The sequence below is a fragment of the Musca vetustissima genome, unplaced genomic scaffold (assembly GCF_032173495.1).
Source record: "Musca vetustissima isolate MV318-11 ecotype Yass unplaced genomic scaffold, APGP_CSIRO_Mvet_v1 utg27337, whole genome shotgun sequence".
NCBI lineage: Eukaryota > Metazoa > Arthropoda > Insecta > Diptera > Muscidae > Musca > Musca vetustissima.
In genome coordinates, this window is record NW_026880262.1 from 86559 (window position 1) to 153893 (window position 67335).

The 67335-nt window shown below is 34.4% G+C and overlaps 1 protein-coding gene across 1 annotated transcript; it reads right to left on the minus strand.

The window, feature by feature from the left end:
• Positions 1 to 12290: 12290 nt before the first annotated feature.
• On the minus strand, positions 12291 to 44940 carry LOC133325750 (uncharacterized). The gene is made up of 7 exons (XM_061534474.1): positions 44819 to 44940; positions 23565 to 23612; positions 17341 to 17617; positions 17145 to 17172; positions 16433 to 16517; positions 12594 to 12818; positions 12291 to 12518 (listed from the first exon to the last, which is right to left on the minus strand). Exons 1-7 carry the CDS (start codon positions 44901 to 44903, stop codon positions 12316 to 12318), a joined length of 951 nt encoding a protein of 316 aa, XP_061390458.1. The 5' UTR covers positions 44904 to 44940; the 3' UTR covers positions 12291 to 12315.
• Between the last annotated feature and the right edge of the window lie 22395 nt (positions 44941 to 67335).

Below are 67335 nucleotides of genomic sequence, written 5' to 3' on the forward strand. Positions count from 1 at the left end.
TGTGTGAATATCAATCCTAGATACGAATATTCCAAATGATTCGTTTCCCTTGAAATGTTCTGCATATTGATTTCCATATTCCACATTATGCAGAATTCCTCAAGTTTATCTATTGTGTATATGTTGCAATTTGTTGTACAATTGTTTCCCAATCTCACAAAATAAATTTCTACACTTTGTTCTTTTCCAATAAAATATTTTCTCTTTAGATGGCAATTTTGTTTTCCTATTACTAACTCTTCCTCGAACACTCACCATTACTGAATGCCATCGCCGTCGTAGGGTTGGCTGGCGTCTTCTCTCCTCCATCTACTGCGCTCACTTATTTCATTCGCACATTCATTCGTTTGCTTGTTATAGACATCTTTGTGGTTTAATAATTGGTTTCTCTGGCATACCCAGCGAGACGTTGTTGTCATTGTTGTTTAAACAGTAATGATCTTCGTGCGCTATCTTTGATGATTTATTTCTGTTCGAGTTCATTATACACACATGCTCGCATTCTCCGTTAACACTTTTACTTTACTTCGAACAGAAAAGAATGTCTAACAAGCTTCAGAGTTGGAGGAAACAGTTTGATAGAACTAGAACAGGAGCATTATTATGATTTGAAAACTATTTTGAAAGCGGAATCACGAAGTTCAATTACGCGTTTATTGGGCTGGCGAATGTTTGTCATTAATAGACGTAAATATTGTTATCGTTGTGTGATTTATTAAAGAACCGATTGGTTCTCGGGTTACGGAAATGAACGTGATGTTTTTTATGGTTTATCTATTGCTTCTCTTATTTATTCGTCTACATCTTCTTGGTGAGAGATTCACACTAGACACATACCATAGACTTTAAAAGAAGACAGCATCATGGCTTCATCATTGATTTTAATGGGCTCGACATTACCCACTGAACAGATTTGATCCCGTTCCGCACAATAATGTGAACTGATTTCGATATTCGATCTTTTGCACGAAATAATAAAAGAAATTCTTTCTTTACATTTGATATGTAAAACTTGATTTGAATATTTTGCATATCGATAGTTCTTCTTAACGGTTTATTGTTTTACGATATCATTCATAACAATGAAGGCCATTCTAATCTGGTTGTAAAACTAGCGAGAAAGTATGTTAGGCTTATAATTTGTTGTAGTATTTTTTCATGAGTTAACATGAACAAAATAATTTTCATTAACAGTATTTCTCTAGTAGTATTTAGGCTTGACTTTGTGAAATTACCACAATTGGGGAAGAAGGAGTTTTTTTGTTTAGTGAGTGAAAAAATATTCCAAACACAAAACTAAGAAAACTGATGAGGATTTGTGGCGAAATCCGAAACTATAGTCTACTCTGCCTCTCCCCCAAGTAATCATCAATGTGATCATAGCCCACATAAAAAATAGTTTTGAAATTTTAAAACAACAAATACAAGGATCAAAAATTTTCTATATAATCTTGACTCTCCCAACATTACTTCATAATATCAGAAATATATCTCACCTAATATTGTTTTCAAATTTTAGTATGTTTGTACAAAATTTACTTTTGCCCATTTAGCGTCAATGTAATCATATATATTCCTTTAACTGGCTTGTTTTAAAAGCGTGCCAATTCTTATGAGAGAGAGTTACAACGTTATATGAGAGTTACAACGAAACTTGACCACCGAAAAATACGTTGGAAATTCTCAATATATCTAACAGTGGGGCTACCTTTATATGGGCCTATAATAAAACGGATTTGACAGTCAATGATAATAGAAAATACCAAATTACGGTTGAAAAACGTGCCCAAATTTCTCAAAATATTAATAATTTTTAGTGCGGATATGAGAAAAAAAAAAAAAAATATCGAATTAAAGCCAATTTGATTGAAAAATGTGTCAAAATCCCTATATTATCAATTTTAGTACGGAAATGTGCTATATAATGAGAACCCCAGCCAGTTCGGTTATAAAATGTGTCTAAAATCCGCAAAATACCGAATATTGGGGGTACCATTATATGGGGGCTACCCTGAAACTTGATCAATATTAATATTTGGTACGGATATGTGTTATACCATGAGAACCCAAAATGCCGAATTGCAGTCAATTCGGTTAGAAAACTTGTCAAAACATACTTTTCTGGTCAAACATACTTTGCGGGGTCTACGGTGAATATTTCGAGGTGTTGCAAACGAAATATTATGGTGCATGGTATCAAAAATCGCCAAAATACCGAATAATGGGGGTATCTAGTTTTAGGGGACTACCCTAAATTGGTCTAATATTGATAATTTATGTAGGAAGATTTGAGACCGTCTAACCCCTAGTCGATGCGGAAGTATTAGAAACATTTGTCGCAAGATAAATAATCCATCAAACTGTTTTTTGTTTACACTCCGATTCCAACCAAAAGCTGTAAAATAGACTAGATGGTGCAATTTGATGTTCGGGGTTCCAGATATACGGTATAACGCTAATTTTGTGGCATTTGGCAATTCTGGCTCCGTGGCACATTTTTATAAAAATCTTCTCTCAAGATTCTGCAAGAAAATGTATTTCTGGAATATCGCATTTTAATGACGGATTTAATAACTTGTAAAAATTAACCTGACTGTTAAGAAGAAGTTTGCCATCCATTACCACTTTCCACTTTCTATAATTTCCCTTTTTTTAGTTATCAAAATAAAACAATTTCATTGGCATTTACTATAAATCAATGACAAACTAAACTATAACATTTATTTAAAAAATATTCTCTAAAAAATCAATTACAAATTTTCTAATACATTTTTACTTAAAATTAACTACTTAACTTACTATACGGTAGTACATTACATACAATACAAATACATATACATGAGACATTTTCCGTATTGTGTTAAATATTTGTTGTTGTTGTTCTTATTCTTCTTCATTTCAATTAAATTTATTTCGCTTTAGATTATAGATTTTTTTTACTTTTATTTATTTCGAATTTCATCGTTTTGAAAATAACAGACAATGCACCGATGAATAAATGATTAAATGAGCAAACAGAAATAAATAAAAACAAAATAAAAAAATCAATATTTCATTTCAGTATTTTTGTTTTTTTGTATTCATATTTCGTTTTTGCCTAGTTTTTTGTTTTTGTGTTGCTACTAGATTTTCCTTTTTCTCTTTTGTTGGGGAGGTTCTTGTTTGTACGATTGGCAAATGAAACCACTATGATTTTCACTAAATGAAACACAAAAATAATTGCATTTTGTTGTAATTTTTTCTATTGGCATTGCATTTGGAAATTAATTTTTCTCAATTGGATACAATGTAAGAGTAACCGGGTATTTGTAATAATATAACGCGAACGAGATTTGAATTTATTTGAGCAATATATATTTTTGTTTTTCAAATTTATGTTATACGTATTTGTTTTAATTGTATACCATTTCCCATGATCATATCCCTTTTGTGATTTTAAACAACATAATGTACTCCCAGAGAGTATAAGAACAACCACTGCTCTTCCGATATAAGTTCATGGTGGTGTATGTGTAATGAATGCCAATATTACTTATACGCCTCTTGGTAGTTCTAAATATGTCGTGGGTCCTTTCTTATTACAGTGGTATCGGAATAACTTCAATTGAATTCCGTATTAAGTGTAAAAAACAAAACATTAGGAGAACTTTGGTTTTCATCATCTCGGGTGTTCTTCCTGTTCATATTGATCAGAAAAAAATGTTACAACTTTTTTGAAGTTAGTTTACTAGACATTGTATCCTCTGAGGTTTCGATGTCTGGTATATACGATAATACCAGGCAATTGGTATAATTGTCTGCAGTGCATCCATTTCTAATAATTCCAAATGAATGCCAATGTTCGTTTTACGCATATTGCAAAAGTTTCAATAATTTTGTCCTACAGTGTAGTTTTAATCTGCCGGCCGGTTTTGTTGTTCTGTGTGTGTTTCTTATGTTTAAGTTCTGTTTTTATTTTCTCTATTTCTCTTTAAGCGTATACATTGTTTTGGTTTTTTGTTTTTGTTTTTATAATTTTTTTGGGGGATTTTCTCTGAGCTAAGGTGGTTAAGTTTTGGGTACGTGTGTGACTGTTAATGCTTTTGAATTTGTGTGGTTTGATGTGTGTGTGCGTGTGGATTTTGGACACTCACACACACACACATATATACAAACGACATTTGTAACAATTATGACATCAATGACACGCAAAATTCCATAGACAATGACGACAAATATGTATTAGAAGTTTGATGGCGCCGACAGTTATCGACTTGTCTCTCTTTAATTGATAACGACAACGACTTCTTGAACGAACGGCGGCGGTAACAATAACTATGCTAACACAATTACATCGAATTAAGAGTATTTTGAAATTCTCCTATTTTGAGTGTTTCTCTTTTTTATTTGTTTTATTGGTCTTTTGTGCTCTCTTGAAAAGTGGCTCCATTTCACGGTTGCTTTTATTGCAAACCACTTTGTGGCATCAGTTTTCCACTACCATACAAACTAATTCTTTTCATATTTTCCGCAAGACCTTTAAAGGCGGCGGCATCGTTTTTAAGTCTTATTCAACATAATTTTGCATAATGATGTTAGTGATCGTCTTGTTGTTGTTGTTCTCTTTGCATATATTTTGAAGCGAAAACATGTGGAGACCTATGTGAATGCATTTGTGGTGAACTTTTGACCCATATTATTTTTTTATGTTTTTTTATTTTTTTGGTTTTCTTTAAATATTTTGTTTTTTATGTCTATTTGTTGTTGCCTAATTTCTAAATGAATTACAAATTACGAATACATCTATCTACGTTCTGTTATTATTTTTATTTGGGTTTCTTGATTTTGCTTTGGGTTTATCAGTTTCCTTTTTTCCCATAAATACATACATTTTCTTTTAAGGTGTTTTGGGATCGTCTTAAAATTATTCACATTTTGTTTTAATTTTTGTGTTTTTTTTTTCTTCTTAATACGCAAACATTTTGTTTCTATGCGAATTCTTAACGAAATAAGGACAGAATGAAAGTGCTAACTCGAACATGAGTGGGTTTATGTAAACAACAGGACATTCTATGTGAATTCGGTAATGATTTTTATGTAGCTGGTTGTAAATTGACACAATAAATTTCAAATTAGAGTATAGACTTTGGTCTTAGTCGAACAAACCAATTTTGAATCGAACTCTCAAATTCGAATCATTTAGAAAGGATAGCTTCGAAGATTTGCATAATCTATTTTTACTTCGTATTTGACTCCATAATTTATTGTTATATACAGTTTTACTAAGGAAAACTGAATATTTGTCATTAGAAATTGTTTTATTGTTTTCAAGGTATTCTCCAGGATAATTTATATGCTCTTAAATGCTCTTAAACCAGTTGTTGAATCACTTTTTCCAGTTCAATTTTTGTGAACGCCTCAACATCATATATTTGGAAGATATTTTAGGCAATAGTAATAGTAAATTTACTATTAATATTTTTACGTTGCTCAAGCGCTTGATGGTTTCATGGCGCCAGGTATAACGTAAAATATATGTTGTGGCCTTCGATAAAACAAATTGAAGCCCAAACTATTTCCAATCTATGCTGATGTTTGATCACATTAACATAAAATTGCCAAATTTTCTTATCACAGTATTGTTACGATTTGCCAAGGTTCCGAAAATTCGACAGAAAGGGCAGACTACAATTTGTATATCTGTCGGAAACATGTGGCCCCCACCGTCGGAAAATTCAACCTCCATGAAGAAACATCCGAAAACGACTGACAGCTTATCCATCTGCTTGACGGAAGCACTCCTTGTCCCGATAATAGTATAGAATAACGATGGCAAAGAATTGTCCACTCCCTATAAACTGCAGCAAAAGCATCACTTGGGTACTAAAGACCACCATCAACAAACCCGTGGTACGATCACCAATTGTCGTTATGCTACTGAGGTGAAAAACGCAGCGTATAGACCAACCCTGCAAATAGTAGAAACACACAATGCGGGAGAAAAAGAGAGAGGATAAACGTATTTTCAAAAGAAAGAACAAGGAAATGTGAGCGCGACCAAATCGAGATGTACTGGAGTCAGAACGAAGTTCCGGAAATTTAAAAGTAAAACACCAAACCGAAGGCTTTGGTGCAGTCACATCCTCCTGTAGAGATGAAGAGGGAAACCTGGTGACATACAGAAAACGGCATATGTTACTCGTCTACGCCATAACATTGACATAATGGGTCGAACATTGCGAGCGGTAACATCCACCATATACCAAATTGAGAACGATTCTGCCAGAGTGGGTCTGGCAGTAAATGGCGAGAAGACCAAGCTGATGTTATCAACGCGCAAGACGTCCAATAGACTCGGATCAGCTGTGGAACTTGAGAACTACAACTTTAAGGTAGTCACGTAGTCGGCTTATGGAACAAATGTTCTGTCTCGAACCAGCTAAGTAAGTAAGCATGTACAGAGATTCAGATCGAAGTCGGTAAAGTTCTGAAAATTTGTGTTCTAAAACCAGCTAATTTAAACAGATTTTTATTTATGGGTGATATAGGATAATTTTTTTAATCAAAGTTTTGGTTATTCTTGTGGGAAATTTGAAATGGCACTGTGGAAAATACACGACCTTTTTTCTAAATCGAAGCGAAATATTCAATTTTAATAGCCCCAAAAACAAAAAAGGGGAACATTTGGATAACATCGGCATAGATAATAGGTTGAATTTACGAGGTTTATATTCCGATATTAAAACAAAATAAACTAAGAATAGTCCTCCGAATGTCAACATCGTGTCCTGTGTTCTGAAAATTAAATCAAATGAATGACATCTAAATGTGCAATGTTGTATACAACATTCCGATTTCAATGTCAATATTTTTTTGTGTTAGGATGTGCTAACTTTTTTTTTAATATTCTTCTCGGGGTGTTTTATTTTAGGGTTGCCTTTTTTTATCGAAAGAAGAAAACTAATTAATTTTCATTCAGTGAACACATTTAATAAAGGCAGGCTGTTTATTGGTAATTGTTTTTGTTTTTTCTCTCTTTTTGTTTGTTTGGTTTTTTTTTCGATATCGTTTATTAGAGTTTGTTTTGCTTTTAAATGTTCGGTTTATCTTAATTAGGTAGGCGTGGTTTATAATTGATAATTGTTAACAATTGTTTATTCGATTGGCCAGAATGTTGTTAATGTTGTTGTTCTTGTTGTTATGGCCAACATATCAAATCGTACAAATAATGATTGCATTTTACGGTTGACACGTTCCGATTTCTTTTGGTCCCTACGCCTTTTTTGTAATAATTTCATGTGAAGCGATCTCTGAATTCGCTTGTTTTTGTAGCCACATTTATATGTGTATTTAGTTTTAATTTTTTTTTTGTTAGGATTTTGGGGTTTTGATGACACAAATTAATTTTTCCGTAGGAATTAAAAAGGAAAATGATTTTTTTATTTTACTTTTGGAAAAAACCATTGATTTTGTTGGTTTTAGTGGTTAATAGAAAACACTGATTGTCGGAGTAATTGTTTGCGTATTAGTTTTGTGTGATTAGGTTTTGTTATAATATTTTCTTTTTGTTTATAATTATTCAATTCTTTTTAGTGGGTGTTGGTTGGTAATTTCGTTTTAATTAATTGTTTTGTTCTTGTGAAAACATATAAAATATTCATTAAGTCTATTTGGCTAAAGTTTGAATTATTTTTTCTTAAGTTTTATTTTAATATTTCACAATCCTTCAATTTTCATTGTTTTATTTTTGTTTTATTTGTATTGATTTATTTCTTTTTTTGTTTTATTCAGAACTATTTATCATTTATTATTACCCTCTGTGTTTATATTATTTTGTTGTTGTTTTTTATGTGAAGTACGATTTCCGGTAAAGCCCAACATTTAATGCTTTCTAAACAGACATTTATAAATTTCTATAATTTCATTTTTTTGTTTGTTTTTTTTTTCTTCATTTTTTTTTAATATTTAACGTCCTGGCGACAATTGCTTAAGTCTTTTTTTAGTCTACAGAAAAATGTACATTTACACTCATGTTTTTTGTTTTGTTTTCTTTTCTGTTTGTTTTTTCCTTGTACACTTAATAGATTCTAAAATAATTTTATATATAAATAAATATATATGTTTGTATGTGTATATTATCTTTATTTTGTTTTTTTTTATTTCTTAATTATTTCCGAAGCTGTTCTATATTTGATTTCTTCTAGCTGGTTTGCTTTTCAAAAATGTGTATTTTATTTATTTTGTTTTACTTTTCTTTACAGTTTTTATTGGCTGCAATTGTAATTGCAATGTGGACAGTGGTAAGTTGACATTTTATTTTTTTGTCCAAGAAATTTTAAAGGTCTCATACATTTTAAGCCATATTACATAGGAGCAAAATGAAGTATTGGTCGTAGAACTCGATGAACACCTGCTTTTTTTAATTTACAATTGAGTACATTTGTCTCATTTTGAATGAAGTGCATTTCTTTGTAAGAAACGCTGACATTTTACTTTTTTCACAATTTAAGAATAAAAGTAGAATTCCCCATGGCGTAACTTCTCTCCATTCAAAATTAAATTTTTACTGATGCGTGTTTTACTTTTTTTTTTAATTTTATAATGCAGACGTTTATATATGAAAGAAGGAAGTCACATGCCTCTTCAGTCCATTGCCAAGTGGCAGAGAGGATCGAGAGCTTAAAGCTCTGTAGAGTCAAATTTGGAACCTCAGTTCAACTATGTCTTCATATGGGAGGCTCGAGTTTATTCCCTTCCCTTGTTTTCTTCTTCTCCTTGTATCATTCAATTTGAAGTTGTTTTGAATTTTTTAGGGCTCATAACCTCGAAGTAATAAATAATCCACATTTAACGAAAAGTAAACAATATAAATAACAATTCTTTATTTTCACACTTCCCGCTTCATATTTTTGTTTTGTTTTTCTTTTTTTTCATTTTCAAAGCATTAGTTTTGAGATTTGTGTTATTTCCTCATTTTTCGGTTTTATTATAAACTTAATACTACTTCTAACAACTGTGTGTTGAGTTATTATATGAACATTGCCAGCATGTCCTCGTTTTTTGTTAATTATTTTAAATTTCTTTTTAATATACTGCATTTTCTCTTTGTGTGTGTGTGTTTGTTTGTTGTTAATTAAATTGTGAATATTTGTTTATATAAAAAACTTTTGAATAGAAAAATATTGGAAATTTATCAAAAAAGGTAATGTGAACAACAATTTCAAATTGCATTTGCTCTATTGTGTTGCTGTTGTTCTTGTTGTTCCGGAGTAAAAATTCTTACAAAAAATGTACAAAATTGCATTGGAATAGATTCTAATGTCCTTGCACTGAGGGTTTTGTGGCGGGAGAAATTGTTTTCTTTTAATTTTTTACAATTTGGCAGACGTCTATTCATTAATGGATTTTCTTTTTTTTCTGTGTTTCAAAAAAATGGAAGGGCGGGAAACATTTGTTTTGTTTGTCTTATTATTAATTGCAAAAAATTGTAACTTCTATTTTGTTGTTATTCCACATTCATTTTAAATGTTTGTTTTTTTTTTTTAATTTTAGTTTATGTTTATTGTGTGTGTTTTTTAAATAGCCTACTCATCTAAATTTTCATTCAAAAATAACTTTATTTGTTTTGTTTTTGTTTTATTTTCGGTTTTGTTTTGTCTTATGTAATATAACACTTCGTTCTAAAAAACATCGACCTTGTTTTTAGTTTTCTAAAATATTTATTTTTCTTCTTGTTGTTCTCTATATATGTTGAAGGGGGTGTTATTTAAGGAGGAGAGGGTGGTTCACGTATGTTTCAAAACTATTTTCTTTGATGGTGAATGGGGATTTTAGGGCGATTAAGTAATGCAAAGATTTGATAGATCAAATAATTACACGATGCTACGAATTCTAGACGAATTCCTTTTTTGAAATCGTTGTGGGGTTATTTCGAGACTCGCGGAAGTAATATGCGCTGCAGTTGTTTTAGATTTAGGGCATGTAGGGCAGATTTGGGTAGTCTGGTGCAAGGTGGTGACTTAGGGTGTCACATTTTTAAATCATTCAACTATTTGAAAACAGATGAAGTAAAGGATAATCTGGACATCTTGAACTCATATAACTCTCAAATATAATTCACCATGGAATTTGAAAACAACAATCAATTGTCATACCTGGTTTTACTTATTATAAGAATAGGACCCCATCACAAACTTGGCAAATCAACTTTACTTCTAAGCGCCCGAGAAGAGATATTATTAACACAGCAACCAAGTTCATACAGAGGGTTTTAGACAAAAGCCATGCAGACGTTCACAACAAAAACATTAATATAATTAAGAATATTCTGATGATTTTCCTGACAAAATCACCGACAAACTAGCTATACGTGCATGAAAAGAAGGGATGAAGAAGACAAGCGAAATCAGAGAGAAAATATACAAAACCATGACATATACACGGGGATTTTCAGAGCATTCACGACAACATAGCATAGCATTTGAAATAAAGGACACTCTGAATAATCTTTTCAGTAAATTAAAAAGCAAAATTAAGGACGAGCAGAAATCCAACGTAGTGTACCGTCTTAAATGTAATGGAGACAAGTCTAACATATGCCAAAAGATATGAGTTGACACTACTAAGTTGAAGACAAGAGTATCCGTCCATAAATCTGATCAACAACTCTCAACAAGCCCGGAGAACCCATAGTAACAGGACGTATCCTAGATTTCAATGACATTAAAATCTTAACTCAGGACCTAGACTTGTTGCCAGAAATTAGGTTCTCTAGTTATGTTTATTGTCATATCCACCTTTATCTGAGATCCAGTAAAGTGTTTAGAAATTGCTGCCTACATTTTGCAAAAGTATTTTTTAAGTATCTGGTGGTTCCAATGTCTCCACACCATCCTACCAATATACTAGTTGATATATACAATGTCGACATATGATACCTTAAGAAATTTCATTATAAAATTCATTGTCTGGGGTATATTTGGTCAGCAGTACAAGTGATTAAGTCAATAGTATCGACATTTTCCACAGGGAATTTTGTAGATTTATGCTTGAACCAATTAAAATTCAATGAATTGTGTCCATTTTTTAAATTAAATTACGCTATTTGTGATTAGATTGAAGAGTCTACATCAAAGTCGTTGTTAAAATATTTTTTATAAGAGACATTTACCACGATTAAGGAATCATTTTGCGGAATGGTGTAGTAATTGTTGAAATATGTATGCACATTTGACTATAGCATACACATAGACCCCCAAGTTTGTAATATGTACACATGTTGAAATATGTACTTCAATTTTCGCCCACACTCTAGAAAACTAAAAAAAAGGTTTAAAAGTAATACCCTTTTCTTTACTACAACACGTTTGTCTGTAGCATCGTGTCGTTGTCATTCAAACACCATTATTTAATCGCCCCGAATGAAGGATATCGTATCCTTTTTCATTTTGGGTGTGGTAGCTGGCTGTTAGAACAACAATTGCTCTACAGTCTACAGTTAATCAACCATTTAATCGTTCAGCTGATGTCTGATCAGAGCTCAGCCCTTGACCATTTCCTTTTAAAAGGATTGAACGATTGATGAGACTACTATGATGTTATTGGTAATGTTAGGGTGTATGTGTGTGTTTGGATTTATTGATTTTTAAATAAATTCTAGTAAATCAAATACCCGTATATAATTTTCATTAGTTTTTTGTTGTTGTTCGTAGTTTTTGTAATAATTTTTGGATTTGAGGTGTTGGCTCAGTATTTTCTCTATGGTTTCATTTTTAACATTTCGTTTTTTTTTTGGTTTGTCGACATACAGACACACATATTCATTTGGCCAGATAAAGGATTCTAGGTGAACATTGGGTTTGAATGAATTTGGTTTCCGATACAATACAAAGTCTTCGGTGTTGTATATCTATGCGGATTTAAAATGACACTCAAAACACACATACATATGAACGGTTTATGTGAACTGCTTCTATAACTATTGTCTCAATTTCTTTGTTATTTAATTTATTATTTTTTTCCATTTCGTTTTCTTTTAAATATTTTCTGTTTTGTTATATGTTACGTTTATCCGTTTTTTTATGTTAAAAAGAGGGTTTCCTCAAAAGGCGCGCTGTTCGAGGCGTTTTCGTGCTTTATTCTTCTTCTTGTTTTTTTTTGTGGAACAACGCCTCTGTTTAGGGTGGGGTTTGTTAAATTTCGGTTTCCTCTGCTAAAAATACTTAAAACCACGTCATACGTATTCGAGGGGTTTTATTTTGTTGTTGTTCTTTGTGTTTTACTCTATTATGGGGAAGTAATGGTGGTGGTGGGGGTCCTTGAGCTTTGTGTGGCTTCTTAAAATATAAAATCGCCACAATCCATGGCGTAGTCGAAATCTTCCCCTCCCAAATCTTCCACTGTCGAGGAATGAAAATCGAAACCTCCAATGTCGGTGTGATAGACGGCGCCACTGCAAGAGGTATCGATCAAATTGGTGCAGTGTGTTGTTGGCAGTGCATGCAAAGTGAATGTATCCTCGCACTGAGACCATGTTAGGCCTAAAAAACGAAATCGAAAAATGCGGAATCAATTGTTTTGGGAAACAAATTCGATAATTCGTTATCCATTCTCACCTCCACTCCACACGCCATTGGGCAGAGTCGCCCATCCCCAACCATGGCCCCAGGGCAGTGCGCAAGCTAGAGCAGCTTTTGAATCGGGGTTTTTACTTAAAATGGCCACAGCCGCATCACTTTTCACCAAAGGATTCTGATTGTAGAATGCCCGTTGCGTTGCCAAAGAGCGTGATTTGCTGTTCGATAATGCTTTGCGTTGTTTGACTTCACTTGAAGTGGCAGCTGGAAATAAAAATGGGAATTTTTGTGAATTAATTTGAAGGGGACAGGTCTATTCTGTTATAGTAGATGTTTTATATAATTGTAAGCCTATATTAATAACTTTCAAATGATGTTCAACTTGATTACAGGTACTTAATTTAACTGTTGCGATATATAATTTTGTAATGGATATTTATTTATAAGAGAGTACGAATTTCGCTTCAATTGTGCATCGTTGTATATGTGGTATATTGTGCATTGTTGAACTGTATGTGCAGCATAAATATTTTGACAATTTCAATTTTTCTTTTTGTTGACACCTTGTTTGTTTGACTGCATTGATTAACGGTAACATGTTTATGTCCAATTCAATGGTCAACAACAAATAATCGAAATATCTCTTCTAATTCTTTATGCATTCTCTTTCTGCGGATCGAAAGTCAAATTTACATCATTATTGAGTGTGGCATAAGTAAATTGATAAATCTTAAAAATAATCATTGCACAAGCTTCTCTTGGTGAAAGTCAATTTATTTTGTAGTTTTAGATTTCGGATAACCTTTCTCCCATAAACAATATTGGGAAAGTGTTATAAATATAGCACAAGAATTTAATTTATAGCGCCAAATGGTTTATTATCAAATAATTAAATTTAGGAACACTAATAGTGTACACAATTTGGCAAGGGCTGGTGGAAGGAAACAACAATGGAGATAAGATGATTCTACGAAAATTGAGATGAGTTGAATTTGAATTTAGCAAAATCAATTAGTAAACGGACAATCCGTCGACGCTTGAAAGAAAGCAATTTTAAAACTTACATAAGCAGAGTTATCCCATATATTTCACAACAAAAAAATCAAAGCGTTTGTCCTTTGCAAGGGAGTTACCAGTTACAATCCAGTTAAGTTCTGGACAAATGTTTTTTTGGACAGATAAGAGCACTTTCGACTACAAATCTTCCAACTTCACAACATGAATGGAAAACAAAGGCTTCAGAGCGCCAAAAATGACTCATTCAGGGGGGGTGGGGTGTGTTGCTCGTAATGGCTTGGGTAAATTTTTACCAATTGTCGGAAACATAAACCACCATTAATATTTATCGATTTTGAAGGATCACGCATTGCCTTCTGGACAGAAATGAATAGGGCGTCACTTTATTTTACAGCAAGACAATGATCACTGTCATCGGAGTAAACTGATTAAGAAATATTTTAATGAATGGATCTCAATGTGCTGAGTTGGCCACACCAAAGTCCTGATGTAACGAATGCATGGGCTTATATAAGAAGAAAGAGAAATGTTTCACTAATACTCGAGACGAGATTATTTCAGAAATTGCCGCTCAATGGATACCATACCATTGAAATAGTTTTATGTAAAAAGAATAGTACTTTAAATGACTTACTTTTTGGTTATATTCCCTAAATATGTATTTTATCTCAACTTTACTAAAAAACAACAAGTCTCATAGAGAATACAAGAGAATACATCATAAAGAATACAACCTAAAATAAAAAATTAAATAAAAATTTATTTTCATGACAATATAATTATGCCAATGACTGTACGTATATCAGACCTGAGAATTTAAATATATAGCCAGCTTTTGTAGTGATATAAATATTAAAAAAAGTTTATTTCGGATCAAATCTGATGCTCCTTTTAAAATAATGCCTTAATCCATATCGTTCTGAAATGTTATTTTTATAGTTCATATTAAGTCCAGTACGCTTTTAACGAACACCGGTTATAACGACCTTTCTTTATAGGGAACACATTTCCTGGTCCCGAAGTTTTAGGACGGATTATTCATACAAATATTTACTCTTATATCGAACTTTTTTAAACGAACTATTTTTTTTTTTCAGTTTTCATTCCATTCTCGATTTGAATTTTTTAAGATTTTCAATGGGCTGGTAAATCAATACCAATGCTTGTTAAGGTTTGTAACTTTGCACATATATAATTGAAGATTTAAAAAAGAAGAAAAATAATTTACAAAAAATTTTTGTTATTGTTTTGTTGTTGTTTTTTGTAATTAAAGAAAAGTCCTTATTTTTGATGGCGGGCATGATAACTCCTCACTGGAACATCGGAATCCGAAAATTCCAACGGTGTTAGAAAGAGTACATGTCTGGCTCTCGTATGAACTAGGATTATTGACTTCGTTGTAAAATTAACAAAATGGTGGACCTTTGAAAAAAATATTTTTGGAAAATCGCCGATTTTTGACCAAAAACCAAATTAAAAAATAAGGAAGATCTTCACCGATTGGCTTTATCCTAGTTCATACGAGAGCTATACACTCCCAGAGAAACGATGCAAAATTTGGAACCGATTGGATTATTAGTTTTTTTATCGTGCCCGCCATTCGCAAAAAAATGTTTAGAGAAAAACGCGTTTAAAGTTTGAGAAACCCTTTAACACTTGATGCTGACACACTAAATCGGATATATTCAACATATGAATTTTCACTTGAAATTTTGTAGAGACATTCTTTAATCAGTGTAGATTCGAATTATATCAACAAAAATGTTGACCCCGAGAATGGGGGGTCCCCTTAATTTGGTTATAACCAACAGTTAATTTATATCGTAACGTTGGCAACCTTTACAAAAAATTTCATTTCATCAATGACAGCCTTACCTAAAATTAAACTAGCTCGTTCGACGTTTTTCACCACAAAAGTAGAACACATTTATTTATATGAATGTTATCGAAATACGTCGAACGTACAACATTTCAAGTTGAACAATTTCAACTTTGACAGAACGTATTTTTAATTTTTTTCTTTTGTTGAAAACCAAAACAAAACATTCTGGAAATATGAAATTTTGAATGGAAACTAAAAATATTTGGATTAATATAATAAATTTTCAATTTTGTTTTGCGGATTGTATTATTTGCTTGAAGATATGGATTCGACGTATTTAGGTAATACGGCCGTACACAACATTTTGCCATACTGGCAAAAACTACCAATTTCGGAACTGAATAAATTTGTTTTGGTAATTCTAGGTTTGCCTTATCTTGGATATAACACAATTCTTCTATAATTAGTTTGATATAAACGTACTTTACTGTATTTTTATACTTGAAATTCTCCTTTTTCTGTGTCGCAAAAAATCATACAGTACTGTATTTATCTCACAGGTTAATAGTTATTATTTTCAATTTTAATAATTCCTTCCTAAAAAAATCTATTTCCATTGCATCATTCAATTTGAAGCCACTGTGGCAAAAACATTTATTAAGAGCTCAAGAATTCTGCGAACAATTAAATCCCAACAATGGCTGAATGACTCAAGTACTCAATCGAATAGATACTCGATCTGCGGAGGAAACGACGCGCTACATATTTAGCATTTCAAATGAATCGATTTCTAATTAAATCGTAACCCAAGTCCTGCAGCGGATGTGTTGTTTCATGACAGTATTTGTACTAGAGTAAGTATGTGTGTGTGGCTGAGTGTAGAAGTGTTAATATATATAGTGGTGCACAACAATACCAATGCAACCGTTTGAAAATCTTAATATAGAGACGATGACAACAACAATAGCAACACTATCTCAGAGACAATTGAAAGTGTTACAACACAAGGATAAAGAAGGAATAAAAGATTTACACTTACGTCGTATGCGTACCAGTGGTCTGCGTAAGACATTCATTAAATGGGGTTTATCGACGACCAATTCGATCTGGGGAGGAGGTGGCAACTGTGGATGAGATTTGAAAGCAGATTAAAGCAAATACACAGACAAAATACACACATAAACATGCTGACAAACACACATACATACAAATAATGATAAACTTAAAGGAAAGACACACATACATTTAAACTAATACATGTTAATAATAAAGGATGAATGGTGGCTGGGGTGTGATGTGGTGTGTGTACGAATGGATGGATGGGTAGCCGGACGAGTGGTAATGACGGGAAACAACAGCAACCGACAACAGGCAACTAACGTAATTAGATTGTTTTCTCATTTTATGGAACTTTATTGTGTTTTTATTCATTCTTTAAGCTTTGTTTTTGTTGTGCCAGTAGTCTATGCTGCTGCTGATGAATCTGCCTTCAATTTTGTTTTTATCGTCCTTCTTCATTCATCCATATCATGAATGGATTGTGTTGGTATTTGTAATAATGATGACTATGACCATAAAAAATGTGTAGAGGAAGGATGAACGAACATGGCTGGCTGGATGACTGGTGGGTTAGTCGGGCGTAGGCGTCATCCTCTACGGACGGCACTCTCGCAGATAACCATCCCCATCCTCCAGCAAATAGCCCATGTTGTAATGTTGATTATAGTTTGGTGGCCAACATTAATACTCACTGTTTTTGTAATGGCATCGATCCATTCACTGGCGAAACGGAAGCGCAGAGCATCGTATAGATGTAGAGAAAAAAATAAATGAAAAACAAAGAAATGTTAACAGTTGAACATCGAACAATAGTTGTCCGCATTGCAAATGATTGAAAGGCTACATGGCTGGTGGATGGATAGATTGATGGACATGTTTTTGTTTTACCTAACTTCCTGTTCGGATTTGGCCAACATCCAATAGACCTTGGATCGTTTTCTTCTTGAACCCAAGGCTATCAGCTGTGAAACGCTACAACCTTCGGGTAGTGGTGGCCTCCTTGGTATCTGGCCAGTCCAATGTGCTATGGCCAACATTTCGGGTGCTTCTTTGACAAGAATTTTTCCGGCCGGTGATGAACGTCCCGGTTCTGTAAACCAAGCCATGGTCGAGTCATCGTACAGAACAACCCACTCTTCCGCCCAGCGATTCCAAAGAAGTTGTTCTGTAAATAAATTAAAAATTCAATAATTTGTTTAATAATAATTTTCAGTAGAAAAAAGACAAATTGTAGGTCATCAATTTACGTTCATTTCAATCGCCGTATATTCAATTCAATAAAAAAATAAATAAATCTAATCTCAGTTTTTAATGGATTTTGTGGCCAAACTATATCGGTGAATAAATAATTTAAGTTGAACGCAACAGTTGAAGGGGGCGAATATCCAAATAAAATTGAATTAAAATTCGTGCACCCAGTTGCGATAAATTAAAAAAAAAATAAACTGAGTTTTTTACAAATGGATTTTCAATTATCGCCAGCATACAGGTTGATGGAAATGACATTTTATATTTTATTTAAGTATAAAATAGAATATTATCAAAATGATAGATGATGAAATATTGCATCATATTATTAGCCCTATTCTATGAACTTTCATTTAGGATGCTAGATACCAATTTGAAGTTATATTTATTGTTGTATTTGTTTACAAGGAGTCAAACTATTTTTGGCTACATCTTTTTACAATCTTAGCAACATTTCTCAGCAGAAATGCTCACCGAAAGCTTCCACATTGTCCATGTGGACAAATTGTCAATAGTATTCGATTTTTTGTAGCCGAATTGTATCTTGTCTAACTAAATCGTGGCTTATCACTTGGGGTTAATTATAAAACCAACTTATGTTTTCCAATATCTATTTCAGTCAATTGTTCGCTGAATCATTCACATCACTCTCATTTTGGCCAGAAAATCAATTCGTAGGAAATTTTCTCCAACAAAATATTTTCGAAAGAACCTTTTTTCGCAGTGACTTTCAAATGTCATTTGTATTTTGGTTCACATTACGACGCCGATGGGTATATTCGATTCCAGCAACTGATGTTGTTGATGGCGTATCAAGTTTTTTTTTTGCTGTTGTTTGTTTCATAAATTCAATAGAAATTACCATTATTTATTAACGGTCACATTTTGATGATGACAACGAAAACAAAAACATAATGATTTGTGAAATAAAACACAAACACCAACAAAAAGCAAACATAACCAAACAAAATATTGCCACCCAAATAGTGTCGATTGTTTCAATTGGCATAACAGCTCCGGGAGCATGGGCCGATAAATTTTTGGTTGTTGGTTTTGTTATTTGTGAGGTGCACCATCTGTTTTAACACTAAGCCTGAAACGGAAACAGCCTCCCAATGGTCTGGCATTTTGTAGTCAGGCAAAGCGTGTTGTTCGGCACACATTGAGGCGCATGCATGTCATGTCACATCATAGTCATCCTCTGATTGTCCTTCTCGTCGTCGTAGTCGCCATCGTCATCATCATCGTCATGACCATTATGCCGATCATTTGTATTGGGACTATTGTATATTTTATAATGCCCGACCATAAACAAACAATTCCAACATGAAAGTTTTTCCATTTAAGCGAACGATGTTGGTTGGAACAGTAATGGCACCAGCCTCCATCATACTTCAAACGCAAAATTCATACATACACATCGAATATGTGTATGTATTTACATAAATATGCGTGTATGTGTACCAGAGAATATTTTTATGGTTTTGATAACAGGAATGTTCGGATATTGAAGAAAGTTTCCTCATTTTGCGTAAATCAAACTGGCATACACACATCTCGATTGTCATTTGTGCTTTGCTGTTGTTTTTTTATTTTCGCATGAAATTTTAATGTGACAACTGTAAAATTCCGCAGCATCATTTGTCTGTGGATTGTGGACTTGCTGCTGCTACTGCTACCGCGGTTACTGTTCATAATTTGGGCTTCATGTTCGTCATTATCATTGTTATCTTTATTCCCATCGCTCCTGGCCGTATCTTCTCTCCCTGTTAGGAGAGTACCCGTCAGAAATATATCCTTCGAAACATTTGATTTTAATGAAGCTACAAACAGACATACATTTACATACACTAGCTAGATACAGATACAGCCAAACGGTTCAAAGAATGAATAAAAATCCAGTGTCTCCTGGGTGGAAACTGTCAAACACTTTAGTGTCACTAAACGTGGATTATTCCATGCTGTCAAATGCCGAAATGTGCGTATGAAGTTGGCAGTGTGTGTGTGTGAGCGTATATAACACCCATATTGGGATTGGCACACTTCCTCTTATCCCTCTATTTATGGGGATTTTCCGAGAGATTTTTAACGACTTTTTCTTGAAAACGATGGAAATAAATAGGGACTAATGTGCCATGGGGGAGATTTTGACAAACAAATAGGAATGTTTGCAAAAGTGGTCATTACCATTTTCATTTTTTTTTTGCGAAATCTTATGAATTTGAATGTCTATTCTGTCAAAAATGCATTAGCCCGGTCAATAATGCCAAGTTTTCCAATAAAAGAAATTGTAAAATTAATTATGTAATCAAATAATAACAATCAGATTTAATCCAGGATACGTTAATCTGCATAATACTGCGCGGATATAACGTACCACACAAATCTACGTATGAAAGAAGAGCTAATCAGCCTAGAGAACAATAACTCCAAATTTAGTACACATTTGTACAACAGTAATCTTCTTTCCAAATGTCAGTGTTTGAACTCTATCGGTTCACCAAAATCCATATTGTACCTAATTTAGTAGCATTTAGTACCCATAAGTACGAGCTCCATCCGTGCCTCCAAATAAAATTTGTACCAAAGTACCATATAGTAATTTTCGTATACATGAGAACACCCCTTCACCAGATCTATCGATTCATGTTAGCTCTATCCATTCACATGCTACGAAACTGTACCCAATTTAGTACTTTGCGGATGCTTATAGTTCGAATGACCAAAAAACCCCTCTACACTCACCCTTATTTCAAATTTAAGACTCTAGCTCTACCGGTTCGCCAAAAACAAATGGTACCACATTCAGTTCTAGTACGAATTTCCAAAAACCAAGCCTTATCTGACACCTTTGGACCAAGAGTAACTCTCTAGCTTCAGACGTCCTGGCGCTGATGAATCGTTAAGTCAGTCAATCACTTTACTCATTTATTAGTATAGATATACTTAATATTCTGAATATCATCTGATTATCGTACACAAATATGAACACACAAATAGTCGTGAATCCAACATTGAGCAAATTGGGTCTAATGTCTTGGTTGAGATATGTTGGTCAATAAATGTTTTAGTTTATTACAACTCATAAATAATCACTGTTTTTAGTTTTGTGAACATATAGTTGAATGACATGGAAATGTGAATTCTTTTGATCGAAGATCGGAAAAATATGTGAAACTTAAACGTCGATTATTCCGGCATCTATCTGTATCCTCCAATTATAGTAATGCCTAGTCATTTGATTGTGTGTGCTTTAGCTTTGGTTGCATCCTTCTTTTCTTTAATGCTCTATAAACGATTTCATCGTATCTCTCTCTCTCTCTTCGACCAAATTGAAGGATTTCTTTATTTTTGTTTTCTCACAAATTTTCACTAAAAATTTTCGAAACTTTGCTGTGTCATTCAAGTGTGAATTGCACTTGTGCTGATTTGGCACATTATAACAACAATGTCATTGTGTTGCTCAGAGTCGTTCTCACTCCTTATGGAGAACGACTTTCGTTTTTTGCCTACTCACTCCTTCCTACACACACACAAACACACATGCCATTATCATCTCGTTTGTTGCTAGAGGATCCAATCCAAACTAGCTATGGAAGCAACAGCATCCTATGTTAATGGGTGTGTGTGTGTATGTTAGTATGTATGTGCGTATATTATTTTGGCTATGACTTTTTTGTAGTTCATAATGTTGTTTGTGGATCTACTTGTGCGAATATTTGTGTGTACAGTTGCAGTTGCGACAATGATGATGAGGATGAGACAACCAGTAATGGAATTCAATATACATACGTATGTGTGTGTGTGTGTTCTTAGTTATTAGCTTATCTCTTTGATAGTTCAATGCTAGTTTAAAAGTGTTGCCACATTGTTTAATGTAGAAGCTAATAGGCTTAAATTTGTGTCATATTCTAAAATTATATTTGCAACAATTAGACTTCCCTATTTGATACTGCACCTCAATGCATTTGAGTGAACACTGCAACCGGATTTTAAATTACGTAAACAGTTTCAATATTTGTTTTTGAATTGGATAATTGCATATGTATAATAGAGCAATTGATGTTTCATTTATAAAATGGGATGTAAATAGATTCATGTTTTGGAATAGAACACAATTTCAATATTTATACCCTACACAACTATGTTGTCAGGGTGTTATGGCTTTGTGCAGCCCCAAGAGTTTGCAACGCCGCGAAATATTGGTCCTAGACCCACCTTTAAGTATACCGATCATATCTCGACTAGCTGTGTCGATCTAGACATGTGTGTCCGTCCGTCTGTCCATTATAATTTGTAAATACGATACAGGCCACAGTTATGGACCAATCTTCACGAAATTTTGCATGTAGGATGGGTTCTAGCCCATGAAGAAGCCTATTGTTTTTGGGAAAGATCGGTTAATATTTAGAAAATGAAATGGAGAAAATACTAATTTTTTGTCGGTTTTTCTGGTCGCTCCAGAGGCCGCAAAATTGGCCCGAACATCGTGAAATTTTGCATGGAGAAGGGGATCGATCCAAAAAATAAGCATGCCTGTTTTGATAAAGATCGGTCAATATTTAGCGGGTCAAATGGACCCTGGCTTTTGTGTGAAAAATGACAAAATTTTTATTCTATAGCGTATAGATTTACCCCTGAAGGACATAGGCCCGAGAAGTTGATATTATATCCAAGAGGAGTGGTTAACCTTTAAATTAAGACCAATTATATTGTTGTATGTGCTCGGATGTGGGAGTTACACCTACATATTTACAGGTATCTCCGTATTCGTATATTATTTAGTAACCCATTGTCACTCTGGAGAGCGGAACTATAGCGCTGATCGCTTTGAAATATTCCATGAGGTTCCAGTTATGGTCAAGGATAACGCATATAATTTTCGGTGATGATCAGATAATAATTTTGGAATGAAGTAGACCGAAAACTTAATTTTTTGTTTTATTTCACAAATGAATGCCGAACATCACAACACAACCCACGGCGAAGGGAATCTGGACAATAGCTGTACTGAATACTCATAATATTCGAAAATATGTGAGTGTGAGGAAAAGGTGCTGTTTACCTCTAATCGGGCAAGAGGGTGCAAATATCTCGAAATATTGCCCATGCTCGGAAAAAACATCCGCAGAAAATTTGAGTTCCGTGGTATTTGTGTAGGGTATCGTATGGTCGGCCCCGCCCGACTATACTGCTCCGCTCACTGGTTTTAAGTTATATCCGCCTTACTTGTCAAACGAATTTGGGGTTGTTATGGTTATATAAACTCCTCGTTTGCACTTTGACATGGATTCTAAATAACATTTGAGCCCGATATCAATTGACTGAAATATATATTGAGAAATAATATATATCTCAGCCCGATTTGAATGCTGCATATCCACGTCCATTCAATCTGGCAACAATTATTCTTCAACAATTCGTTGGCCATGAGTAATGTCGATTTTGTTGTTGTCGTCTCGTTGGTGTTATATGATGTCGGTCGCCGTTAGAATTGCAAGTGTCATTTTATGTGTCATTCTCCTTGTGGCTGTCGTTGTTGTTGTTGGAATCTGTTACCACCATTGCCATCCTATGGCGGCACAACATTCTAAAAGCTGTACCCTCTAGTGGGTCACACTGAACGCGACTGTAGCATATTCGTTTGTGTGTGTGTGTGTCTCTAAGAGAGATGATTTACTTTTATTGTTATTAACTTTTTTACTTAAGTTTACTACTTTGGCTTTTAATACAATTTATGCTATGGCTTTGAAGGCCACTGGCACACATCTACATACATACATGGGCGAGTGGTACATTTTACTACTGTTGTTTGGGGGAGAGAGAGTGAATGAGAGCGAGAGAGTCTCTGAATGAATACTTACTTTTATAACGTAACAAATATCCTCCTTTGATTTGTTTACCAACATTACCTGCAAAAGAAGAAACAGAAGAAGAAGAAGAAAGAGAGAAATAATAAACTGGTATTAATACTTTGAGAGGATTATCTTTTGGAGACTATGTGTGTAGATATATGGGTGTATGTTAATGCCTGCCGATAATGTCATATAAAGAAACACCAACAAAAGCTGCGTACTAAACGCCAAGATAATCGTTTAATAGTCGGATGAGGGGATGATGGCGACATAACGGTTATGATATAAACAAACATCGAACAAATGACTGAAGCCATTCCATCATCGCATTGTTTGTGGATAAAACTGAATTATCCTGAGCACTTTTTTCTTATTTATTGCCAAGGTAGCTGTGGTTGCCATTAGAACTGTTCATCCATTATATTTTGTGAACATAACATAGCGTTAGAGTGGACTACGTGTCTGTGTGTGTGTGTGTTTTATTATGGCCTTTGAAAATCGAAAGTGAAAGAAATCCGAACTAGGCGCATAAAAATATAATGAAATGAAATAACAATTAATCGGTTTCTGTTTTGGTTTCACGTTTAGACGGGTTCTTTACATTTAGATGTGAGAGGAAGACACAACAGTTATAATTTTTATCAGCTAAAATCAACAACAGAAATTATATTATACCTGATAAATGTACGATGAGAAAAATCTTCCAATAACTACCGAAAATTTTACATGTAGTTCAAAAACAAACTGGCTTCGGTATGAGCGTTCAATGTTGCGAAACCGCTGTATAAACTTTACTTAAAGAAAGAAATGCTAACAAGAAATTCGATGCCAATCGGATTCTGTTCACTATATAGTTGAAGCAATAGGCTAGATACCCAGCCGATGAGGAATTGTATTTTAAATTTTAGGGCCTTTCTATGCCGTTTAAAGCTAAAGTTTTTAAATAACTTTATTCAACCCAAATTCTATGGAAAATAATTATAATATTGAATATATTTGCATAATACTCATCAACTAAATCGGGAGTTAAATATTAAAGATTTGTCCTGTGGTCAATTTGGTATTATTCATAAAATACATGGGAATGGTGTATTAAAATGAACTTTTTTATATTCCCCACAATTTAATTTGTATGTATATTAGGATGTAATTGCTTTAGTTTAGCAGAATTGCTAACTAAGCAGAAGAGCAACAAACCGTAACGCCCTAAAAAAACGGAAACATATTTTCAGATCATACAATTCATATGCGGGCATTGAGCATTTTGTTCCAATTTAGTTTTCTCAGTGGACCGAAGAGGTTGTTGTTGTTGTTGTTGAACCGACCTTCCCACCCCCGTTCTTGCCCCATAAAAGAGATTGCCTGAGCATTTCGTTAAGTTTTTTTTCGTCTTCTTCCTTAGATTTTGTGTTATGTTTTTCAAGGAGCCAACAACGAAAGAAATGAAAAACAAAAAACAGAAAGAATATCATCAGAAATTTAAATTTGAAATTCAATCGAGTGAATAATCGCCCGTTCTTTCGTTCGTTCGTTCCTTCATTTTGTCTCAAAATGGCGGATTTTGAAATGCTGGCGAAAGAAAGTAAATTCCATACGATGTCAGCAGCAATCGTTTTACCGGAACGGCCAAGATAAAATGGGTGTGGCGGGCGTGTAATTATTCGTCTAGTGAATCATCATCATCAGCTGCTGCTGCTGCTAGTGTTTTGTCAAGTAATCTGAACTGATATTATTGTTTGTAAGCGGGTGTGTGAGTTTGTATGTGTAATCAAGCCAAGACAATGATTTCGACTTGATTGGTGGCATTACTACTGTTTGCATGGCTGCCTGTTTAGATTTAGTTGAAGCCACCGATGCTGATGATGTTGTTATTCCCCTTATCCTTGGAATTTAGCAGCGACATCAGCTTGAGTGCAGCAGAAGCATCAGTGCTTTCCTCCTTTTTGCCATTCTTAGTTTTGATTCTTTGCTACACTTGAAGGTTCTTTGCTAAGTCGCCAACAATATGCAGTAGATTCTTTTTTGTTGATTGGTTGCTTGGCTGGTTTGGCGCTACTCTCTTGATAGAAGGACAACGACATTGATGACAAGAATGGGGATAACGATAATGGTGATACTATGATAGTAACTATTCAAAAATTCTTCAATCTTTGTCATTTGAATCCAATTTCGCCACCACCGACATGACAAACGCCAACCAATTTTGTTATTGTGAGAACGTCTCTTCCATATTCTCTTTGCTTTCCTTTTTGTAGTTGGTGTACGAAGAAACGATAAAAAACGACTGACAAGAACAAGAAAAAGGTGAACAAAAGAAAATGCATTCTCAAGAATAAATCAATCATATCGAACGAAATATGAGTAGTCATAGAATGTATATAAGTGTGTATGTATGCATGAATGTCTATCAGATTATTTTCATTTCCCTGGATTTACTGTATTTATACATACGGATTCGGTCGATATTGTCCATGGACATGGAGCAGGTCGCGGGGGAGGTGGTAAATAAATATGATGGCTATTGTTTAATTCATACGAATCATAATCTTCAGATATTATGTATTGAATTTCGTATTCTAGTTAACTTTTTGTGAATAAGAAGATGGGTATTCAAATTTCATTGATTTAACTATTTCCACGTCGGTAGATAGGTCAAGCGTTTGTTTTATTTATGTAAACATCTTCCCATTATTAATCAGAATGTTTTCAGAGAAATTTTGGGCCTGTGTTTACCTTAATTAAATTAAATTTTATTCTATTTTATGAAAACGTTTTTGTTGGTTTTCGTTGGCCATCCCGTCCCAGTCTTGTATTATATATACAATTTCCATGGGATAGAACCTTTATGGGACACAGCATTTAAAAATGTATGTAAATATATTTAACAACAATTTTAAAGTTATCGACATATTCCATCTCTCAGAGGTGTTTAAAGCTATGTCTACTTTCGGTATTCCTGCAAGCTGATGGTATCAACGCGCAAGACGTCCAGTAGACTCGGACGAACTGTGGAACTTGAAAACTACAGCTTTGAGAAAGTGAACGGTTTTATATACCTCGGTACCGCCATAAACAAAAACTATAACATTAGCTTTGAAATCCTATCTATCCTACTATGGGCTGAGTAAGCAATTCAAAAAAAGGCTACCTCTTGCTAAACCAAACCTACTATCTACAAGGCGCTGATACTACTCGTGCTGATGTATGGATCTGAAGCATGCGTACTTGCGCAAGCAAATGAGAGAGATCTTGGAGTGTTTGAGAGAAAAATTATCCGAAAGAATGAATCATGAGTTTTACCATATATTCTCGGATATCGACATAGTCAGACGACTACGGCGGATAGGTCATGTTGTGAGAATGATGGTTCACGTAGAAGAGGAAGGCCTCGAATTCGATGGAAAGATCAAGTGGAAGATATCATTTCGAAACATGGTCCTTCAAAATGGAAGAGCTGATCAAAAGTCCTAATATTGTTATATTAGTCTAAATATTTGTGATTGTCTGACTGAAATATTGACTAAAATGTGATTTTTTGGACTTGTAATTATTTTTAATTATTTCCAACATTTTCACGTGAAAATATATAGTCTCACAAATAGAAGGAGTACCAGAAGCCTAGCAACAAAAGACTTAATTTTGAACAAATTCAACGGTGAAACGACCTCGGCTGAGTTACTATTTCTTGGGTGGAACAACGTTGAAGAAAGGGAGAAGAATAACCCTTTTCAACACCATATACAAAATTCTTGTAACCGTAATACAGAAACGACTTAAAGGTATGCCCTCAAAATTAGAAGACCTGAAGAGACTGGCTCAAAATCTTGGACTTGAGCTTAATATTAAGAAATCTAAGACCATGAAACTAACAACAGCTTCGGGGGAGACCGATGACGAGTTTACGGATACTGACCTTGGGAATATCAAAGCATATCATTCCACTAAATTATTTGGAATGACCGTACATTGAATGACTTACATAACAACTAAAATATATACATACGTGTTTGAAATTGTCAAGGAAGAAATCGACGGAAAACAGTTGATACATATCTCTAAAAGAAGTAATTGTTACTTCTAACCTCTCAAACTAATCACATTTAAATACATGATATGTATCTGCTAAATTGCAAGCAAATAGTTCATTCCAAGTATTTTTTTTTATTATGTACTCTGCTTCATGCATTTATTGGACATTTTAATAGGAAACAATTTTGATTTTATTACGAACTGCCGTGAATAGGTAAACAAATGAAAGAAAATCTACTGCAGCCCACTTCTTTTTCAAATAAAAACACCATCATCATCATCGTGCCCATTGTCGTGCAGATAATGATAATCATGATTCAATATTCTTGGAAATGTTCATAAATTTGTTATGAACACAAATTCCCTCAAGAAGAGAAGAAGAAGAGGCATAAGACCGAGACAGAAACAGGTTTTGATTATTCTTCACAAGAGAATGTTTTTTCCATTCATTCAAAAATTTATCCTTCCTCCATATATGGCAACGTAGAAAGCATCCATTGTGCATAGTTTTTTTGCTGATGTTGCCGCTGACGCGTCTGACATTCCTATCCTGTCCTGTAGCTGCCTTATCCCACATTTGTGCATCGCTTGTGCTGTTGTCTGTTCTTCGTCATGCTGCTGCTCTTGTTGTTGTTGCTGCTGTTTTTATTTTGCATTATCTTAAAAAGCAATTGTGGCAAATGGTATTACCTTGAATAAGTTTATTGTTCAATGAATACCATTTGTTGTAGTTGTTATTGTTGGCCGTAAAATGTAGATGTTGTCCTTGTTGCTGCAATTTACTTCAGATTGTGGATGAGTCCTGCTACAGTGTCAGTCGGAATAACTGCAAAGATGGCTAGGAATAATAACATGAAGAATTTCATGCAAAATGTAGGAAAAGGGCCTTTTTTCGATTAATTTTCCGAACATCTAAATATGAATAAATGTGTGTTATAGTGTTTGGGGTTAGTATGGGATGCAATTCGTATGTTGTTTTTATTAGAGTTGGACAATCTAGTTCACTTAGCGGATTGATCTTTCTCGTTCCTTTTTTAAAAAGGAACTAGTTCCTTAATGTAGTTCCTTTGCTCCATATAGTTCCGACTCCTACATAGTTCCTTTGAATCTCTATCTTTCATCGTTCGTTTTGTTTTTTTCATTTTTTCCATATAGTTCCTTACCTCAATGCAGTTCCTTTGCCCTTTATAGTTCTTTTGCTGCATATAGTTTCGACTCCTACATAGTTCTTTTGAATTTTTCCCCTTCATCGTTCTTTTTTTTTCGTTTTTTTCCATATATAGTTCCTTTGATCCATATAGTTCCCTTGATCCATAAGTTCCTTTGCTCCATATAGTTCCTTTGCTCCAAATAATTACTTTGCTCCATATAGTTCCTTTAGTTCCTTTGCTCTTTATAGTTCCTTTGCTCCATATAGTTCCGACTTCTACATAGTTCCTTTGAATCTCTCTCTTTCATCGTTCTTTTTGTTTTTTTTTTTCGATCACATAGTTCCGTGTTGATTTGTTAATAAATGCAAAAATTGAAAAAAAAAAATGAAATGAAGCTAAAGAATTCAACTGTAGTACGATAAGCACAAAATATGTTTTTATAAATAAATAAAAATATTGAAAACAAAAAAATAAATAAAATTTAACTATCTACACAATTTGAAATACGAACGAATGAAGAATATGCGAATAAAGGAACGAGATCAGAAAAAACGAACGAGAAAAAACTTCATTGTTAAAAATAGCTTCTGAAGTGTGAATATCAATGAATAGTAGATTTTACAAAAACAACAAACTGGGATTACACTTGACTATTTTACAATAACAAAAAAATCGGATTTTAGAATTTTTAAATTTTTGTTCCTGACCAAAAAGTTAATTTTTAGACTTTTCGATTTTTTTCTTTTGACTATAATTTGACTTTTCGATCCTTTGACTAAAAATGAATTTTTTATATGAATTGTTGTTAACAGATAAAATAAAGTTATGGAATGTGTAATTTTTGGACAATTTGGGTTTTCTGATAATGAACTAAGTATTTGTAAAGAAAATCGAAAGTCGATTGTGTAAAGTTGACTTTGCGATTTCCTAAATGATCAAAAGTAGATTTCGACTTTTTCACTTTTCAAGACTAAAAATCGATTAGTCGATTTGCTCACGCCTAGCTGTGGATTGAATTCCGACAATAGTCGTCCGTACCTTTTTCAAAAAAAAAAAAAAAAAAAAAACAAAAAATAAATAAGTAATAATAATAACAAACTGGCATTACGTGTTCCTTATCAACGCGGTAGTTCAAGGTATAATAAACAGGTTACAACATTATAATCCTTTGTAGACCCTTTACGGCTTTGGAATATATATTTTTATATCCTGTATGAAATTCGTCTTGAAGTCATACTTCATCATTCACCTATTTAATTTTTTTTATAAAAACCCCAATTTCTTTCTTAAATAACCGCTTCTATTCCAACACAGACTGTATTATTTGCAAAATTGCATATATGTACGCAACTGTGAACAGACATTGTCATATACTTCAACTCCTGTTGCCTTATTGTCGCGTCCTGTTACTACTGCCAGTACTCCAGTGCCCCCACTGCCACCGCCACCTTTCACTTCGCACACATTTTACACAATGACAGAGCTTACCTCCGGATCCATCGTTCTTAACTTAAATAAAATGCTTTGTTAGTTTTTATGCAATGCAAAATTGTGAATGTGACATTATCTTATGGCAAATATTTTACATACATGTGTATGTATGTGTGTACAGTATACAAATGTATATGTAAGTGGGTCTGTGCCATTTCACAAAAGGAAACGGAAATATGTTTATACACAGCCGTCATGTGTAAATGTGATGCTTTGTATGTGTGAGTGTGTGTAAACGTAGGCAAATATTTTATGAGCGGCTCAACGTTACTGTTGCTGCTGCTTCATCGGCTCCTGTACACGTGCGGTGACAAGACACATGGCTGTGTGGGTGTATAATTTGTATCTTCTTACGACTGAACAAGAGACAAAGAACCACGGGTAACTTCTGTTTTAGATGTTGCAACCGCTACATAAGTTCATCAAAAATATGTACGTATGTATGTGTGCATATGGGTCTGTACAGCTCAGAAATTATTGGACAAACAATAATTTGTTGACACGTCTTGTGTTGTGTGTGACTGCTGTCATGTGTCCTTTCTTCTTTCTAACTGCGGCAATTTGTTGTGTGGTTTTACAACAACTGTTCTGTGGTGACAGCCAGAAGATGTCGCATTTCGGTTGGTCGTGTAACCGACTTTGTGTCTTGGCTGGAATTTCGGTTTCACATCCCTTCATTGGAAATGTAAACTACCGCTACTGATGCTGCCGCTGCTGCTGCTGATTTTTACAAAGTTTTACATTTCCTCAGGAAATGTTCGTTTACTTCTTGAAGAGGATTTCATTTTGGTGTATTTGAAAAAGTTTTGCAGCATCTAAAGGTAGCGGTTATGCAAATGTTCCGCGAACATTTCCGTTTCTCATTAGTTTCAGTTCACTTTAACAAAGTTGAGAGCATTTCATGTTATTCTCGAGGTATTTCCTTTAATTCTATCTCTAGTTGTTATATACAATGTTTTAATACAAACATATATTGGTAATTCGATTTCAGGATTTTTTGTCAACTAGGACATTTGTACGATAAATTATTATACGGGAAATAAACTCACCTCGCCTTATGGGTATCGAATATTTTAATGAACAAGTGTTGATAATACATCAAATTTGTTAAGTAAAAAAGCGACATTCAATGTAGATGGTTTTCGGCCAAAAACATTTTAAATCCCCAATTTAATTCTAATGGATCTAAATTTAAATTGAACGAATTGACAGTCATGTTACCACAGAGTTGTAAGTTTGTCACTCCAGTAGGTGATCGAATTGCTATATTCCGTATAAAGCGAAGTTCTTCTACTCAGTCTCATTTGCGCCCATGATCTGACCAAAGACAAAGATGAACAGACCAAATACATATTTGACCGCTGCCCTGGCCATGACATTACAATTCTGCTGGGAGATTTTAATGCAAAAATCGGAAGGTAGTTAGCAGCACCAAAGTCAAACACGACGATAAACACAAGGCCACCTGACCTTGTCCGGATCAAACAACTAGAAATCAAATTCATAATGTTGTGATAGACGGAAGGCATTTATCCAGTGCTTTAGAGGTTCGATCGATCCGAGGAGGGAATATTTGTAGCAACACTTGGGTTCCAAAGACCACAATCAAGAGTAAAACACTGCCAACGAGTGAAACACTAAACCGAAGGCTTTGGTGCAGGCACACCCTCCTGTAGTGATGAAGATGGAAACCTGGTGATAAATGCAGATATCATGTCGAGGATCTGGAAGGAGCATTTTGCAAAGTTTTTGGTATGAAATAATGGCGAAGTGAAGAAGATACCCCGGAATCAATGAGGGATGACGGTATATAGTGTATGCCACCTAGCCAAGATGTGGTCGGAATAGCAATCAACGACGATATGTGTCAATTATAGAGTAATAAGCCTCCTTCCCATCGCATATAAAGTGCTATCCAGACAATGACATTATTATTAGTGCTTTCCAGTCAAAGACACACTCTGCGTCAAATACTGGACTATTCGTCGACTATAAAGCCACATTATACAGCCCTATCCGTTCAGAGGTCAAGTCATGTCTGCGTTCGGCATTCTGCAAAAATAATATGGTTATGCAGGATAACTTTGAGTGGCACAAGATCAGCAGTCAAAGTCAAAGAAAGGACCTATCGGGGCCTTTAAATACCGAACGATGTAGCGCCATAAATAAATCTAATGACATCAGTTTTTTAATTCGGAGAAGGATAGTGTTGGCCAACAGATGTTAATATGATCTAAGTAGAAAGAAAGCAACATCTCGCCGGACCTAACACACACTCTACAAGACGCTGATACTACCACTGCTGGTGTATGGATCTGAAGCAAGGGTATGCGCAAGCAGATGAGTTAGCTCTTAGAATGTTTGAGAGAAAAATTATCCGAAAAATGTAAGGGCCGATCTGCGTCGATGGTGAATATCGGCTTCGAATGAATCACGAGTTTTACCACGAGTCAGTAGTATCGAGCAGCAGCGACTATGGTGACTGGTGGTTGTTAATCGAATGGATGAGTCTACTGATGGTTTACGCAGAAGGGGAGGCCACGATTTCGATGGAAAGATCAAGTGAAGATGACATAGCAAAGCATAGTCTTGCAAATTGGCTTATGGAACAAATGTTCTGCCTCGAGCTAGATAAGTAAGTAAGGAAGTTTGTCCGTCTGTCTGGTTCACAATTCGGTCTCTGTTGTACTATTTTTATCAAACTTTTATTAGGCCCGAAAAGAGGAAATTTGTACAACCATCCGTTACAGAGGGTCGTCATAATATATTTTATATACTGTGAAATAAGTTCCTTATTTGTTCCCAAAATTTTACAATATAATAATATGAAATGTATGTCCCTTTCGTTTTGTATTGCCCTCAGAAAGGATTAAACATTTCTTGAAGATTTATCATAAAACATGTTTTGGAAATGTAACTGGACCCTTTGCTTATAGTTTTTCAACATTACCTTCAATACGCTTCAAATATACCAACAACTAATGTTAATTACCAGAAGTAAAGGAACATTTGATAAACGCATTTTCCTCCCAGCTCCTCATTTTCATAGTTCATTATGATCTGACTGACGGACATGTCTTTATATCATGAAGATTAATGTTTGTTAAGCACCCGAGAAAGGTTGTCAGCTTTTGTTTTGTTTGGCACAACAAAAATGACGCTTTGTTTGAAAATGGAAAACAAAAAAGGGGAAAAAAAACTAGGAATCAGAAAACATTTTGTCGGCCTTTTGTCCATTTAAAATAATTACAGTTGAAATTATCCACCACAGTGTAGAAGGACAAATTTAGTCGTAATTTAGAGAGCGTTACAAGGAAACGGAAACATAACCTTGGCGTTTAAACGCTATCATTAGAACAGTCATTAAAGTGGGAATCCATCCACGATGCACCACTCACTTATCGAGATGAACAAATCACACACTCACACACCCCAGTACACCCACAGACATGCACAGCCACACAAAAGAATTCAACGCAGACTTGACCTTTGATCAATATGCGCTGGGCTAGGACATCATCGTTAATGGGCGGTGGTCCATAACAGCTACAACGAAGTAGGTCCTTCATACATTGTCAAATGGATAACAAAGTGTTTTACAAGAGAAACACTCAAAACATTTCCACACTCTCACGAGTGCTCATACTCGAGCTGGTGATTCCGATGTTGGTGGTGCTGCTGCTTCTGCTGCTGCCACTGCTGTTTCTATTGCTGGTGTTTTCATGAAGGGCAACAAGGAATTGTTACATTCATGCATCAAGTGCATCCTTTTTGTTGTTTTGCCGTGGTATGTATGTAGGTGCTTAGTTGAATGGGTGGGTGGGTGTGTGTGTATGTGTGTGGTTTCTATTAAAGCTTGTGAAAAAGGATGATTCTTGCCTATGTTTTTTTCTCTTTGTTAGATTATATTCATCTCAGTGTGTATGTGTGTGTGTTTGCCTGCGAATATTCACAATCTATGACTTAGTAGTGTTACTGCGCCCACGTTTTAGTTTTATTCATGTCCACATACCGATGCATTCCAACACTCGCATCGCTGTGTGTGTTTGTGTGCATGTGTACGTGCGTGTGTTTACATCCCTTTTTGTTTCTGCTGTTCAACAACTGTGAGCACGTAACGGGCCACACCCGTTGTGAAAACAACAATAATCATACAAGTTGTACAACTGATGAGAACGATGACGTTGACGGTAACGGTGACAACAACGTCATCGTCAACAACGGCAACGTTGAATAGAAAACATCATGAGGATACACAACACCCACAATGGTGTTTGTATTTTGTGTGCAGTTGTTGTTGTTCGTCGGATATGAATGATGCATAAAAAATTGCCTATATTTAAATGTCCGTTTAATAGGGCGGAACAGCTTTTTATTGTACATGATTTTCGGTATTCAAATGAAACCACTAAATCTGAAGTGAAATTTGAATGTTACTTTGATATTTATAATAACCCATAATCTATCTTTTGTCTAAATATGTATTTTTGGTACGCTTTGGCGTGTAATGTTTGGACCATATCGGACTCTCAATATTTACATAACCACCACATAAATGTCCCGACCAATGTTCGATATTTGAATGTGTATAAGAACTTAACGGCGTTTATACTTGTTCGGTACAAACATCGAAAACGCACCCAACCAATTAATCAACATTACGCTCCATCTTTATACTTTATCGATGATTCGAAAGAATGTTCCAAAATGGAAGGAATATGATCGAATATCGATCGTTTGTGTTAAAAGTAAGAAAAAATGGTGTTCATAATTTCATGGGAAATTTACACCAACATTATAATGCATTGTAAATTCCTTAAAATCCGTCTAAGCCTAGTGTATACTGATAATACCTATTCTATACCATGATAATCCATTTAGTATCACATTATTCGTCGATTTTACATTTGATTTGTGTCGAAGTATGTCCCTTAAAATAATGATTCAGATTTCGATGTAGGTCCCATGCAATTTCATCAGATTTCACATTTAAGTTGTTCGATATCCAGTCCACTCGAGATTTGTAAGTCGACTTACAAAATCTGCAATTTACTATTTCTTTCCAAATAATCCCACCGAATTGGGTAATTGTTTCAAGTGAGTAACCGAATTTTTAATCTCTATATTTACTATGTAACTCAGAATAACTACTATCCAATGCTGCCTGCAACTAAGAACTACATACCAAAAACAAACAACATACATATGTAACAAGAAAAACAACAACAAGAACAGTGTGTAGTAAAACAAAAACGACGACGACAACAGAGGGGAAGTGCACAACAATTTGTATGTGGCATGCTGCAGACAGATTAAAAATGTCGCTGGCTGTCGTTGTATGGTTTTTTTTTACTATTAAGAGACTTTTCTGAAGGACATTTTAACTTTCGACACACACATACACATACATACGCCATTCATACATCCATTCAGCAACCAAACGGCACACTCACACACACACTCCCACTGCTACAAACTAGCACTTGTTTATAACTGAATATGCATTTGGGGAAACGTACTCGCATTAGTTTGGCAAACAACATCATCAGAGGCATTAAAAACAACAACAACAAGCCTTGAGCTATGATGTTGTTGATAATGACAACGATGATGATGTTGGCGATGTTTAGACACAAAGATACATGCACACATACTTAAATGTATGTATATGTATATAGGTAAATTTATATCAATTCAATAGAATGTACCCACACACATACATTCGCATGTATATATTCACATATATATAGGATTCATACTCTACAGGAGAAGACAAAAAAAGACTGAAATTCTCTGTGACTATTTTATCTGAATTTCACAATAATTTGAAGGGTATCAAAGACACACAGGACAAGGTCGTCGTATTGTGGAAAATAATTGAATTCGAATTTTAGAAGCTATGGAAGATATCAGTTGTTGTGACTTACAATATAAATAGAGAACCATTAAAATCGAAAAATATGTGGTTTTTATTAATCTGTATACTCAAATCAATTTTGAAATAATTCTATTTTACTATTTTCAATATCACGAAATATACAAGAATAAGCCATATATGAAGTGTTATATGTAGTATAATTTAGTTAAAATATATACGAACATTTCGACGAATATCACCGCGTTGAGTTCTTCCAATTAATTTCCTGAAATTTTTGTAAAAGACATTTTAATTGGCAAATTCTAAGTTATTTCCTCCTATCATTTTAGGGACATTTATCAGGAATAATTTACGTTTCCTTTTGGAAAAATACTAGAATTCATAAATTGTGTTTCGAAGTGATGTATAATTCCAATGAATTTCACTTAGAGGTACTTTGGATTGAATTGTAATCTCACAATGACATATACGATATCCACATATTTCGCATTCAATTGAGCTGAAATAAGTACAAAAACATCCACATACATCGAAGAATAAACTGTTGTGAGAATATTTCTATATAATACAGTGTTTATGTTTATAGTTTTTGTTTTTATACCCTACACAACTATGTTGTCAGGGTATTATAGCTTTGTGCAGCCCCAAAAGTTTTTTTTTTTATCAAATGTAATGAAAGTAAAATTGTTGAGAATTTAGAAAAATAACGGTTAGGTTAGGTATCTAGCAGCTAGCAACATTAATATCGAAGTATTTCGTTGAGAGTAGGCAAAGAATCATATAGAACCACAAAAAGTTAGATTTTCATGGAAGTTGTGTAGGGTATCGTATGGTCGGCCCCGTCCGACTATACTGCTCCGCTCACTGGTTTTTTTTTTTGTTTTTTTGATCAAATGTAATGAAAGTAAAATTGTTGAGAATTTAGAAAAATAACGGTTAGGTTATCATTTATCTAGCAGCTAGCAACATTAATATCGAAGTATTTCGTTGAGAGTAGGCAAAGAATCACTTTCTGAGTGTACAGGTCGCATTTATGATCCGAATTGGATGAAATTTGGCACAGTTCATTTATTTGAACCATATTGAAATAAGGAAAAATCGGTTCAGATTTAGATATAGCTCCCATATATATATTTTCGTCCGATTTAATGTAAATGGTGCACCACAGTATCTATATATCTTTCGATTTGCACGAAATTTGGCATAGCGCACTGAATTGAGTCTAGAACAGGCATGGTCCGTGTGACGAATTTTTAGGTTTTCGACTGTCAAAAAGTTGTAAACATCGAAAACGTCATATACCTGTATAAAATGTAATAAATGTAGTAAACGTCATTTATTTCAATATTATTACCATATATAGTTATTTTCAAGAATATATATTATTTTTACGTACATCTGACTATTCCTTACTAGAGCTGATAAAAAATTCTAAACTTTTTTGAGAAGAAAATTTTGACATTTTATATGAATTTGAGTCAAGCATGCGTAATTTTCGAATTGATTAATGTCATTTATGTCACTGTTTCTGACGGACCATCTCTGGTCTAGAACGATGTGTGCTTTGTTTCGTAGAAATCGGTTCAGACTTCGATATAGCTCACATATACATCTTCGACCAATTTAATGTAAATGTTGTTCCAAAGTCCCTACATATCTTTCGATTTGCGCGAAACACCGAATAGCGTGTATCGAGTTTGCTATAAATGGATTTATACAAAGTTATCCAATCTAAACTCTAAATCTGCCCGAATGAAATGAAATAAGTTGCAGAAAGGCATGTATATATATTGGTGTTAGTCGGTTCACTTATAGATAAATAATAACATAACATATTCCCTCGAAGGAACTCTGACATTAAGTTGTTAGGAAACATATGTAGAATATACCCAAAGTGGTGAAGGTTATCATATAGTCGGCCCAGTCCGACTTGAATACTTTTCTTACTGGTTTTTAAGAGTATGTGCTACACATTGTGAAGTTTAAATACAGCTAATTTGATTGAAGGTGAGACAATACCTTCCAATTTCATCTTGAGCATACTATGTTAGTAAAAGTCAATTTTTTTTAATGTTAAATTTTTAACGACTAATGCCTTCATGCCTACAAAGCCTACAAATTGAGGATTACGTCCTTATGTAATTTTTTTTTTCGGATCTGGAAGAATATTTCAAATACATTTTGTACTAAAATTGGTTGAAAGTATGCCAAATTGCTAAAGGTAAAAGTACTAGAAATATTCGTATTCTGCAAGCTATCAAATGTGAAAAAGTGAATGCATTGGATTTGTTTCTTAGAAATAGATTAATTAAGTTTAATTGAATTATTTTTACTTCTAAGCTTTTTGGTTAAATACATAATTCTTAATAAAATACCAAAAAAAAATAATTTCATTCATTCAAAAAATTCAAAAAAAAAAAAAAAAAATTCATTTCATTTAGAAGTGAGATTGTGTCAATTGCATATGAGAGCAAACATCCTCAGAATACGTAAAACAATGCTAATTAATAATGTATTGAAATTCCAAATTAATGTATGACATTCAAATGATCATTTTAGAATCTCGCGACCTTCCGAACGAGTTGATTAGGAAGCTATACTTTCGTTTTTTGTAGTAGGGGCAGCATACATATGTGATGTTACTACTAAAATCTAAATGCCCGAAATGATAAATAGAACCTTTGTTGATTTTCCAAACATATTTTTCCTTTTACTCACTATGCAGTATCATTGACATACAAGCACGATTTCCATTTGTTTTGTTCCAATAAAAAGAAAAGCTTTTTATTTGATCTATTCATACGTACATTCAGATCATATACAGATTTGCATATTTTTTCCGTCTACAGGTTTCGTGAAAGGATTAACATCAGCTGAATCCATTGCTGAGTTCTCTAATCGCTGAATTGTAACCACTTGCTGCTGCTGCTTGTACAATCTCGCATAGCATAGGTTTTGGTCGGTCGGTCGGTTGGTTGGTTGGTTAGCTTGATTTGATAGATACAACAAAGCCATACAGAAATGTTCATTTAAAAATTTTAATCCTATTTTGACCCAGATTTTCAGTTCACAAATCCCTAAATGTCTAAGTGAAGGGGTTAAATGCTAAGCGCCACACAGTGCCACACCATGTTGCAAATTAGTTTAGTTGTGGGTTTAAGGTCATACAAGGTTCTTCTACTGGTTGGAGAATGTATGTGTGAACGTTTGTATTGTGACTATGGTCTGATATGTCTGTCTACTCGCCAATGTATTTATGTAGCTCGTATATGTGTCTGTTGATATGAATACGTTTTTCTGGATTCAAAGTGGGTGTTTCTTAAAATTTGTATATAATTTTCTTTTTAAATATAACAATTGTCTTTGGTTGTAAAGGAATTATATTTGTAAGGTCTATACAAAAATAATTATATTTTTAAATTTGTATTTAAAAGTGATTCATAGAATATTCTTTGGAATGTGTTGATTTTAGCCGGCCTATATTTCTATCTTAACACGAATTTCTAAATTATATGTGAACAAATTTGTTCGTCAGAAGAAATGTCAATAACTGTTTTGCAATCAAGGGATATGCGAAGTTAAGTATGATTTATTTCCCAAAATATCAATTCAAAATTTACTGTAAGGCATTTTTCTATACGTCTATTGCTATTCTAAGAATGTTATATATGAATCAGATTGAGACAATTTTTCGAAATTCAAATTCTAAATTGTCTTTATTTTCTGAAATGCATATTTGTATTGTATACGAATTCGAATTGTCTTTATTGATTACCAACAAAACATGGAATGAAATATATCTTTGTTCTTGTATTATGCATTGGAAAATTACAAATCTTGTGCGGCTTTATATTTTTGTTAAACAATTCAGAATTTTGATTCGTTAAACCGGAGTGAATCCATGACTTTTGAATATGAATTCATTTCAGTATGTGGATGTTCATACATACATATGTATGTTCATGAACATATGAATTCTAACCCACATTCATACCCACTTACAGGTATTTGTGCTTGTGTATGAAGTCATTACACATGTAGTGTACGACCACATACCCAAATATATGGTAGCAATGTTGGAAGAATGCTGAACGACTGGCGAGTGCATGCCACAGTGATGCAGGGTGCAAGTTTGTAATTCACTTTCACTTGCACTTCGTTCTCAGCGAAACCTTTCAACTCAATCCAACAAATCAAGCGAACGACACACTAGAAGAACAAACAACTGAAAATTGTAGTATTTAACAGAGTTGCCAGATTTTTTGTTTAAAAAAATTGCTCCAAACATGTATTATGTTTGAACTTGTTATTCCGAGGGGACAGATTTATGATTAGTTATCAAATTGTATGTGTAAACATAGGGCTGCAAATACTCTGAGCTAAACTTCTTTAGTAACCGTCTATGTATCAATGTATAAAATACGCAAACAATATCATATAAGGTCCACATTCCTTATATGCCAGTTGACAAAACCTCCTCCAATTGGTCGGATTAGACCTAATCGGTAACAATAGTATAAGCACGTCTAAACCCAAAACACGTATACACATACACAAGCACACCCCCATATCAGAAATATTGTTATATGTGTAAAAAACGTGTTCATGAAAATGTCGACGAACACAACTACAGACAACAACAAAAACACCTGCAAAACAACAACAATCAAAGTGAATGTGTTTGCCGTTAGTGATGATGGATTCAGTTTTATTTGAATTTAGCATTTTGTTGTTGTTGTTGTAGTTTTTAGGGGGGTTTTGTTTTAGTTTTCTGACATTGCTCTGGTTAGTTGTTGGTGTTGATGCCTGATTGTTGACACACACAAACACCCACATGCAGAGGCATAAACACTCAGATATGCACATACACAAAATAATGAAATCAACAACAGCAACAACAAGCACTACAAAAACCTCATCATCACAAAGGACAGGATGTCTCATGAGCACCTTTAATAGCCCACAAATACTCTTAAATATAATTTTGCATATCACTTGCGAGTTTGTGTAGAACATACACACGCACACATAAGCAAACACTCACACACCGCACCTACATTATCACCAAATGTATCTGCAGACGTTGGATTATAAACAAGATGATAATGGATCACAAACTTTGGAAATGTTTGAAACACTCTCTGATATATTTATTTAGTATAATTTAAAACGCTACACACTTAAGATTAGGATGATTTTCTTCAAATACAGGACTACGACATGAGCGCTTAATATCAAAATTAAGATTCATCTTTGTTGATTTAATCAAATGATATTTAATATAAAATCGATCGATTTCAAATTTTACCAACCAGTAAAACATCAAACAGAAAGCTTCAATGCTGCAGGCACATCCTCCTGTAGAGATGGTGACAGATACAGATAGCGTTTGAGGATCTATAAGGAGCATATTGCAAAGTTTCTGGTATCAAATAGTAACGGTGAAAAAGATATCCAGAACAAATTCATTTCTTATTGGTTCTGGGGTATAGATGAAGTCAGAATAGCAATTGATCGGGTGAAGAAGAATAAAGCAACAGGTACCGATGGATTACCGGACGAACTATTCAATACCGGTGGTCAGTCACTGATCAGGAGCATGCACCAACTGATTAGTACAACTGGGCAGCATCCTATGCCACGTGCAAAAGAGGAAGACAAGAGGAATTAGTCTCCTTCCCATCGCATATAAAGTGCTATCCAGCGTACTGTGTGAACGATTGAAGCCAATGGCCACTATTATTGGATCTTATCAATGCGGCTTCAGCCCTGGCTAATCTACACCAAATCCTGGAAAAGACACTAAAAATACATCGACACATTCCACCTATTCGTCGACTATAAAACCGCATTCGACAGCGCAATCCGCGTTCGGCATTCCTGCAAAATTAATACGACTATGCAGTATAATTTAAATGGCACAAGGTCAGCAGTTAAAGTCGGAAAGGAGGAGCGCTTCAATGCCGTCAGTTTGTGGTGTGACCTTTTTAACATCCTGTCATACGAGATGCAAATTTGAACGGAAATGACACTCTGTACACCAAAGAGCATATCGACGCCTCTGAACTATAGTATGCTAAGTCGACTTAGCATGTTTTAAAGTTCTTTACGTTTTTAGATACTACGGTCCTTAATTTAAATTCTCTGAAATTTTGGTAATCATCGGCCAATCCAAACCAAAGTTATAAGCAAAAATGTGCTTAGCATGGCACGTAAGATTAAAGAAAGTTCCATACTTTGAAAGCTTCTACTGAAAAACTCACTTTTCAGATTTAGCATACTATTCTTCGGAGGCGTCGATATGTTACTAGCAATACTCAGCAATTCAAAAACAAGGTCGCCTCTCGCCAGTCCAAACCCACCCACCCACAAGACGCTGATACTACCCGTGCTGGTGTATGGATCTGAATCATGGGTACTTGCGCAAGCAGATGAGACAGCTCTTAGAGCGTTTGAGAGCAAAATTCTCCGAAAGATCTATGGACCGATCTGCGTCGACGGTGAATATAGCTGTCGAATGGAACATGAGTTGTACCATATATTATCGGACATCGATACAGCCAACGGTATCAATCTGCAGCGACTACGATGCGACTATGTTAGGTCATGTTGTGAGAATGATGAGTATGTCCCAACTCATAGGACATATAAAAGTGAGCCAACTGATGGTTCACGCAGAAGGGGAAGACAACATTTCGGAACAAGGTCTTTCAAATTGGAAGAGAAGTTTTTAAGCTCGTTTTATGGAACAAATGTTCTGTCACAAGCCAGCTAAGTTGTGTTTAGCTCATAAATAGGGTCTGCTATAGTTTAAGGTCTAGTAGCCAGAGCTTTACTTTTATACACTAACTATTTACCCCTGAAGGACATAGACCCGAGAAATTGATAATATATTCAAGCGGAGTGCTTGACGTTTAATATTAGTTATATTTGTTGACCTCTAGTCGTTCAAGAGGGTTCAAATGTTGCGAAATATTGCCCAAGCTCGGAATGTAGTACCACAGAAACTTAGATTTTCGTGGAGGTTGTGTAGGGTCGGCCCCGTCCGAATATACTCCTCCGCTCACTGGTTTATGTATAAAAAGAAATCAAAAAGTATGGTATGTAGAGAGAGTAGAAAAACAGACAACAAATATCGATCTTGTAATATTTCCTGATGTTCGAATTATAATTGTATGAGCAGAAAAAAAAAACAAAGAAAAAATAACTAATACATTTACAGCTTTGCTCAACCAAGTATTTTAAATAGGACTGTATAATGTCAGAAGATAGTACTTATCGGTTCACTCCTTCTAGTCAAGGGTCAATATTTCGAAAATTGTATATCTCACATGCATAGATGACTGGTATAATATGTTAATTTATGGCTAATAAACAGAGACATGAATTGAAGTTACTGGTTTTTATTTCAGTTTCTTTTTTCCCACATAATAGTTTTCAAATAATTTCATCGTGGAAAGATACAGCCTTTTTATTTGCTTAACTATTATAATGTTGATGCGTTTTTTTTTTTCTACTTGGGGTATCAATGTGTGTGTGTTTGAATATAACCTACTATGAAATAAATAAATAAGCTCTCCTAAACACGGACTCGGTGGAAAAAAATGAAAACAATTTGTAAACATCCATAAACTTGAAAATAACAAAAACTATTAACTGAAAGCCTCACACATACATACACACACATACGTCATTTAATGAAGAGGCTCGTATGAAAGAAAGTGGGAAGGTGGATTTCAGATAATTTAGGTTGTTTAACTTGGTGAGACAGAAAACGTTATTGAAACCTTATTCCTGGGAAAATACTGCTCCAAAAAATGTATTAAGTCTTACGAATGATATTTAAAATCTATTCAAAGAGAAATTTGTGAAAAATTGCTTCAAGATTCGATGTATTGTTTGACTGAAATTTAAAATAAAATAATCCTACAAATTTCGGTAGCACTGGACGCACTGTAGCGAATGAGTGATGGTGTTGTAATAAACAAATCAATCACACGTCACCTAGTCCTTTAATGAATGCTTTCCTATAATTAACAAAAATGATTTATTAATAACCAAATTATCATACACACGTATTATTTTGCATCCACAAGTCTTATGTTTCATTTTTCACAGCGAGGTAAATAAAAATGTGCTAGATGTTTGTGTAGAGCATGCCTAATTTTCATTGAGAAAAAAATATACCCAAGCCCACCATTAAAACATTTCCAGCTCTTTGCCATGCCAATGAAAGAGTTTTTTCCCACACTGTATTTTGTTTTTCTTTTTCCTAAAAGTTCGCTGTCAGTCAGTCAGTCAGTCAGTTTGTTTGGCAACATTAACATTATCATGCCTGTCCCTACAACACAGAGACACAGAGATTACATGTAGCAACGACGAGCAAGTTGAGGTGTTGTATCTAATGTTTAATTTTCATAGAGGGGTTCCAAGTCCTTTGAGTTGATTTTGGGAGGTGGGGGGTGTAGTTTGGGCCTATTTTTTATGCGGTTGTTTTTTGCTTCTACTGTGGCTAGCAGTGGCATAGACGCTACGTTGTTTTACGTTTATGTTAATGGGTGGTAAATTGACTTGCCCATTCAGTTTGCTTTTCAGGTTTTCTCTTTTATTGGTAAGCGTGTTTGTTTGTCTTTTCAATGGTGATGCTGGTTGTTGTTGGTATGTTTCTGTTCTATTTTATTCATTTTTTCTTCTTCATCATATTCTGTACTTACCCGTTGGCTGCTGCTGCGGATGTTGTTGCTGTAGTTGTGAATTTATAGAATTTCGGGGCTTGACTTTGGAGCACATGGAGAACATAATGGCTTCTGGCTGGCTGGCTGACTGTTTGGCTGATGCTGTTTCTGCTGTTGTATTTCACTTAAGGGGTTCCGACTTTTGTTTGTTTGTTCGATTTTTTCTCTGTTCACTTTGTGTTATTGTTGTTGTGTCTTTATTTGTTTGGATTTCTATATTTTCTTTTCTTGGTATAAAATTGATGAGGTTTTTCTTCTTTTTTTTTTGTTTAAATTATTTTCAATGTGTTATTTTTCTTCTTGCTTCTTATCCTTAATCTTCTTCCAAGGAGCAAATATTTTTCTCTGTAAATGTTTGTGGGTGAGTGAGGGAGTGTGAGTGTGTGTGTGTTTATTGAAGAAGAATACCAAACAAATAAACAAGAAATAAAGAGTTAGTCTGTGGCAAACAAGTGATGTCACCATTTTGAAATATATACCACAACGTTGACGACGATGGACACGAGACCGAGGACGGCGACGTTGAAAGTATTCTCTTAAAACCACAAAATATCTGAAAGCACTTGACGAAAAACATGTTGTGTCTGTTTTGTATTGAAATCTCGGTTAATATTTTGCGTTCATAAACGTTTTTCAATTTACAGTTATTGACAAAGTACCCAGTTTAAAGTTTTAATACTTTCGTTAAATTCAATGTTTATTTTTGGTTGTTGATTGCATTCGTTTTTATTATTTGCATTGTCCCATAAAGTTGTTTTTGATAATATCTCCTTATATGTAACTGAATTTATCTTTAAATATACATTTTTCCACAAACTGTCTTGATGAACGTCTTGTAATTGTTGTTCCCAAAAGTTTGTAACACCACGAACAAAATTGGTCGTGGAACCAGCTTTATGTATACGTAGCATATCTCTACTAGTTGAAACAATTAGCTATGTCCTGCCGACTGTCCATTATAACTTGGAATCAAAGTACAGACAGTCGGTTCTGCTAAGACACTAAATGAAATCAGGTGAGCTATACAAAATTTCAAGTCAACTGGGCAGACTTGGAGGCCTTGGTATACCATTTGTATGAAATCAAATAGAATTATTTATGAAAGCTATATGTAAATATACAGCAGCGTTCAGAAGCCAGTGAATTTTTGAACACTTTCTACGTCATAAAAATAAAAAAAAAAATCTAATTTAAAATAGTTTGTTGTGTAAATCTTCAATTTCTAAAAAAAATAAAGAAAACAAAAAACACGTTTGAAAAAAATTGCGGAATATTTTTAGTAACTATATTGAAGTTGTAACTATGATAAGGTGTCATTTATACAATTTGGCATACTTCCAACCAATTTCAGTGCAATTTAATTTTGAAATATATTATTAATAGCCTCAGATCCGCTGACAAATTTCGACTAAATTATCAGGGGCTGAATGGTACTGTCCCATCTGCCCTCGATCACCGACTAACAGGTTTGAGGAATACAAAATAAGCATATTATTGTGTTAAAACGTATCCATCTACATTTCCCTTAGACGTGAGTTCATACAACTTAGAAGCGTTTACGCCCTCTTTTTTGAGGTTAGGGAACAACGGAACACCGTTTTTTATCCGTTTTTATGTTCCAAAGTAGAACAGTATATTTCACTTAATATGCGGATGGTCACTTCGGGGGATTTTAATGATTTCTTTGTGATTTGTTACTGCTAGGTGTTTTTTTTATTTTTGTTCAAAACTTTGCACAATGTTTTTAATAAACGAGATTGAAATAAATTATAACTTATGTTTTCGTAAAAAAGAACTAATAAAAACTAAAGAATATGTAAAAACGTGTAATTTTCCATGTTTTTTTCTTCAAATAATACACAACATGCAAACGGGCGAAAGTGAGTGCATACGCCACTGTACACTCGCCACTGTATATGGTAGCAATATCTAAATATGAATCTATTTAATCTATTTGGCTTGATATTTGATTAACAAGTCTTCAAAAAGTTGATGCTTTGTGGGGGAGGTACTAGATATGGCTAGATGGTTAAAATATTAGTTTGTGCGAATTTCAGTTCAAATCGGAAAGTCTGTTCCATTGATATTATAAATTCATTTATTCCATTTCATTGATATTATATCAAGGCGATCGAGCCCATTAATGATGAGAATTACAATGTACATGGTATACAATTAACTTTACCTTAAAGGATAAAACTACTCCACAATTTATTGTATATTTTGTCGATTGGTACCAACGTTGCCAAATTAAATGTTTATGAAGTATTTGATTGAAATAAGTGTAAGCCCGTGTCAAACACTTTTATGTCAAAGTGTGCAATCTTAATTTGAAATGCTAATTTTGTTCAATGCCACTGTCTTCATGAAATTTTCCACTTCAGAGATGTTTGCATTTTGTTTTTAAGTTTTTGCTTGACAAAAACTAAGGGCTTCTTATAAACGACCTCCTTATTATATATCAAACTATATATATACATGTCTCGTCACGTTGTCAAAGGATATACATGATGAGACAAACACAATCACACTATCCCCCACACACACACTCGCACACCATTTATTACATATGGACACATGGCCCTGTAGTGGCACTTCATTCACTAACAACACTTCAACACTAATGTTTTCGTATTCAGATTCGTATACGCATCGTGTAGTTTGTATTCAGATTCGTTCGCCTTTGCCATGTCTACCCTGGTTTCCTTTTTTCTAATTGGAGACATTATGGCAATTAGTTTTGCTTGGGGGACGAAGATGACACACGCCTATTGGCACTTTGGCCAGAACTTAAGATTTCAAACAGGTGTGTCCAAGCGACACTCACAAGCTTTTTTCTCTTACTCAAATATACAAAGATGAAAAGACTTTAGGTTTGCCGTTTTTTTAAAGTGAAGCTTTGGCCATTTCCTCCTTGCCTTGGTAAGGTGTGGAATGGTGGTGGACGTCTTTTGTAGCCCTTAAATATTTGATGAATTTTACACCTTGACATTCTAGGACAGCGGCGGACAGATTCTCCTCCATAGTTTGTTGGGTGCCTATTTGCCATCGGATTATGGTGAATTAAAGATTAATGGTTGTTGACAAATTGTGATAGTCATTGTTTACGGCGACATTTTCTTTAAGATGGAGATGGATTTTGAGAATTTCAATTAAGAATGTTTAAAGTAATTAACACCCTGGTAAGTGAGTTATCTGTCGTTTCTGTCATTCCGCTCCTAGTCAATGAAAATGACAATGTGTGGGAGCCGTGTACAGGAAGGGAAGCTATGACGTTAACACTAGCCATTTATTTTTGTATTTGTAGGCGTTGGTATAACAGTGACATTGTACGTTTCCCAATTCGAAGTTTATAAGCAGAGCTGGAGATGGTTGGGAACTTTGACATGCCAAAAATATAATAAAGTTGTACTAGAGTTAATAATGGCCACATAAGATTGTGTGTTTGTGAGCCCAGGAATATGACAAACTTCACAAGGAAATATCAATTAAATACATACATATAGCATACACTTTTAACGTCATCATCAAAAGACGTAGTTCAATCAATGTTGGTATCAGAAATATTGATTTCGATTTTATTGAGTTCAATATAGAGAATAATTATTGATTGTCAACATTCCGCAATATCATTATTTTCACAATATTGCACTGTGTGTCATATACATACATACATACACATTGTGCATACTGGGTTTTTTTTTACAAGAATCGTGACTCTTTTGACATGAACTTCTTTCAATCTAATAGACGAAAATCTAAACAGACTGGCTTATAAATATTCCAGGGAGTCTGTCTTTGTCCTCTTGTTTTTTTTTTTTTTTTTTGTTTTTTGCTACATAACGTCTGACTGTGTATTGTCTCGTCCTGCTGAGCCTTACTGATGGCCATGCTGATGATAGGTTCAAAGTTGTGTGTAGTCGTTGATGTCTGACAACGGTTGATTCGGCCTGGTCTCGTCTCTTTTTTCATTCATTGTCAAAAAACACGTTGATGGCTGGCTCTTTGTTTTCGAGGTATCCTCTTCCGTTTGTTATTGCCACAAAGCGGCTAAAATAACCAACAAATCACTCTAAGTGCCTCAACAACAACAGAGACCGAAAAGCAAAAGTTTTTCCCAATTTTTTGCTTTCGTTTCCTTCCTTCCTTTTAATGTTCCCCACCGTTCATTCTTTTTTCGTTTTTGTGTATTAACAACAATTTAGCCTATTGTCGGTCTTTGTATTAGGGCGAAGATGAGAGTCTGTGGACGTTATTGTTTTTGTAGCGTAATGAAGTGTTCTTTCGCAAGAAGACAACAAACATCAAACTGAGGCTGTTGATGCTGCTGCGGCTGCTACTCGACAAAAAACAGAGGTAGGTGGCAAACAGGAGGTTTGTTGTGAGCCTTACTGAAGCCACCTAAAACACTAAGGAGAACTTTTAATTGGATTTTTTGTGTTGTTTCTTGAATTTTGTCAGTCTTTTTTTTGCAATTCGCTTGGATTCTTTTTTGTTTCAACTTTTTTGTCGGTTGACGTTTCACCGCAATCAACGGCCAAAGTTAATGAATTTGGCCAAATTATTTTCTCTTAACGAGTAAATGTGCAGACACATACACACACATACACAGTGCGATGAGTGTGGTTTTAAGGCGTCCTTTCGTTTCCTTTGCACACCGAAATAGATCATATGTTTTGTGGTTCAAAGTCTTAGGGTTAATCGCGTAGAAGTTCGTTAGGATGTCGGCTTCTAATCAAGCGGAAAATTAAAAATTGTTTTTAAATTGAGAAACTTTTCAGTTTTTGTGCGTTTTTTTCTAAAGTTCAAATTGTGCATTGAAAACTGATTTCATAGAAATTTGTTTTTCTTTTCTTATTATTGGTGTTTTTTCTCTTCTTCTTTTTTGATTTTTGTTCAATGTTTTGATTTTTATGAATTTTGTCTGGCGAACATTTCTAGGGATTTTTGTACACACCTCAGTTTAAGTTAACGGCCGAGACTCAACTGAATGGAAACTGTAAAAAATGTGACTTGTAGACGATGACAACGACGACTAGACGACAACAGCTGCGTCTCGGTGTGAGTGCGCGCTCGTTAGAGATGTTTGTCTGATACTCCTACTCGCAGTAACTGAGGATGCCAAAACAGACATTAACAGTGGCAGAATGAAAGCTTAAAACGAACCAACGAACAAAACATAGGGACAGTATCCCAATAGGCAGTGTTGCCTTTTCACTGGTAAACGTGTATTTTACCCCATAATTATATTCATATGTAATATTATCGGTATCCAATTCGGTATTCTATCTATATTTCATGTTACTTCAATAAATCCCTAAGATAATGGTTAATTATTATTCTGTTGTTCGTATTCAAGGTTGGCAAAAATCAATGAATGAAATCAGAAATCATGTACTCCTCCTGCTGTATGCGTATGTGTGTGAGTGTGTGCTCGAATCAGTGTATAGCATGAGCATAAAGCTTTCATTCATAAACTCCTACATCTGGCTACAACGATAATGCGAATGTAGAAAGCTTTGAAATGTTTCGTATAAGGGAATATTTGTGAGCATGTGTGTGTATTTGTGTTTGCGAATAGTTGCTGGGAGGTTCCCCACTGTGTTAACATGGACGTTAATTTGTTTTAATAGAATTTATATTCTGTTGAGATGCAATATGCAGTGGACATAACAAAAACAAGAACAACGGGGTCAATAAGGGTTATAGTAGTCGGTGGGGCTCATGGGGAAAACATACAGTAATCACTGGCAAAACATTTGTTATAATTTGAAATTATTGAGCAGATACATTCAAGTTGGATTCATTTTTGACATCACTAGTAGAAATAAAGAACATACAAACTGTTGAAGGAACATAATGAAACGTTGAGAGATACGGATCTATGCCGTTGAAGAAAAATTGTGTATGACCTGCTAATGTTGTGCGGTGAAACAGTAATTATTTTTTATTTTTATATTCATTTTTATATTATATTTTTTTATTCTTTAAATCGTCCTCTTTTTTTTGAAAAACTTCGAGGTTACACTATCATGTGATATTTTGAAACTATAATACTTTTCGTGCCGGTCTAGAACGAATTTGAAAAAAAACTCAACCATATCTGAAACCAAATTTCAAGATTCTAGCTTCAGACGTTTCGTCAGTTACTTACAATTGGTCCCTCATAGGGTGAGTACATCTTTTATTTTTCTCTTTTTGTTTTCCTTCTAAAAATCGTCTCATGTTTTATGAATTTCCTTAATTTGTATGTTGTTAATCGTTTTACATACATCCATACTTGTTATACTTTCAATTACCCGAATACATACACACATACCGACATAAACAATATAACAAATAATGGAAAATGTATTCTAGACAGGAGGTGAGCTCATCTCAAATTACAAGTGATATTTCACCAGTGATGACACTAAACTGCTGAAACAGAGAAACGAAAAAAGAAAAAAAGAAGAGAACAACGACGATGACGACGTGATAATAAAAACGACTCAAATGACAACAATAACAGTCTTCGCTTTGGGCGAACGGTGCCAAACAAAGTGCTCATCAACGCGCACTCATATTCAAACACATCGCCATGCACACACACACCCGGACACACACTCTCATCTACGCGTAAGCCATTGAAGGGAAACTTGACGACATTAACACTGCCTGACTGCCAGTCAAGCTAAGCAATATCGCTGGTGTGCCAGCCACAGACGCACGTACATCGTATTACACAGTGTAATCCTTGCATAACTGCCAAACAACAGATACACGATTTGACGTCCTTCGAATTGAGTATGAGTGTGGCTATGTGTGCGTGTGTGTGTAAATATATGTATGTGTTCCCGCCCCAAGCCGCGTTGTTGGCTGCGGGGTCCTACATTCGGCCGTCTGCGATGTTGGCTTGCGAGAAGCCCTTCTTCCATTTAACGTTGACTGCTCAGTTTTAGCGGCAACGACCCGAAAACATATGGTGGCATCCGTACACACACACGCATCAGCCAGCAACACACATCGCGCCGAGAGACAAGTGTGACAAGCGAACATTAAATATGCTATCCTACAGTCAACATATTCTCGTTGTTGTGGTTGCGATTTCTCTCGTCGTCGACGGCATCCATAATGTTGTTACCTTAACAGGGTCTGTTGGCGACATGGCTCTGTTAGATGCTCAGCAGCTGAACACGATGGGGCAGCAGACTCACGTCTCTGTTGTTTGTGTAATCGAAATGTGGACGATAAACAGGAAAGTCTCGCCTCGTCTCGTCTTGTTTTGAATCGCATCGTTGTGTATTTTTTGTTGTGTTTTGTCCTGATTTTCTTTTGGGGAGTAAAGCTTTTTTGGAACAGCATTGTTCCCTTTTGACACAATTCTAGCTTTCCTCTATGCCCGAGCTTTCACGATATCCCGCTACACCCGAGAGTCCGACGCTATCTCGCAACTGCAGATGAGAATTTTTGTTGTTTGTTTGATTTCTTGTTGTTTTATGTGGAAAAACGAATGTTTCTCATCGGTGTTGTTGATGTTGTAGTTGTTTTGATGTGACTTTGACCGCGTTCTTCGTCGTTGGCAATGTGTTTGTGTGTTGATGTAACTAGGTTATACGCCCACAATGGCAAATGTCTTGCAGACACAACTTAGTATTGGTTCTGATGTTGTATGTTTGGCATTCTTTGAAAAAGTTGTGTATGTGAGGGAGTGTATGTGTGTGTGAGTTCCATTGCTGTCTTGAATTTCAGCTTGTTTTCGGCATTATGTTCTTGGAACAACTTTTTGGTATCATCATCATCATCATGGAACATAGCAAGAGAAGTTTAGATTTTTTTGTCGTTTTGTATTTCTCCTTGTTTGTGTACGTTTCATGTACACACATGTATTTATGTGTGCCTGTATGTAAATATTTTAGTTGAGTTTTTTTTTCCTGTACAAGTTGGCATATGTACACAGAATAGCACACTCACAGACACATGCATAGATGAGGCTAAAGTGTCAAAATACCAGAAGGATGTTTAGAACAATTTTCTGTTCTGAGAATATTTGCTTGGATTATGTTGCTGCGATACTTTCCCTACAGGAAAAGTTCACAATTCCGAAGGATATATGAATTCCTTGTGAGTTTCTTTTGCTACAGCCGGAGACGAGTGGCAACAGCAGCAAGCAAGCAAGCTATGACTTGTTAAAGTTGCTGTCGTCCATGGCCGAAACGAAACGAGAGTGAAATATAACTATTGTTATTTGATATGACTTTGACATAGGGACGTTATTAAATATTCACCAATCCTTGCTGCTGTTGATGTTGTTGCTCTGGCCGCTGCCGTTGCTGCTATTTGTTTGTGAAGAGTATTGTGATAAGAATCCTGAATTGCTTGTATGACAATAAAACTTGTTTCGTTATTGGCAGAAGTATTTCTCGTATATTATTAATAAATATTTGTTGTAACAACTTTTACAATAACAAAGAAAATATTGATTCGATACGAGGATATTCAATATTTATGAATTTCGATGCGTATGATTAATTTTGTATATTGAACTGTGACAATATTAATCATACGCCACGTGATTGTTAGGCAAACCGATCAAATTGTATTTATAATTCAATGGGGTCAACGGTTGGGATATTTTAGTTAATTTGAAAACTATTGTGAGAGTATTGTCACATGCCCCAGAGGGTGAGGGTGAGTAAGCCGGAGTCGTTCTAGACAGTCTTTATGTTTTCTTAAAGAGTAAACATTGCCTTATAGCCAATTAATTTTGTACGTTCGTTGAATTAGGTTACACAAAACTTTGCGTTGGTTGCTTGGCTTCTTCGGTTATGCGAACATGCGACATTTTTGATCCATATATTTCCTTAGACTTTTCGATAATTTTGCATATATTAAAGTTAAATACGTCTGCGTAGTTTGTTGAAGTTCTTCCTCTCAGAATTTGACATCAGGGTTAGGTTCCTCTGATGACAGTAACTCTCGGAATTTTTATAATCAAAGCTGCAATTACATTTATTATTCAATTGCACTTATAATTGAAACCATTCATGTTCAATGCCATTTAACCCTACACAAGTATCACTGTACTTAAATTTTCATTGGATCTAAATCTCGATTTTGTGGTTGATAACTTCTCTTATTGTAGAAAACGTTTAAGCCTTAGAATGAAATTGTATTTCATCCTTTAGACATTCATGCTTATTCGTTGTTCATATTAATTAAAAAGTTAATTGAGTTTGGATCATAAACATGGTCTTTATAGCCATATTTATGTTTTAAATATTAACCGATCACAAACCGAAAATCTCCAGAACTAGCAAAATATGTTGACCCATGTACACATCTGAGAACTTACTTTACTTATCTGGCTTGTGTGCAGAACATTTGTCCCTAAAGCCGAGCTTAAAAAATATTTCCAGGCGAGTATATCTTGTGCGCAGCTCTTCAAATTTAAAGAACATGTTCCTAATTGTTGACTTTTACTTGATCTTTCCATCAAATTCGTGGTCTCCTCCATCTGCGTGAAGGAGGCCTTTTTTGAATTGCTTACGCTGAACATAGTAGCATCTCTTGGCCACTATTCTTCTCCGGATTTCAAAGCTGATGTCATTAGTTTGGAGGTACTGAGGTATATAAAATCGTTCACTACCTCGAAGCTGTAGATTTCAAGTTCCACAGTTGGTCCGAGTCTACTGGATGTATTGCCCGTTGATACCATCAGCTTCTTCTTTTCGCCGTAGATCTTTTCCAAGAGTTGGAGCAGTGTGAAGTGGTGAATTTGGCAGGTGTGAAGTCGCATTGGTATGGTCCAATAATGTCATTAACCATTGTTCACACACCTCGCTGGATAGCACTTTATATGCGATGGGAAGGAGACTAATTCATCTATAGGTGACACATATCGCCTTGACTCCTTTTTTGCGCACGGGATGCTGAGGTTCCAATCATTGGGCATGTTCCTCTAGGCAAATTGTACTAATCAGTTGCTGCATGCTCCTGATCAGCGTCTAACCACAGGTCTTGAATAGTTCGGCTGGTAATCCATCGGCAACTGCTGCTTTATTATTCTTCAGCCGACTAATTAGTATTCTGACCTCATCCTGGCTAGGGTGTACACAATTTATAACGTTACCGTTACTACTACAAAAAATGCTCCCTGCAGATCCTCAACATGCTGTCTATATTTGTCACCAGTAGGCCTAACAATATCAAATGTTGTTAAAAGTTACAGAATAGGCCTACAGGTTTCCTACTTCATCCCTACAGGAGTACGTGTCCGCACCAAAGCCGTCGGTTTGGTGTTTTTTTTTCTTCTTCTTTCTCCATTTTTGAAAATAATTTTCTCCTCTTTTTCTCCCGGTAATTCTCTCCCGCATTGCGTGTTTCTACTCTTTGCCCTATACGCTGCATTTTTCAGAAGCATTAGGTCTGTTAATCCGATTTCCGATCGGTGGTCTTTGGTACCCAAGTATTGCTTTTGCTGCAGTCTGAAGGGAGTGGACAATTCTCTGCCTTTGCATTTCTATATTATTATCGGGACAAGGAGTGCTTTCGACTAGCATGTGGGTAAGTTGAGCGGAGTAGGCTCTGTGTACGGATCCCATCTTCGGACTTGATCTAGGCTTGGTAAAAATAGTAGGTTGCGTAAGATTTTGTTCAAATCGAACATTCCATTCGCCTGAAATTGGATATATAAATATTGAAAATGTTCACAATTTGTGGGGGAGGTACCAGAAGGGGTGGGCTAATGGGTCCGATATTCGGACTTCATCTACGCTAGCTAAAGGCAATAGGTTGTACAAAGTTTGGTCCTAATCGGATAGTCCTTTGACATGTTATTATAAAATTAACTTTTTGCACAATTTTTTTAAAGTACCAGAAGAAGTATAACAATGGGTCCCATCTTCGGACTTGATCTAGGCTTGGTAAAGATAATAGGTTGTGCAAGGTTTGGATTTTTAATATTGAAAATGTTGACCATTTGTGGGGGAGGTATCAAAAGGAGTAGATCGATATTCCCCATCTTCGAACTTGAACTAAGTTTGGAAGAAATATTAAGATGTGCCAACTTTAGAAATCGATTACTCGACAAACAGACAGACGGATGGACTGTGAATCGACTGAAACGAATTCGGTACAAAGAAACATGGAGTCTAAAACTAATATTTTGATGATGCACATTTTCAGTGTATCAATGTGTATATACCCTCATTAGCCATAAGGCAGACGGTATAAAAAATATAGAATTTATTGAAGGAGCTTTTAAGGTCCCAAACACCAATATAGGGGTTTCGGATAAAGTATCGGCTAGAAGTGAAAATGGACATGCAAATATATTGCATTTTTGAAATCTCTATCGACATCATTGTAGAAAATTTCGATGTAAAAAATTTCAGGCAAGAAAAAAGTTAGCCGGAATAGTGGTAATCATCAAAGCTTGTATTGAGCCTCAAAATGTGATCCTGCATAAGAATGGAATGATTATATTAATTTTAAATGTATTCCCTTATTTGTAGTTCTATAAAGAAAGCTAGTTTAAATCAAATGATTACACCGACATGTAAAGGATAATATTTAAGTGTGGAAAATGTTATCAAATACTTTATTTCATAGTTTCAATAAAAATACACATACCTATCAATACCAAGCACTTCGAAGGCTATAATTACATTATTCCCCGATTACAAAATTTGCAAATGAATCCATTAGCAAATATGTTATTACATATCTTTCTCAATCTAAAACAACACGTTACTGCCTTACCCTCCTCCTTTGAAATTGAAACGTGAAACGTATTTTCCATTAATTTATTGAAAATGTTATGTTAATTTACCGCAAACAAACTACGTGGTGCCATATAATTTGTCATGAACTGTGATATGGCCAAATGACAGAGAGCGAGAGCGAGGAAGAAAAAAAGTGGAAAAATGAAAAGTGAAATGTTTACATACTCATCTTGTGGAAAACATCGTTTTCACATCTAAATTGTTTTTGTTTATTTGCGTGAATGAGCTGTAAAATACCTAAAACCCAAGCAGAAGCGTTGAAATGACATGAAATATTACAGCCGGATGCCGTTGGGAAATTAATATTGTGATTAATACATTAAATACAGACAACATTTAAGTGTGTCGGTATATGATTTTAAGTTGATTTAAAATACTATATAAAGTTGAATAACGATTAATTGGGAAACAATATCAATATCGGCACAATTTGTATTTCTTTATTAGTTTATTATTCTTCCAAGAGAACCACATACCAACATTCAAGTCTGAGGATGCTAAAGCGATCACAACTACATCAGTCGAAGTTCATTTACCATAATTTTTGTTTTTAGAATAGAGGTTTTCTAAAAATTCCATGGAGTTTTTTTTTTTGAGAATTTGAAATTGACCATGGCAAAATTTCACACCATTCTGCTAAGACTTGGCAACAAAACATTGAATAGCGTTAGAGAGGTCGCTTAACAATTTAAGTGGCATGAGACCTATACATATGTTATTTAGGAACCCAATCTCGCCTCATTGGCACTCAGTAATTTTTCTTCTAGTCTCCCTCAAAACCCGGTGATTGTCCGCTAGTGCTTATTCACAGCAACCTAAAAAATGTTATTGGGCTTTCAAAATTGATACAGCTTCCACTTATATTATAATTCGATTTTTGGCTCTACAATTGTCTAAATATGGTTTAGCTCGGTTTATATGTATATATAGCTATGTATAACATTTTATGCGATTTTGTGTAAATACCCAAAAGTCAAATTTGTATTGGTTCAGATCAGGGATGCAAAAGTTGGTACAATTGTACTAATTTTAGCACTATTTCGAAATCAAAAATACAATAGCACCCCAATGACGTATTTAGCACTATTTCTAAATTGTAGTAAATTATTCTCACTTAAAAGTATTATGAGTGCTTAAACATACAATATGAAATGAATCGCCATCCCCCGCTGTGTTACGAATGGATGAATTTGCCATAGTTTAAACGTAGTGTCCTATGCCGCTTCAAAATTCAGTATTCCAGATATATTGATAAATTCAGTAAGGATATTAATTATTATTTCTGTAACTATGAGAGATTTTATCAATGTTTCAGGAATAATTCGGTACAGATATTCATATTGTTTTTAAATACTCAACAACTCGATGGCTTTCACCTCACGAAGTTATTGAAACTATTTTGGCGCAGTGGGAATGACTTAAATATTATTTTACACTCAATGATTTCGAAGCTGATTCCCAAAAGTTAAGGCTCAACTCTATTATTTCGGAATTTTCAAACCCTTTTTATACCCTTCACCACACTGTGGTACAGGGTATTATGTCTTTGTGCATATGTTTGTAACAGGCAAAAGGAAACGAGATAGACACATGGTTCCTTTTGAGAATATGCATAGAATCACTTTTTAAGTCGATTTATGCATGTCCGTCCGTCTGTCGGTCTGTCTGTCCATGTTAAATTGTAAACAATGTACAGGTCGCATTTATTATCCGATTTGGATGAAATTTGGCACAGCTCACTTTTTTGGGCCCAAGGACGAACTCTATTGAAATTGGGAAAAATCGGTTCAGATTTAGATATAGTTCCCATATATATTTTCGTCCGATTTAAGGTAAATGGGGCACCAAAGTCCGTATATATGTTTAGATTTGCACGAAATTTGGCATAGCGTAGTGAATTAGTTCCAGAATAATGTGTGCAAATTTTCGAGAAAATCGGTTCAGATTTAGATATAGCTCCCATATATAGTTTCGTCCGATTTAAGGTAAATGGTGCACCAAAGTCCCTATATATCTTTAGACTTGCACGAAATTTGGCATAGAGTACTGATTTAGGTCTAGAAAGATGTGTATTAAGTTTACTGAAAATCGGTTCAGATTTAGATATAGCTCCCATATATATTTTCGTCCGATTTAATGAAAATCTGTACCAAAGTCCCCATATATCTTTCGATTTGCACGAAATTTGCCACAGCATAATGAATTAGGCCTAGAATGACGTGTGTGTTAAGTTTCCTGAAAATCGGTCCAGGTTTAGATATAACTCGCATATATAATTTCGTCCGATTTAATGTAAATGTTGCACCAAAGTCCCTATATATCTTCCGATTTGCACGAAATGTGGTATAGCGCAATGAATTAGGTCTAGAATTATGTGTGTTAAGTTTCGTGAAAATCGGTTCAGATTTAGATATAGCTGCTATATATTTTTTCTTCCGAGTGTATGTAAATTGTGCAATAAAGACCCAAAGTTTGTCTGATTGCCCCACAATTTGGTACAATGAACTGTAGTTAATATAAGTTAATCTCTGACAAGTCTCATTGAAATAGGTTCAGATTTTCATATAGCTTCTACAAGTATATTTTCGTCCGATTTTACACATAATTAACACAAATTTTGCGCAACATACTGAAGTTAGTATAACCTAGAAGTTGGATATAAATGCTTCGTCAAGGTGGGTCCAATCGGTACAACATTTTGCACTACGTACTGAAGTTACTATTACATAACTTGTGCCAAGTTTAGTTGAAATCGGTTTAGATTTAGATATAGCTCCTATATATTGTTTCGTCAGATTTTAAGTAAAAGGCGCACCAAAGACCCAAAAGTTGGACCGTTTGTTAAAGAATTTTGCACAATGTACTGAATTTAGTATAGCGTACCGTGTGCTAAGTATAATAAGAATCGGATCAGATTTAGGTATAGCACCCATATATGTTGTTGTTGTAGCAGCCCTATTGCTTTTATGGGCTGAGGTAGGTATAGCCACCCATATATGTAGTTTCGTCCGATTTTAAGTAAATGGTTCACCAAAAACCCAAAGGTGGACCGATTGACACAAAATTTTGCACAACGTACTGAAGTTAATATAACCTAGCGTGTGGAAAGTTTTGAAATCGGTTCAGATTTGGATAGAGTCCCTATATATATTTTCTCCCGATTTTAAGTACATAGTGCATATAACTTAACCTGTGACAAGTTTCAATGAAATCGGTTTAGATTTCGATATAGCTTATGTATATATATATATATATATATAGGATATATAGGAAATATATATCCTTTATATAATTTTGTCCCATTATAAGAAGAAACCCTATATCTGACCAAATTGAAAATTTAGTGTAGGTTGCAGAATGACATGTTTATGGATCCTTTTTCATCTTAATGGTCCTTCAAAAATTCGACGTCTGTTATGATTCATCTGTTGAATATACCGAAAGTGGTGAAGGGTATCATATAGTCGGCCCCGTCCGACTTTACTACTTTCCTTACTGGTTACTGTTATTATTGTTCTTACAATATGTACTAAAAATTATAAATAATATCAATTTAGAAATGCAGTCTAAGGGTGCCAGAATGTATGTATAAACTATTAAGTCTTTCAAAACGACAATATATGCACTTGTTGGTCAAAGGTAGAAGATATGTTTCCTTTTTTGATTAGGGTTAATATATATTCCAAATTCCATAATTAAAACCAAAGGAAGGAACAGAATAAATACTTCGACTGCTTCAAATCTTATCTAAACATACATAAGAATATGTTTCAAAAAAGTTTTACTTAATTGATCATTTTATTTCGATCTAAAACCGAATAGACTTGTGTTCCTAAAAACAATATTTGTATATAAGACTTATAAGTCGTACAACAAATGAACTAGTATGTAGCTTTTTGGTCATTTTTAAGTGTTCATCACATTTATGTATTTTTTTTACTAATTGTTAATAACAATAACAAATTTATTAAAAAATATATAAAAAGTACAATCGGACTGAAAAAAGTACACTTTTTATTGAAAGCTAGTACAATTTGAATAATTTCATTTCGCATCCCTGGTTCAAATTTAGGTATAGCCCCCTATGTATTCTATATATATTATAACCCCTTTTATTGAAAAGAAATTTAACATCGACTTCCCAAATTTAATCTAGAATGATGCATATATTCATATATAATTTCGTCGTACTTCATGTGCATGAAGTAACAGGCACTCTAGTGACGCGATAATACCCATATATTATTTATTATGCGTTTGGTTATTGCAATAAGTATATAGGGTATCTCGTATATACACAAAGTGATGTAAGATATCACAAGTCGGTCCCTTTCTTTCTTATTTAATTATTATATTTGAAGCTCCACACATTTCTAAAAACTTATGAGTTAATACATTCCCTTTCTGTTTCTTTAGTATCCATATATAATTTATCAATTTATAATAAATTTATTATTTGCGCAGCATTATATATAAACACATAACGCATGCATAAATTATTTTTGTGAATATTTATTTTATTTACATTTCATCAATTTTCTCATTACAAAATTTTGCTTTGAGAGTTGATTTCCATTTAAGAAAATTGCCAAATATTGCGTACATGCAGCAATCTTAATGAAAATGCGATTATAATTGATTGATTTAATGTGGAGATCAAATGATGATGCTGTTACTGATACTGATGGATTACGAAATTCAATGATGGCAAACGCATAAAACCCTATAAACATACACGCACACATACACCCGCCCATTCACCAACATACAAAAACACACACACACTCTCAATATATCCATGGAGCCCAGTATACCTTGAAAGTTTTGTCTTCATTGCTTGAAGCATCTCCATTTCATTTGATAGGAAATGATTTCAATACTATGCTAGTTGTACCTGTAACTATACACGAACGCACGCACACACATACACACGTTTAACTTGCCTTTCGACATCTCCAGTTTCTTGTTAAGCATTACTAGCGTCTGTCTGTTTGTCTGTCAAAGAAATATTTGTCAATAAAGTTATACAAGAACGACAAAACCAACAAAAGTTTCCTATTACAAGTTGCAAACACTACACAGAGTTGTTGTTGTTCTTAGGACACTACCCCAGAGAATCCTTTTATGATTCCATAACTAACCGAGCAGCCTTATCGTAATGAATAGTTGTTGCAGTTGTCGTCGTTGTTGTAATGGTGGAAGGTAGTCAACGAATCTGTACCCGTTTTCTCATAACTCGAATGACATTAATGTGAGTAATCATTTGTGGTTCTCAGCACTTTACAAATAGTTCAGGTTGAAAAATATTTGATCCAAAATCTGATAATTACATTACAATTCTAGTAAGTAAAGACTGACATGACCGAGGTTATTGTTTACATCAGGAGTGTACCGATAGTATCCATTTTGGACTTTGTCTTGGTCTATTGGTACCCAATAAGATAACAATGTACCGCTATAATTCGGCACATTGTTATCTTATTGGGTACCAATCTCCACACTAAAAATGGGCATGTATGGGTCCACTTTTTCGGTATTTTGGGGAGTTGGGACAAGTATTCCAACCAAAATGGTTGTAATTTTGTATTTTGGTTTTTCATTTGAAACGAAAGTTCTCTACTAAAAATTGTTAATATGGGTCCCATTTTTAAGGTTCCCCCATTTAATGGTACCCCCAAAATGTAGGGATCTTCAAGATTTTGGACAAGTTTTTCGATAGAATTTGGTGTAATTTAGTATATTGGGTGCCAAATCTTCCTGCCAAAAATAATCAATGTTGCTCGAATATTTTTGGGTAGTTTTTGCGTTCGATTTCGCTGTTATTTGATATTTTGGATTTGCATTTGGTAACAAACAAATCCCTACCAAAGATATTCAATATTGGTCCTCTTTTTGGTATGTCCACATATAACTTTGCCATTAAATAGCAGTATTTTGATGATTTTAGACACATGTTCCAACCTACCATGCGTTATGCATATCGGTCCACATTTTGGAATTTTGAGATTTAAGAAAAAATCCCCATTAAAAGTTCCTGAAATGTATATTACGAGTACATAGTGATTTATAGCATTCGCTTAAAAAATGGTCTGTATAGGTCTACATTATAATCCCCACCGTTATCCATTACAGTATAAGACGCGACGATATCACTGGTAAACATTGTTTACATACGTACATTTTTGTTTAATGTTCCCTATTTAAAGATCCCACCCATTTTTGGATACATCGGAATGTCAAGTAACTGTCAGTTTGCCTATGGTTCGGCCCGGCCGAACTTAACAATTTTTTCATTTGTTATTTTTGTCATTGAATATAGATAGAAGAATCTGATATCTCTTATTATTTTCGTTCCATATAAACTAAATAGTTCGACGTGATAATCAGCGATCCTTGTGTGACCTTGATTATCGTAATTTCGCTGCAATATTTACGAAACTTACCCAACTCAATACTGTCAGAGAAGAATAAGCTTTTTACCTTGACAAATGTTTGCACTTTATTGATAATAATAGCCGAGATAGAGATGCCATGAACAGTAATTTCGTTTAGAAGCACACATTCACGTGTAATATGCCTGCATCCTTGAAGGTGTTGCCAGATTTGGAAACAGCATGTTATATTGTGGCTTAAAAATTTTGGGTAAACTTACATTAACCCTACGGTCAGTAATCGGGTACATTTGTACCTTTTTTCGAATAAAAATCCTGTAAAATTTTCAATAGTGGAGATATTTGGATGAAATTTTGAAGAATCATTGTTGGGGTATTTTCACCCATAATTGAAGAAAAAAATATAAATATTTTCTATATATATAATTTTTATAAATTTTTAAAGTTATTACCTACGTAGATCAATAACCGTGGTACATTTGTACCCAAAGATAACGCTGTAATTTATTAAAAAATTCGCTTATCGTGGGGTTTTTTGTTTTAAATTAGTCTGTACGGATCTGATCTAGGTGTTGGAACTCTAAATTATATATACATTAAACGAATATATATTTAAATCCATGTTTAAATTATACTCTATCTAAAACAATCATAATAATTTCGTTGGAGCTTTCGAATGGGTTAAGCTTTTTTAATTATTTTTTGATAGGAATCCAACTCCTCTGCAAATTTTTGTGGCCCTAGACATCATGGGGCCATCAGGGCGACTCGTGGAAATCAGAAACTACCTTGGTTTTCACTTGGTATACTGGGATTAACATAGAGATTATTGTCTGTTATTTTCCAATTATTCTTCACATTGACCTGAAACTTTTTCTATAATCGAATTAAATTGATTTATTACAAATCTAATTTGACGTACATATATAAACTAACATCAAATAACGCTTTAAAGTATTAAAGAATATTAAAAATGCGCAAATCACATCTCTAAAATCATAAAATGTGAATAATCGACAATAATAACTGTATAAGTCCCTGTATCCCAAAGGAAAATCAAGGTAGTTTCTGACTTCCACGAATCACCCTGATGAACCTGTGTTGTCTAGGGCCACAAAAATTTGCAGAGGAGTTGGGGAACACCTAAATAAGATCCCTATCAAAAAATAATTAAAAAAGCTTAACCCATTCGAAAGCTACAACGTAATTATTATGATTGTTTTATATAGAGTATAATTTAAAAATGTATTTAAATAAATATTATTTTAACCTATACATAATTTTGAGTTCCTACAACTAGACCAGATCCGTACAGACTAATTTAAATCAAAAAACCGCACGATAGTCCAATTTTTTAATGAATTACAGCGCTATCTTTAGATGGGTACAAATGTACCACGGTTATTGATCTACGTATACTTTTTTGTTTATTGACCGTAGGGTTAATAATAAATTACGTATTCACTGTTGACATAGAATATGTGATCAATAATCGGAAATATTAATGTACATTGTCCAATGTAAAATTGTTTCATATGGAACAAAATTTACACCAAAAGTTTCGGCATCTTTTATAACACTTAATTGCCAAAAAAGGGTGAATTGGCGATCGGAAATTAGTCTTAAAATATATTTATGATTATCAAATTTCGGTCGGAGTCGACTATTTAGAAATAATGCAATAATGTTAATAATAAAATAAAGCAGCTCGACGTTGGTTTTCCAATGAAGCAGGTTGAACTCGTAAGCGGAGCTGGTATGACTTCATTGGAAACCCAACGATTTAAGTTAACACTTCTACTGATTGTTTAGAAATTATTGCTTATTACTGCTTATGTTCTGAGTTCATCCAATTGGGTTCTGTTTAGGAATTACATATGAGAAACGAGATTGATATCTAGTATTGGTTGTACAAAATGGTGTTAAGATTAAAGATTATATTTTGTGATTTAAATAGTTAAACGTTAAGTTCAAATATTTAAATACTTAATGACACTAAGTGTTTACATTATCGTAAATAAAATATATATGTGGAATAAAAAAGAGTTGATCCGTTTCAAAATTAATATAAAAAAAATGGCACGTGATTACATATCTGTATAAAGACTAAAGTCTGAAAGCTCTGAAGAAAGCTTGTCACTATAACACTTAGTTGTACAAGACGAATAATGGAGCCTTATGTCCCCAAAATAAATTGAGCTAATTGTATCCATGCTTCCAGATAAAAAAAGAATAAGACAATTGCGTTGAAGTGACAATAGTGGCATTTAAGGACAAGTCATTAATTGAATAAATGTATTTTATATTTTTTTCCATTCGCATTCATTGGCAACGCTTAATTCAATTGCTATACATGCCTGTTTATATATTCGCATATATGTATGTAGGTAAACTTCATATATATTTTGCTACCACATCCTTTCGGTAATATTCTTTTTTAACTGGGCTACGCCCAATCTTTTCTATATCGCTGGCTTGGGAGCTGTATTTGCCTCAAACCGATTTTGGTGGTAAATGATTGCTGCTGTTGTTGTTGGATTTGTTATGAATATGATATGTTGTTAAATCCACTTGAACTGATGGCGTTTAATTTAAATTTGTTACCGGCGATAAATGAACTCTAACAAATGTTCCACCTTCCTCCCTCAAAAAGGTTGTATTCAATTTTCCTTCCTCAGATGATGAAAGAAAAGGTAATGACTATTACCCATTACCACAGGTGAAAACGGATGGTAGTGGCATGAACTCACAATAGAATGCAGATGGAAAGAAGAATGCCATGCTACTGTGTGTGTGTCATCTATTTGGGTGGGGTACTTTTTTTTTGGTTGGCATGCCTTAACATTGTGATCCAGATCGTTGCTGTTGACACATAGCTGCAGCCGCCGTTACAGCAACTGATTGTTCATCATATTTTCTGGCCAAACATTTAACAATGGAATTTGTGTCAGGGTCAGGATAGGTCGCCGTACTTTCTTTGCTCTCACTACCAACAGCAATTGCTTATTGCAAATAATAAAAATAATAATAACAACAACAATAACAAGAACACGAATACGAACAACTGTGACAGCAGTAGCAGCAATAACTGCTATCTCATGCACTTGTTGTTTGCTGAGCACTCTGGCTTTAGTTTCTCCGACACGTTGTGTTATGTCTGTGCAGCTACTGCATTTTTTGCAGTAATGTGTGTGTGTGTGTGTGTGCGAATGCCAAGTATCCAAGTGCGGGTGTACCTTGTGTGGCATACGTGACTGTAGTTAGTAGCATTGAATGTCGTCCATCGTTGCATTCTAAGGACATTTATCAACCAGGTCTTACCATGGAGTGTTGCGGGCTCCTTAGGTGGTACGAGAAAAATTAAACATTTTTAGTTGTTAAATATCTACCGGTATTGACATGATTTATTAACAGGTGTAGTGAATTTTCGTATGGTCCGGACAGACTTTTTAAAGTTAAATCAGTTGCGACAGATCTTAAGTCCAAATTTAAAAACAATTCACATGAATCTCTTGTGGTAATCTTGTAATCCAGATTGATATCAAAGTATGCTAAGAAAGGCTGCTTGGGACACAGGATATTATAACCTCATTATAATTCTTCCCGACCAAAGTTAATGTTTTATAGAAGGGAAGTTGTCAGTTGTTGCTCCTATAATGTCTCAAGGCGCTGGGGCTTTATATTAACAATGAATAAAGTAAAAATTTGAATTTGAAAAAAAAAATATTCAGAAACACGAAAGTTTTTTATTTTATGTATTTATGGTTTTTACGCGCATAACTCTAGAATATCAGATTTAGTCATAATAATGTTTGTAAAATCATGCGACAAGTATGTCAAATCCTTTCCAGAATATTTGGTGTTGATTTATATGAAATTTTTCAATGTACGTTCATGTTTGAAATGGCTCAAACCGATATTAGGTATTTTGAAGGCCAACAACATGGTGATTAGCATAAAAAATTAAACCCGACCGATATTGATGAAAACAAATTAAAGTCAGGTTATATTTTTCCTTTTATATAAGGTATACGTTTTTATCAAATAGGTTTCGGATATAATGTTAATCAAACCGGTTATTCAATTTTTACCATTTTGTGGGGGAGGTACCAAAAGGATTGGACCAATACTCCCCATCTTCGATCTTAAAATATGTTTGGAAGAAATTTTATGATGTGCAAAGTTTGGATGATCGAGTGCGCACCAGCCGTCCGGGTAAACGGACGAACATTTGTAAATCGATTCCAAATTGTCTAAAACAAATTTGGTCCAATGACACATGGGGTCTAAAACCAATATTTCCATGAGTTTTAGAAAAGTTTATATACCCTTTATTAGG

Coding starts and splice junctions, on each gene's coding strand:
- LOC133325750 (XM_061534474.1), bottom strand. CDS start 44,903: ATGTTCTCCATGTGCTCCAAAGTCAAGCCCCGAAATTCTATAAATTCA. Junction 17,618..23,564: donor ATATTTGTTACGTTATAAAA/GTAAGTATTCAT, acceptor ATTTATTTACAG/AACAACTTCTTTGGAATCGC. Junction 16,518..17,144: donor TCGATGCCATTACAAAAACA/GTGAGTATTAAT, acceptor TCTCATCCACAG/TTGCCACCTCCTCCCCAGAT.